General features: G+C 44.3%; 3 protein-coding genes and 7 non-coding genes across 10 annotated transcripts in view; 5 read left to right on the top strand and 5 right to left on the bottom strand.

The window, feature by feature from the left end:
- Positions 1–3,794: 3,794 nt before the first annotated feature.
- Positions 3,795–3,867, top strand: TRNAF-GAA (transfer RNA phenylalanine (anticodon GAA)). Its single transcript has one exon. It is a non-coding gene; the product is annotated as a tRNA-Phe (tRNA).
- A 4,501-nt stretch (positions 3,868–8,368) lies between these two features.
- On the top strand, positions 8,369–8,441 carry TRNAK-UUU (transfer RNA lysine (anticodon UUU)). Its single transcript has one exon. It is a non-coding gene; the product is annotated as a tRNA-Lys (tRNA).
- A 3,624-nt stretch (positions 8,442–12,065) lies between these two features.
- On the top strand, positions 12,066–12,138 carry TRNAF-GAA (transfer RNA phenylalanine (anticodon GAA)). The gene has a single exon. It is a non-coding gene; the product is annotated as a tRNA-Phe (tRNA).
- A 1,013-nt stretch (positions 12,139–13,151) lies between these two features.
- Positions 13,152–13,224, bottom strand: TRNAK-UUU (transfer RNA lysine (anticodon UUU)). The gene has a single exon. It is a non-coding gene; the product is annotated as a tRNA-Lys (tRNA).
- Positions 13,225–18,072: 4,848 nt separating this feature from the next.
- Positions 18,073–18,158, bottom strand: TRNAR-UCU (transfer RNA arginine (anticodon UCU)). Its single transcript is given in 2 exon segments — positions 18,073–18,108; positions 18,122–18,158. It is a non-coding gene; the product is annotated as a tRNA-Arg (tRNA).
- Positions 18,159–18,391: 233 nt separating this feature from the next.
- TRNAV-UAC (transfer RNA valine (anticodon UAC)) lies at positions 18,392–18,464 on the top strand. The gene has a single exon. It is a non-coding gene; the product is annotated as a tRNA-Val (tRNA).
- A 308-nt stretch (positions 18,465–18,772) lies between these two features.
- Positions 18,773–18,845, top strand: TRNAV-UAC (transfer RNA valine (anticodon UAC)). The gene has a single exon. It is a non-coding gene; the product is annotated as a tRNA-Val (tRNA).
- A 13,312-nt stretch (positions 18,846–32,157) lies between these two features.
- Positions 32,158–33,102, bottom strand: LOC101050688 (olfactory receptor 4D9-like). The gene has a single exon (XM_003920456.1). It carries the CDS (start codon positions 33,100–33,102, stop codon positions 32,158–32,160), a length of 945 nt encoding a protein of 314 aa, XP_003920505.1.
- Positions 33,103–49,321: 16,219 nt separating this feature from the next.
- On the bottom strand, positions 49,322–50,272 carry LOC101038149 (olfactory receptor 4D9). The gene has a single exon (XM_003920171.1). The coding sequence runs from the start codon at positions 50,270–50,272 to the stop codon at positions 49,322–49,324; it is 951 nt and encodes a 316-aa protein (XP_003920220.1).
- Positions 50,273–60,545: 10,273 nt separating this feature from the next.
- Positions 60,546–60,948, bottom strand: part of LOC101037838 (olfactory receptor 4D11) — a 936-nt gene continuing 533 nt past the window's right edge. Inside the window, exon 1 of the mRNA XM_003920170.1 lies at positions 60,546–60,948. This exon is cut by the window's right edge and continues 533 nt beyond it. Coding sequence (XP_003920219.1) covers positions 60,546–60,948 — 403 coding nt within the window.

Genomic DNA, 60,948 nt, shown 5'->3' with positions numbered 1-60,948 from the left:
TTTTTTTTTTTTGAGACGGAGTTTCACTCTTGTTACCCAGGTTGGAGTGCAATGGTGAGATCTCGGCTCACCGCAACCTCCGCCTCCTGGGTTCAGGCAATTCTCCTGCCTCAGCCTCCTGAGTGGCTGGGATTACAGGCACGCGCCACCATGCCCAGCTAATTTTTTGTATTTTTAGTAGAGACGGGGTTTCACCATGTTGACCAGGATGGTCTCGATCTCTTGACCTCGTGATCCACCTGCCTCGGCCTCCCAAAGTGCTGGGATTACAGACTTGAGCCACCGCGCCCGGCAGTTTCGCTCTTGTTACCCAGGCTGGAGTGCAATGGCGCGATCTCGACTCACTGCAACCTCCGCCTCCTGGGTTCAGGCAATTCTCCTGCCTCAGCCTTCTGAGTAGCTGGGATTACAGGCACGCCCCACCATGCCCAGCTAATTTTTTGTGTTTTTAGTAGAGACGGGGTTTCACCATGTTGACCAGGATGGTCTCGATCTCTTGACCTCGTGATCCACCCACCTGGGCCTCCCAAAGTGCTGGGATTACAGGCTTGAGCCACCGCGCCCGGCTATTACTGTTTTATTATAACAACACCTGTTTATCCATTCACGATCTGTGTACACACACACACACACACAAACACAAACACACACACACACACACACACTGGGGCCAGGTGCGGTGGCTCACACTTATAATTCCCGCACTTTGGGAGGCCAAGGAGGGCAGATCAAGGAATTACCTAAGGTCAGGAATTTGAGATCAGCCTGGCCAACGTGTTGAAACCCTGTCTCTACTAAAAATACAAAAATTAGCCAGGCGTGGTGTCAGGTGCCTGCAATCCCAGCTACTAGAGGGTGAGGCAAGAGAATAGCTTGAACCCAGGAGGTGGAGGTTGCAGTGAACTGAGATTGTGCCTCTGCACACTTCAGCCTGGGCAACAGAGCAAGACTCTGCCTCAAAAAAAAAAAAAAAAAAGAAAAGAAAAGAAAAAGAAACCAACAACTGACTTCAGCATAGACAAGTAAGTGACCCAAGAACATAGGCAAAGCGACCAGAATAGGACTTAAAGTCACTTTTTGCCATTAATATACCTACCCTATGGCAAGCATATACTATGGTATCAATTTTCCATAGCAGCATAACTAATTACTATAAACAGTGGCTTAAAACAACACCTGTTCATTCGTTCACGGATCTGTAGATAAGAAGTCCCACATGATGTGACTGGATTCTCTGCTCAGGGTATCACAAGGCTGAAATTAAGGAGCTGACCAGCTTGAGTTCTCATCTGGAGGCACTGGGGGAACACCTGCTTCCAAGCTCATTCTTGATCTTGGCCAACTTAGGTTTCCTGCAGTTGTAGCACTGAAGTCCTTGCTGGCTGTCAGCTGAGAACCACCCTAACGTCACATGTTTTTCCCGCATGGTCCTCTCCATCTTCAAGCCAGCAAGAAAGTATTGCATTAGTCTTCCGTTTTGAGTCTCTGACTCCTTTCTGCAACCCAGCTAGAGAAAACCCTCTGCTTTTAAAGGGCTCACGTGATTGGTCAGGCTCATCCAGATAAACAAATATTTTAGAGTCACCTGTACTACATACTATCACCTAATAACAGGTTATAAATTAAAACAATGGATTTCATAGTCCCAGGGATTATGCATGCAGTGTATTGTGGGGCTGGGAGGGTGTTTTGGGGGCCATTTTAGAATTTTCCCTACTACAACTACCCAGGGAAGCCAAAAGGGTGAAATTTAAGCTAAACAAATGATAGGCTCTTAAGTCTGAAAAAACTGTAAAGTTATCTAGTTTAGGCGTGGCAGCCACAAACATCTCAGGATGTACTCTTTCCTTAATCTCTTTTGAGAATCAGTCTGCATTCATCTTCCATTTTAAGTCTATTGCTTATAAATTCTAAACTAAGGTCATATTTTTATTTCAAATTATAATAAGCCCATGCTAGGTCCTTATTTATGAAGCAAGTGAATACAAAGTGTTGAATTATTCTAACAGCCTTATGGAGTTTAAAACATTTTGTTTTTGATCAGAGTTTTGTTCTTGTTGCCCAGGCTGAAGCACAATGGTGCTGGCTCCACTCGCTGCAACCTCAAGTGATTCTCCTGCCTCAGACTTCGAGTAGCTGGGATTACAGGCAAGCACCATCACTCCCTGCTAATTTTGTATTTTTAGTAGACATGGAGTTTCTCCATACTGGTCAGGCTGGTCTAGAACTCCTCACATCAGGTGATCCACCTGCCTTGACCTTCCAAATTGCTGGGATTACAGGCATGAGCCACCGAGCCTAGCTAAAGCATTTTTAAGTGAATAAATGCAAGAGATGGAAATTATGAAATAGGAGGTGGAGGCGGAATAAAATCAGCATATTAGAGATATTATTAAATCACAGCTTGCTTCTTAGAGTTTGAGGGAAGCCTGAGTTAATTCTATTTTTTGTTTGACTATATATATTTAAAAATGAAAAATGCCAAGATGGTACTACAAAAATTGAGGTATATTTTTGATACTAGGTTTAGCAAATCAATGCTTTTAACAAATACTGTACAGTGGCTCTATGTTTACCTCAGGTAGCATTGAAAGTTGACATTTAGGCTGTGGCTCAAGCCTGTAATCCCAGCACTTTGGGAGGCTGAGTCGAGCAGATCACCTGAGGTTGGAAGTTTGAGACCAGCTTGACCAACATAGAGAATCCCGTCTCTACTAAAAATACAAAATTAGCCAGGAGTGGTGGCACACGCCTGTAATCCCAGCTACTTGGGAGGCTGAGGCAGGAGAATCGCTTGAACCTGGGAGGCGGAGGTTGTGGTGAGCCAAGATGGCACCATTGCACTCCAGCCTGGGCAAAAAAAGCGAAACTCCATCTCTAAAAAAAAGAGTCTACATCTGAAGCCTTTACAAACGGCCTTCCTTACCTCTTCTATATATCCTGGATTTCAATCTGAAGACATCTACAAAAATCACAATGTTTATATATGTCTACCTTGCAAAATCTGCCTTTGCACAAAAACGACAAATATATTTTAAAAATTTATTGCAGTATTGTGTTTAATAATGAGATATAGAAAAAGGTGAAAAAGTCTATAATTGTCAGTTTGATCACATAGATTATGTTATGACCATACAATCCGATACTGGCGAACGTGGATTAAAAAGCAGATAGGTCGCCGGGCGCGGTGGCTCAAGCCTGTAATCCCAGCACTTTGGGAGGCCGAGGCGGGTGGATCACGAGGTCAAGAGATCGAGACCATCCTGGTCAACATGGTGAAACCCCGTCTCTACTAAAGATACAAAAAATTAGCTGGGCATGGTGGTACGTGCCTGTAATCCCAGCTACTCAGGAGGCTGAGGCAGGAGAATTGCCTGAACCCAGGAGGCGGAGGTTGCGGTGAGCCGAGATGGCGCCATTGCACTCCAGCCTGGGTAACAAGAGCGAAACTCCGTCTCACAAAAAAAAAAAATAAATAAATAAAAATAAAAATAAAAAATGCAGATAGGTCTATAAACTGCAGGGCACTTAAAAAAATAACTGAGAAAAGTGAAGTTATTTATCACTTCTAGTTTTTAAACAAGGGCCTTGCCTTACCACCTTTGTGGTATTTGTAAAATGTGTGTCTCTAGCTGAATCCATATGATCATTATTACCATGGAACAAATACTATTTTCTTTTCTTTCTTTCTTTCTTTCTTTTTTTTTTTTTTTTTTTTTTTTGACAAAATGCTAGAATAACCAGTTTAACTATTTTCTTATAATTATATAGAAAAAAGAAAAGAACCATTATCAGCCGAAATAGCTCAGTTGGGAGAGCGTTAGACTGAAGATCTAAAGGTCCCTGGTTCGATCCCGGGTTTCGGCAGGGCTTCCGTTTTAGGCGTTAGTCATCACCACACGTGGTTTCTGCAAAGTCGACGGGGTCAGCACCCCGTGGGATTCTCACTCGCGCTGGTGCAGTTAAGGAAAGACCCAGCGGCATTTTCCCCGCGGAGGGATACTGGGGACCTATGTCCTGGCTTTTAAACTGCCCGGTATGAAGTTACTGCTTCTTCCCTGGCTTGGGTCCTGGTTTGAGACGAGCTCTCCCGGCGCACTGCGCACAGCTCACTTTGGGAGGCAGAGGTGGACAGATTACTTGAGGTCATGAGTTCGAGACCAGCCTGGTTAACACTGTGAAACCCAGTCTTTAGGAAAGAAAATAACAAGGCTCCTAGAACAGCTTTTTTTTTTTTTTTTTTTTTTTTTTTTTTTTTTTTTTTGGCGAGGGCGGGTGGGGGAACAGGGATCAGAAGCCCTTTCTTGTTTAAGTCTACACAATGTTTAGGAGGCCAAATACTGGCTGCCCAATTAGCTTCCCTTCCTTTTCCTTCCTTTTTTTTTTTTTTTTTTTTTTTTTTTTTTTTTTTTTAATGGAGTCTTGTTCTGTTTCCCTTGTTGGAGTCCAGTGGCATGATCTCAGCTCACGGTAACATTTGCCTCCCTGGTTCAAGTGATTCTCCTGCCTCAGCCTCCTGAGTAGCTGGGATTATAAGTACCTGCCACCATGCTCAGCTAATTTTTGTATTTTTAGTAAAGACAGGGTTTCCCCATGTTGACCAGGCTAGTCTCGAACTCCTGACCTCAGGCCTCCACCTGCCTCGGTCTCTCAAAGTGTTGGGATTACAGGTGTGAGCCACTGCGTCTGGCCAAATTTTGCATTTCAAAGAAACAAGAAATAGTTTTCAGTATAAACATGTCCCAAATATTGCATGAAACGTACAAAGTACATATTCGTTGTTTCTGTGAAATTGGATTTAACTGGGCATCTGTATTTTTATTTGCCAAACTGGAAGTTACTTGTACATCATACCCTTGCACCTCGGTGCCCCAGCAAAGATATCCAGACACTGTATGCAGGAAGAACTGAATTTCAGAGGACACCATTTGATCTTCAACACCTGGCAGTTTACAAAACGCTTACATATCCATTGGCTAATTTGTTATCAGCACCAATGGACAAGCTTCTGGCAGAGATCACCAGGAAACACCCCGGGAATCAGCCATCCCACTGGTCCCTAGGCTTCCAGAGTTGTCCACACTGGTTCATCATGGGGCAGAGGACAGTGGAACTCTGAGGGTCTGGACTGAATTCCAGTAGAAAGCCTCATTAAGATGATGAGCCAGGCCGGGTGCAGTGGCTCAGGCCTGTAATCCCAGCACTTTGGGAGGCCAAGGAGGGCGGATCATGAGATCAGGAGATGGAGACCATCCTAGCCAACATGGTGAAACTCTATCTCTACTAAAAATACGAAAATTAAAAAAAAAAATTGGCCGGGCATGGTGCCCTATGCCTGTAGTCCCAGCTACTCAGGAGGCTGAGGCAGAGGAATTGCTTGAAGCTGGGAGGGGGAGGGAGGAGGAGGTTACAGTGAGCCAAGATCTCGTCACAGAGCAGTCCCAGCCTGGCGACAGAACAATACCCCATCACAAAAAAAAAAAAAAAAAAAAAAAGGTAAAAGATTATGAGCCACCCCACTTAAGGCAAGGCAATGGTACAACACTTAGGGAGTGCCTTCTTTTTAGCGAGGCTGGACCATGCATGGAGTACTTGACAGCATGCTTCAAAGTGTTACTTACACATAGGTAAGAGTGAAGGATGAGATTGTTACCATTGCTCTGAGCAAATGCCAGCCACCTTGGGATCAAAAGTGGGAGGCATATTCCTAGAAAATGCTGGGCCTAGCCTTTGCCCTAAAAAGGCAAACCCTGTCTAGTTTTCATCCTGAAGAGGAGAAGGGGAGTCCTGGAGAGAAGCATTTGGAATTCAAGCTCAGAGAAGAAGACATGGTATCTCTGGTTGAATTACATTTCCTGCAAGCCTGCACACTCCTACTCACCTTTCAAGGCACAATTCTAATGCCTTTCCCCCCATCAGGTGCTGCTCTGCCCTCCTTCTAGTCATTCTTCCAGGATCAGGCGTCCCCAGACTTTTTACACAGGGGGCCAGTTCACTGTCCCTCAGACCGTTGGAGGGCCGCCACATACTGTGCTCCTCTCACTGACCACCAATGAAAGAGGTGCCCCTTCCTGAAGTGCTGTGGGGGGCCGGATAAATGGCCTCAGGGGGCGGCTGCATGCGGCCCGCGGGCTGTAGTTTGGGGATGCCTGCTCCAGGTTACCAAAGCTCTTGCATATTTCTCTATTAAAGCATTGATTAAAGGCGATCTCGGCTCACTGCAACGTCCGCCTACCGGGTTCAAGCAATCCTCCCGCCTTAGCCTCCTGAGCAGCTGGGACTACAGGCATGCACCACTGCACTTGACTAATTTTTGTGGTTTTTTTTGGTAGAGACTGGGTTTCACCATGTTGGCCAGGCTAGTCTTGAACTCCTGACCTCAAGTGTTTCACCCACCTCGGCCTCCAAAGTGCTGGGATTACAGGAGTGAGCCACCACCTCCACCAAGCTGCATTCTCAAAGGTGTAAAGGGTAGCAGGATATACCACCCCAAAATATGCCACTCTGGCCTAAGGATTCTTTTGTGCTAAATGCAATTGGGAAGAAGCTGATTGAAATAAAGCTCCATAGCCTCCCCCATCTGCCTAAAAGCAGGCTTGGAGACAGGACCAGAGGAATATATTTAACAAACTTTAGGAACTAGCCTTTATCTACCATTAATTTCCCATATATTTGCTTTCTTTCCCACAATTTGCTGCCCCTGGAGACTCAAGGTACTTTTCTTTCTTCCTTTTTTTTTTTTTAAGACAGATTCTCACTGTGTCACCAGGCACCAGGCTGAAGTGCAGTGGCTGATCTCTGCTTACTGAAACCTCCGCCTCCCTGTTCAAGCGATTCTCCTGCCTCAGCCTCCTGAGTAGTTGGGATTACAGGCACGCAGTGCACCACGCTCAGCTATGTATTTTTAGTAGAGATGGGGTTTTACTATGTTGGTCAGGCTGGTCTCGAACTCTTGACCTCGTAATCCACCTGCCTCGGCCTTCCAAAGTGCGGGGATTACAGGCATGAGCCACCGCGTCCGGCCTTAAAAGTCCTTTCTCTTTGCGTTGTCACTTCTCCAAAACCATATTGCTCTTCGTTGAAGATGCTGTATAAAATGGAGTTCTCAGCCACAACTTTGGAATTACTCATCCTCTGGGTTTCTCCCATGGTATACATGAAATATACATGTTAATACTCTTCCATTTGTTTTTCTCTTCGTTCTGTCTGCTGTTACAGGAGTCCCAGCTGAGAACTCAAACTGGGAGAGGGAAGATTATTTTTCCTTCTCTACAGGCGCTTGAAGGCAACGAGGGGAAAGGAGTTGAAAGGAAGGTGACATTTCAGTTAGCAAAGGGACAGCACGTGCGAGTCCTAGAGGACTGATAAAGTTCTTGACGGGATCTGTTATAAGAAAACAGCTGCGTGGGCCGAGCGCCATGGCTCACGCCTGTATTCCCAGCACTTTGGGAGGCCGAGGCGGGCGGATCAACTGAGGTCAGGAGTTCAAGACCAGCCTGGCCAACGTGGTGAAAACTCGTCTCTATTAAAAATACAAAAAAATTAGCTGGGCGTGGTGGCGCGCGCCTGTCATCCCAGGTACTGGGATTACCGGGAGGGGAGGCTGAAGAAGGAGAAGCGCTTGAACCCGGGAGGCGGAGGTTGCAGGGAGCCGAGATCCCGCCATTGCACTCCAGCCTGGGCGACAGAGCTAAACTTGGTCTCAAAAAAAAAAAAAAAAGAAAAGAAAAAAGAAAAAAAAAAATAGGGGCTCGTAGCGGGGAGAAGTGGGAGGGGCGGGTGGGCTCCCGCGCGGCGGCGGAGCCCGGGGTCGTTGGGCGGGATGGGCCCGGGGCGCGCTCCCAGGATCGCCGGCGAGCTGGGGTTCCCACGGGTCGTCTCTTTTCAGCTAATCAGCTTCGCGCTCCTTTTTCTGAGGGATGGGGGCAGGGAATCACGAAGTGGCGTCTTCTCGGAAGGGGCAGCCTGATGTCTTAAACCACTCAACTGTGATCTCCGACCGAAGGCGCTTTGGTTTCAGGGCCAAGACACGCGTCGCGGTGCAGACAGTTCAATTTGTGGGCGGCTTTTCTCCCCCCTGCGCGGTTTCGCGGAACTGAGGGTTCACGTTTGCCAAGCAGTATCTAAATATAAGGAGAGCTTGCTTTATTTAAAAATCTGTATTCAGCTGCCAAAGAACAAGGTGATCACCCTTCCTCCCCACGCCCTGCTTCGCCTCCTCCTCGCCTTCTCCCGATTTTGCGACGTCATTGGATTGGATCACACACGAGGGAGGAGCCCAGGAGGAGCTCGCTCTTCGCTAGACCTGTAAGCTCGCGGCATGACGATAACACAGTCATCATTAATAGAAGCAAAGCCACTCGTGTGAGCCCGGATAGCTCAGTCGGTAGAGCATCAGACTTTTAATCTGAGGGTCCAGGGTTCAAGTCCCTGTTCGGGCGACCATAGTTATTTTTCAAAAGGAACGAGACCCAATTTTAGGGTCTTGTGTTTGTTAACCTACTGCAAAAGAAGGCAATAAAGTCCTGGATCCTGTAAGCTGCGACCCCAACCGTTTCCCAGAGGATAAACCCAGGGCCTCTATGGGGGGAGGCCATTGTGCAGAGGTATACCGGAAACTTCCAATCCATCGCTTTGGGGGGCTGAAATAGGCAGATAATTCTGCAGCCACCCCCCCGGGCTGCTGTGGCTGCTGTATCCCAACAGCTGATATGTAAAAGGATCAGGATCAGCACCCCCCCTTCCTCCCCGGCCCACTGACAGTCTCCCTTCACTCCGCTGTGACGGCTCCTGCTGACCCTCCCTCTTGGGTTTCCTCCCACTGAGTGGTTGAGTGCCTGAGGAATATGGCTGGGATCCTGCACATTCCCAGTCTCCTTACTACCTTAGGAAAGAGTTTTCTGTACTATAAAAAAGAACAGATGATTATCTAGAAAATGAAGCCCCAAACAGAGCCATTCCCCTCTTTAAACCAGGTCAAATCCACCCCTGACTCCCTTCTCAAAAGTGTGATCTTAAGGCAAGAAGAAGTTGAGGTGGAGACAGCAGCTTTTGTTGGTGGGAGAAAAGCGGGTGCAATTTTTTTTTATTATTATTTTATGAATGAGAGGTTCTTATGTTGACCGGGCTGACCTCGAACGCTTAGCCTCGCCTCCTCAAACGCCAGGACAACTGGCCTGAGCCACCGCAGCTCCCAAGAGAGTGCATATTATGAGAGAGTGTATTCAAGGGACTGAGATGGGAAAAATTAAGGGAAATATCCGGCTCCTGCAGAGGTTTTTAGAAACTGTAAGGTCACCAAGGTGAACTAATTTTCCCTGTGAGGTGAAGGGACCGGTTGCATCCATTGCTTGGCTAATGACGGAGCCTTCCTGGCTTCAGCCAGGCAACAGAAGAAAGTCGGTCTTGATCTCCTCACTGACGGGATGGGGATGTGGGCTGAACGCTTAGGCTGTCCTCCTGGAGCTGGTGGACTATGGTGCCCAGCCGCTTAAGACATTTCCCCCCATTCTCGTTAGTGGGGAAAGGCCAGGATGGAGGTAGCACCCAAGCGTGAGGCCAGGCCTTCACCCTGCCCACAGGAATGCCCCACAGTGGTCCACACAGATCCCAGCATTACCTCCCCCTCTTTCTTTTTCTTTTTTTGAGACGAATTTTCTCTCTTGCTACCCAGGCTGGAGTGCAATGGCACGATCTCGGCTCACCGCAACCTCCGCCTCCTGGTTCAGGCAATTCTCCTGCCTCAGCCTCCTGAGCAGCTGGTATTACAGGCAAGAGCCACCGTGGCCAGCTAATTTTTTGTATTTTTAGTAGAGACGGGGATTTCACGATGTTGACCAGGATGGTCTCGATCTCTTGACCTCGTGATTCACCCGCCTCGACCTCCCAAAGTGCTGGGATTATAGGCGTGAGCCACCGCACCCAGCACCTCCCCCTCTTTAAAGCTCAGCTTACCCAGGAGAAAGGGAATAATAATAGCTTCTATCTCATAAGCTTGTGATAATTAAATGAGATAACAACACATGTACCGTGCTTAATAGAGTCAACCTAAAAGCAAGCATTCAATACACAGTAGCTATTTTTATTATTGTTTTATCTTATTTTATTTTTTACTTTTTATTTGATTGATTGATTGATTGATTGAGGCAGAGTTTCGCTCTTGTGGCCCAGGCTGGAATACAGTGGCGCCATCTCGGCTCACTGCAACCTCCACCTCTGAGGTTCAATCGATTCTCCTGCCTTAGCCTCCCGAATAGCTGGGATTACAGGCGCCTGCCGTCATGCCTGGCTAATTTTTTTTTGTATTTTTAGTAAAGACGAGGTTTTCCCATATTCGCCAAGCTGGTCTTGAACTCCTGACCTCAGTTGGTTGGCCCACCTTGGCCTCCCAAAGTGCTGGGATTAGAGGCATGAGCCACCGCACCCGGCCTGTTTTTATTTTATTTTCCAGCGAAAACCAGAAAACCTACTAATCAAATTCTAAAAGATCTATAACGCTGTTACCGTAATTTTTTTCTTTTCTTTTCTTTTCTTTTTTTTTTTTGAGACGGAGTCATGCTCTGTCACCCAGGCTGGAGTGCAGTGGCATGATCTCAGCTCACTGCAACCTCTGCTCCCAGGTTCAAGTGATTCTCCTGCCTCAGCCTCCCAAGTAACTGGGACTACAGGTGCGCGCCACCACGCCCAGCTAAGTTTTGTATTTTTAGTAGCGATGAGGAGGAGGGTTCACCATATTGGCCAAGCTGGTCTGGAACTCCTGACCTCGTGATCTGCGCCCCCCATCCCCGCGACCTCCCAAAGTACTGGGATTACAGGCGTGAGCCACCGCGCTGGGGATGAAACACCAGATACATATTGTAATAGGAGAGGAACCATAACAAAGAAATATTTGCCCATTATGCCCATATTCAGGTGACTTGAGTATTGGTATGTGCTGGAGGGGCAGCGATCCTTGCTGCTCCTAGGAAGAATGGGCTGGGTGGGCCAGGTGAGCTTCTTTCTTGAAAAAAGTAAATCACGAAGCTCAGAAGGTATTCCAGGGAGAGAAACAAATAAGGACTTGTGTGGCAAGCATTCAAATTTTTTTCCTTCTTCCTGAGGAAGTCCCTTCGAAAGTGATCAGTTCCACTTTTGGCGATCTTGAAACGGGGAACCTCTTTACTCCAAACATTTTCTGACTGAGCAAGAACAGACCAGGCTGGGGCGAGAGGACAAGGGTGGAGAGCGCTGGGTTCCCGCAGTCTTTCCTCCTTTCCCTCCTCTGGTTCGTTCCCTCTCCAGCCATGGTGTTCAGCCTTTGGTGCTTTGGAGCCTCCCGAATAGTTCTGGGTGATTGGTGGCACGTTAGTTACTCATTAAAAAATGTGTATATTATCGTATCAATTCAAGGCAGGCGTGAGGAGGGCGGGGATTGAATGCCACGCTGTAGATCCCTGCCGGACACACAGCAGGTTATTAGAAAGCGGCAGTTCTTACTCTTATTAGGGCCCTGGGAAGAGAGAAAGCATGAGAAGACGCTACACTGTGGCCTGGGACAAGGCAGAACGCGAAACTTTCCGCGCATGAAAAAAATTAATTTTCTCACTTGTTGCTCTCAAAACCTCAGGGCTAAAAATAATACAGTTTGAAATGTGAAATGAAGAACTAAAAGGCTGGAAATGGGAGGGGAGGAAAAAGGATTTTTTTTTTTTTTTAGACGGAGTTTTGCTTTTTTGGCCAAGCTGGAGTGCAATGGCGCGATCTCGGCTCACTGCAACCCCCGCCTCCTAGCTTCAGGTGATTCTCCTGCCTCAGCCTCCTGAGTAGCTGGAATTACAGGCGCGCGCCACCATGCCCGGCTAATTTTTTTTTTTTTTTTTTTTTTTTTTTTTTGTAGTTTTAATAGAGACTGGGTTTCCCCATGTTGGCCAGGCTGGTCTCGAACTCCGTACCTCAGGTGATCCACCCGCCTCAGCCTGTCAAAGTGCTGGCATTTACAGACGTGAGCCACCGCGCCCGGCCTATTTTTTTTTTTTTTTCTTTCCTTTTTAAATTTCCTTGACAGGGCGGAATGTTCTCATGTCTTTGCCGAAATAGCTCAGTTGGGAGAGCGTTAGACTGAAGATCTAAAGGTCCCTGGTTCGATCCCGGGTTTCGGCAGGGGGTTTTTTGTTGGCACAATCCGTTGGAATAGACAGAACAGTAGCCCACTTCTTACAAGCCTCTCTGGAGGCTCACCTCCCTCCGCAATTCACTTGCACGTTTGCAACTACGCGATACACACCGAGAGACGGCCGTTCGCCTTGTCTCTTAAGCGGACACAATCTAATGAAACGACAGTATTTAGTAAGGTATTATAAGGAGGCAAAGAAAAAGCTTCTCAAGAAATCACAAGTAAAGTCATTATGAGGATGCAAAAAGCTTAAGCCTCTCAGAGGAATCAGAAATCATTAAATTATTTTTTCCCAGTTCCGTAATCACTATATTTATACTATTGGATGTTAAATTGCAATACTGGGCAGATTTTTTATTGAGATGGCCAGCACATCTGTTCTACAGGCTAAACGTCTTGGGTTTGATACCCACTGTAGTCAGTTCTCTGGGGTTGCACGTTTTTTCAGTGGTGACAGACGTGAGGACAGTGTTCAGAAGCATTAGTCTTTACCGCGAGAGACACAAGTCAGGGGTCCACCAGAGCGTTAAGAATCTGGTGAAGGACTGTGTCTAGTTGGAGATGTGGAAATCTTGTGTCTTCACGTGTCTTCATTTGAAATATTTCTTGAATCTCAGTTTCCTCACTGTGTTTTTTATAAAAAGTACCTGAAAACATTCCTCCGTGCCAAAAACTGCACAGTTCTTGCCAAGAATATTACTATTGTGACTCTGACAACAGGTATGTAATGTGTTTATTGATCTATTTTGAATATAAAATAAATACAATTTAAAAGAAAAAAAATCCTAAGACAAAGCAACGTACAAAGGTTGGAAAAGGAAAGCCTGAGGTTGGAAGAGACAGTTTTTTAACACTTTCCTCACCTTGCACTTTTCCCGGCGAAAACCCACTAACAAGTTTTGGCTTTCCTCAAGGAGGGGGCAACCCAAGCGGGTTTTGCATAACGTTCCTTTTCTCAGCCTTGTCCAAACCCATTTATATTAGAAACTAAAACACTATGCGCCCGAACAGGGACTTGAACCCTGGACCCTCAGATTAAAAGTCTGATGCTCTACCGACTGAGCTACCCGGGCTCCTGAAGAAACGTGCTCATCTGGTCTACCCACAGTAAATAGGCCACGTGGTCGCATTCTTTCCCTCAGCGATTACAATTCTGAATCTTTTTGCTGATTTCTTGAGAGGCGAACCTGCAAAATTGAGATTGAGCGGGCGTCCAGCAAAATCGAGTCTTCATTTCTCCTTTTCTCCCGTCACAGACGATAAAGACCCAAAAAAGTAACCGCCTGCCTGACCTGCCCCCGCGCCCAAAAGGGAATTTCCCACGAGGAATCCCCCCAGATTTAAGACTTCTGAGCGGGCCTCGGGGTAAACAGCAGGATTTCTAATTCCAATTTTGGTTTTTGAGGAGTCCTAGAGCTTCTTGTGGGAGAAGCAGAGATGAAAATTTAAGTTTCCAATAATCGTTTCGTCATTTATTGACTGCATGCTGCGCTCTCGGAACTAAGCAAGCACTGGGGCCGCGAAGACCCAGTCTCGGCCCTCAGTGGGACTGGAAGACGCGCAAAACAGAAGCCCCCAGTCACGCGCGTTGCTGGTGGGAGGCCAGGCTTTGCGGACTCGGGAAAACTTGGTGGGCACCCGAAGTAAGAACCAGGTTTTCTAGGGGATTATGATGCCTGAACCGAGCTGTGGATAGCGACTGGCCCCTGAAGACTTGGAAAGAGAATTTCTAGCCGAGGGGGTTGGCAAATGGAAAATAACGATGTTTACTAACATTGGGCATCTGATAATTTAGCTGAAGCTTCCACCGAAAGATTTTGATCAGGCAGCTACAGGCTGGATTTTATCTTTTTAGGGAATCTGTTACCTTGGTAGCTGTGTCCCGGACTTACCTAATTAGTCAATTCTATAATTCGCCCTGCTTCTTCATGACTTCTTTGCCATCCCCATTAATCCCTTGAAAGAGAGAATTCAGCCGAGCGCCGTGGCTCACGCCTGTAATCCCAGCACTTTGGGAGGCTGAGGCGAGCGGATCAACTGAGGTAGGGAGTTCTAGACCAGCCTGGTCAACATGGTGAAACCCCGTCTCTACAGAAAACACAAAAATTAGCCGGGTGTGGTGGCACGCACCTGTAGTCGCAGCTACTCAGGAGGCTGAGGCAGGAGAATAGCCTGTAACCGGGAGGCGGAGGTTGCATTGAGTCAAGATCTTGCCACTGCACTCCAGCCTCGGCAACAGAGGTAGTGTCCATCTCAAAAAATAAAAATAAAAAATAAAGAGAGAGAGAAAGCGAGAGAGAGAATCTTGTGAGGTGGAGCCTCACACCCATTTTCTTTCTCCGTAGGGTTCAGATACAGTCCACTATGTGGGGGGAACGATAAGGTTCTGAATTTTAAATAAGGAAATATATCAGGAGGAGAACAATGGACAGAGATTGAAAAAGAACCATATGGAAAGATGTTAAGAAAAAAAAGAAAAAAACGCAATGTGCCAAACAAAGTGTATGACATAATACTTATTTTGATCAGGCAGCTGCAGGCTGGATTTTATCTTTCTAGGGAATATATATATATATTCGGTAACCTTGATTGGAGTGCAATGGTGCGATCTCAGCTCTCTGCAACCTCCACCTCCCCCATTCAAGCGATTCTCCTGCTTCAGCCTCCTGAGTAGCTGGGATTATAGGCACGAGCCACCACGCCCAGCTTTTATTTATTTATTTATTTATTTATATTTATTTTTAGTAGAGATGGCGTTTAGCCATATTGGCTAGGCTGATTCCTGACCTCATGTGATCTGCCTGCGTCGGCCTCCCATAGTGCTGGGATTACAGGCGTGAGCCACCGCCCCCAGCCTCATTATTTTCTTTATGTACATCTGCATCCTTGGGTTTATTTATTTACTTATTTATTTTTGAGTGTATGTATTTTTTTTAACTTTCATTTTAAGCCCAGGGGTACAAGTGCAGGTTTGTTACATAGGTAAACATGTGTCATGGGGGTTTGTTGGTTGTACAGATTATTTCATCACCCAGGTATTAAGCCTAATACCCATTAGTTATTTTTCCTGGCTGTCTCCCTCCTCCCATCCTCCACCCTTCCATGGCCCTGTGTCACTGGATTTAAAAAGCAAGCACTTAATGCTTTTCCTCTCCTGTGGAAAATAGTAAATAAATAAATAAACAAGCATGTATTACTTTTGTAACAAAACAAATGAAAAAATATGATTCGTTATTAATAAAATATTCCATGCTTCTGGGATGGCATAGGTGGCCCTTCAGATCAAAGCTTTCTTTGAAGCTTTTCTACAAAGAGCCAGCAGAGAAGGGTTAAATCACACACTTCCTCCTCTGGGGGACTCCCTCCATGCCTCAATATGTTGGAGGGGAGTTGTTGATATTGAAAAAAATCACAAATGTGGTAGGTATGGTTTTCACAAATGGAGATGTGGATCCCTAGGCATCAGATAGCAAGTCTTGGCTCAAGGAAGAAAACTAAAACCAGGACCCTGACTGTGCCTCCTGAGGTCTGTGCCTCGTGAGGTCAAACCCAGGGGGTTGTGATCCTTTGACCTGTTTCTCTCCAAACCACCTTCTTCTTCTTCTTTTCTTCTCCTTTTTTTTTTTTTTTTTTTTTTTTTTTTTTTTTGACGAGTCTCACTGTGAACCAGTGTCTCCCAGGCTGGAGTGCAGTGGCATGATCTCAGTTCACTACAACCCCCGCCTCCTGCCTCCGCCTCAAGCGATTCTCCTACCTCAGCCTCCCAAGTAGCTGGGATTATAGGTGCACACCATGCCCGGCTAATTTTTGTATTTTTAGTAGAGATGGGGTTTCACCATGCTGGCCAGGCTGGTCTCAAACTCCTGACCTCGTGATCCACTGGCCTCGGACTCCCAAAGTACTGGGATTACAGGCATGAGCCACCGTGCCTGGCGAACCTCCACTTCTTACAACAGCGCCAGATACACAATGGCTACCGAGTACAGCTTTGAATGAATAAGAGCATGAAGATGCGTTTCCTGTTCTAGGACAGACCAGCTTGATAGGCACCAAACACAGACCAAGTCTCAAACTCTTAGCTGTATCAAGTGTTAATAGTGTGGCAATGGACTGCTTAACACAGGGAAGTAGGCCGGGAGCGGTGGCAAGTCGCCTTAAGGACCTGTTTAATGAGTTTGTTTTTCCTCCTAGAATGTTTCTGCTGTGAGGACCCGTACTCTCTGTATATCTGCAATCCCTGGTCAGTGCCTCACTGAAAGCTCTCATAAATTGTCCTTGAATGAAAGAGTGGAGAGTTGAATAAGGGTGATTGGTCAGGAAAGGCTTTTAGTGAAGGAGGGTCAGAATTAATCCTTGGAAGTTTTCGTTTGGTAGGGAGAGAGGAAGAACATTCCTGTCAAGAAGAATGGTTTTCATAATCAAATGGAATACCTTTGTCCTGAAGAAGTTCTATGCTATTCTGGGCTGTCTTATTTTCTCTATAGCACATATCGCTCTCTGGAATTCTCCAATTTGTCCACTTGTTTTTATTTATTTATTAATTATTATTATTATTATTTATAGAGACAGGGTCTCACTTTCTTGCCCAAGCTGGTTTCAAACCCCTGGCCTCAAGCTGTAAATCCTCCTGCCTTGGGCTCCCAAAGCTCTGGGATAGCAGGCGTGAGCCACCGCACCTAGCCTGTGTGCATGTTTTTAAACCACCTCTTTCTTCTGCCGCTTTGCCATGTAATTGCCACTGGGCAGTGATACTGATGGTAAGGATCTTGTATTTTTTGTTGTTTTGCTTTAAAAAAAAAAAAAAAAAAAAAACTGCATGGCCACAACCCGTGTTTAGAACAGTAACTTGGCACATAATAGGATCTCAAGAAATAACTGTCGACTCAGAGTGAACTTTTTGCAGCACAAGATGCCTCTCGCTCTGTACTCCCTCCCTCCCACGTAGCTGAACCCAGACGTTTTCTTTCTACTTTCAAACCATAAACTCTGAAGCTGTCGCTATATTTAAGGTGTCTGGCAAAATAATATTAACTGTAATTATTGGTATCTGGACGCCTAAGATTACAAAATAGATTGCCAAGAATTAGGAAAAAGGGTTTTCGTGCCGGGCGCGGTGGCGCGTGCCTGTAGTCCCAGCTACTCGGGAGGCTGAGATGGGAGGATCGCTTGAACCCAGGAGTTCTGGGCTGCAGTGCACTGTGCCGATCGGGTGTCCGCACCAAGTTCGGCATCAATATGGTGACCTCCCGGGAGCGGGGGACCACCAGGTTGCCTAAGGAGGGGTGAACCGGCCCAGGTCGGAAACGGAGCAGGTCAAAACTCCCGTGCTGATCAGTAGTGGGATCGCGCCTGTGAATAGCCACTGCACTCCAGCCTGGGCGACATAGCGAGACCCTGTCTCTTAAAAAAAAAAAAAAAAAAAAAAAAGGGAAAAAGGTTTTTGCTTGGAAAGGTAATCACACTTTACTAGAAGTGGGGTTCAAACGCACGCAGATAGGAATCCATCGGATCTTAAGTCCAACACCTTAACCACTAGGCCGTTCTGGTAACTAAGAGAACAATGCTCATTTTAAGGCAACTCGGGTAACACGGCGACTAAAGTTTCAGAACAATTAAAAATTACTTTTATTCCTGATATAAAAGTATAATATGAGGGAAAATCTTTGTAACTTTGATCATATTTCGCTAATTTCTTTATTTTGTCATCAGAAACTGGGGCCACATAAAAGTGAAGGAGAAAAGACTCGATTGAGGAGCGGGATTCCTATCATCTTCAAGTGAAGGGACATAACCAGGAACTGCAATTAGCTGCAAGTGAGTCACATCAGGCTGGGAAATTTAAATGGTAGGTATACTTCTTTTCATCTATTTTATCCATTCTCTCTGCCTAACTTTCCGTTCGCCTGCCTTCAAACAAAAAGCGACTCTGGTGGGACTCGAACCCACAACCTTTGAATTCCTCCAACTATCTAGAAGTCCAATGCGCTATCCATTGCGCCACAGAGCCAGACGTATACAGCTTCTCTGCTCTGAACACATCAGGGGAGACACTTTCTTTCCACGACTATAGAATCTTACTCGCTAAGGATGAGCGCGGGTAAGAATTGCGCTGGGAAATCCGTATTCCTTGTGAAAGTTTCTCTCTGTGTGCACGATCGCTGAACAGTAAACGTTTTGGTCCACGTTGTTAACATGTCTTTATGCAGAATTACTAAATGCAGGCCCACTGACTTCGCACGCGGTTCCATAGTGTAGCGGTTATCACGTCTGCTTTACACGCAGAAGGTCCTGGGTTCGAGCCCCAGTGGAACCACGGCGTGATCTACCGTTTTTCTTTCCCTACTTTAAAAGGTTCAGTGTCAACATTCCCTACTTTAAAAGGTTCAGTGTCAACCCAAGCGAACCCGATCTTGGGTTTTGCTTCAGGAAGCTGGAGACGCGGACGTTTCGACAATGTGTCTGCGCGGTTGTGCTTCTCTGAACACTTGAAAATGAGGAATCCTTTTGAAAATGTTTCTTTGTGCATAATTGCCGAATGTCAAATCTACATAACCATTCCAGGGCGCTAAAATGTCTTTTGGAACAATTATAGAAACCCGGAGGAAGCTGCCTGCCATGCGAGGTTCCATAGTGTAGTGGTTATCACGTCTGCTTTACACGCAGAAGGTCCTGGGTTCGAGCCCCAGTGGAACCACGGGGAGTTACTTTCTGTTTTCGCGGCCAGGTATTGGGTTTTGCACCAGAAAGCTGGAGACGCACCCGTGTCTAGCGGTTTTCTACGGCTTGCTCGCTTGCTGCTGCACGAGCACCGTTCCTCTTGGCGGCCGCTGCAGAGTCGGCCTCTGAGGTTGCCACAGTGTGGCGCCTCCGCGGAGGTGCAGACGGCTCCGCCTCTGGGAGGCATCTCACGCCCCTGCGCCTGCGCCTTTCCACTGCCTGGCCAGCGGGCTTCTGGATACCTGGGTGTTGGTACTTGGCTCAACTACCTTCTCCTAAGCTTTGCTTGGACCATCTCTTAAATTTGCTTGGACCATATCGTAAAAGTCCTACCACCGGAAGGGCGCCCCCTCTTTGCTGATTAACTTCAAGTCCACTGCCTTCATACTTCATTTAAAAATAATTTTTGAAAAATTAATTTCATTGTCTGTGAGAAACATCAGAGGAAAAAAAAAAAAAGAAAAATTAATTTCATCACAGAATTCAGAATCCCCCAAGTACTTCACAGTGACGTTTTTGTCCCATCTTTCCGTTGTGAGCGGTTTCTTTTGTGACCCTTCAGAAATAGTCTACGCATTCCCCAGTGTACATGAACATTTGCTTTATAAGCCACTTCACTCGTTTTGTAGAAAGGTAGCACACGTAGGTATCGCTCCCATACCCTCAACAATATTCTGAAAGTCTTCCCATTTCGTTCATACATCTTCTCTCATCCTTTTACTTCCTGTGTTTGGATAGATCACGATTCTTTAGTCTATGCCTTTTGATGAACACTTAAATTGTATCTAGTCTTAGGGAAAACGCTGAGTGGATTTCCTTGTTCATTGGTTTTAGACAGGGCAATATGGAGAATAATCACCGCAAAACCTTGAACAGGCACTTACGTGGGTAGCTAACTTAATGTTCACAATGACTCGATTTATCCCGTTTTACAGATGAAGAAGAGGAACCATAGTGAGATTAAGAAATGGCCCAGTTACACCCCTGGTCAGGGACAGAACATAGTACCAACCCAAGCAAGAAGAATATTGCCTTTTTGTCTTAGAAATTTAACTGTTGGCTGGGCATGGTGGCTCACACCTGTAATCCCAGCAGTTTGGGAGGCTGAGGTGGGAGGACGGCTTGAGCCCAGGAGTTCGAAAGCAGCCAGGTCAAAAAAGTGAGACACCCTCTCCAAGGCCGTCCCACCAACCTCCCTGCTCGTGCCCACCAACCCCCACGCGACTCCTTTCAGAACTGCTTGTATCAAATTACACTCACACCCATATGAAAGCCCTTGGTCTTCCTGTCTCTCTCAAATGAAAATAACCGAATTTTGAGTCTTTGCTGAAAATGGTTTATTTTGTGTTTTTTGTTGTTTTATTGTGAGTTAGGTTGAATGTTTTTCATGTGATTAAACGCTTCCTTCCTTCCTGTTTACCTCTTTTGTTCAATTTTCTTTTTTTTTTTTCTAGTCTAAGGCATTTTGTTATCAATTTTCTTTTCTTTTTTTTTTTTTTTTTTTTTTGAGGCAGAGTGTTGCTCTGTCACTCATGCTGGAGTGCAGTGGCATGATCTTGGCTCACTGCAACCTCTGCCTCCCGGGTTCAAGCAATTCTCTTGCCTCAGCCTCCGGAGTAGCTGGGACTACAGGCATATATCACCATGCAGGGCTAATTTCTGTATTTTTAGTAGAGATGGGATTTCATCATATTGGTCTGGATGGTCTCAAACTCCTGACCTCAGATGATCCACTCACCTCAGCTTCGCAAATTACTGGGATTACAGGCAATTTTCTAATATATATATTCTGTTAATTTCTTTTAAAATTGATTTTTTAGGGGCTCTTTGTAAATTCAGATTTAGGATGTATTTTGCAAATGTATCCAGACTTGCCATTTGTCTTTTAACTATATTTTTTATATTCTGTGGAATGCAGAAATTAAAAATTTTTATGAAGTCAATTTCATCTTTTTCAGTGGGCAGTGTGGGAGAGGGGCTTTTAACATTTCCTACCTAGAAAATGCTTCCTCACTTTGAGATTATATTTCAAAAACTATGCTATATGTTCTCCTGATTGTTGTGTAAACATTTTCTAATATTTTGACCTTTTGTCAGAGGCCTTGGAAGGAGAATGACTCCATCTGGAATAAGGGCTGGGTAAAATAGAGCTGAGACCTACTGGGCTGCATTCCCAAGAGGTTAAGGCATTCTAAGTCACAGGATGAGATCGGAGGTTGGCGCAAGATACAGGTCATAACGACCTTTGTGTTAAAACAGGCTGTGGTAAAGAAGCAGGCTGACACCCACCAAATCCAGGATGCCAAGGAGAGTGACCTCTGGTGTCCTCACTGCTCATCATACACTAATTTTCCTGCATTAACCTGTTAAAAGACACTCCCATGAGTGCCAGGACAGCTGCCATGGCAATGTCAGGAAGTTACTCTATATGATCTAAAAAGATGAGGAATCCCTAGTTCTGGGAAGTGCCCCCCACTTTCCCAGAAAACTCATGAATAAGCTACCCCTCATTTAGCATATAATCAGGAAATGACCATAAAAGTGGACAGCCAGCAGCCCTAGGGGGCTGCTCTACCTATGGAGTAGCCATTCTTTATTCCTTTTCTTTTTTCTTTTTTTTTTGGAGATAGAGTCTCACTTTGTTGCCCAGGCTGGAGTGCGGTGGTGCAATCTCAACCCACTGCAACCTCCGCCTCCTGAGTTCAAGCGATTCTCCTGCTTCAGCCTCCCCGGTAGCTGGGACTACAGGTGTGCCACCAAGCTGGACTAATTTTTGTATTTTCTTTTCTTTTCTTTTCTTTTTTTTCTTTGAGGCAGAGTCTCGCTCTGACGCCCAGGCTGGAGTGCAGTGGTGTGATCTCAGCTCACTGCAACTTCCGCCTCCTGGGTTCAAGCATTTCTCCTGCCTCAGCCTCCCAAGTAGCTGGGATTACAGGTGTCCACCATCACGCCCAGCTGATTTTTGTATTTTTAGTAGAGACAGGGGATTCACCATATTGGCCAGGCTGGTCTTAAACTACTGACCTTGTGATCTGCCTGCCTTGGCCTCCCAAAGTGCTGGGATTACAGGCATGAGTCACCGTTACTGGATTAATTTTTATATTTTTAATAGTGACGGGTTTCACCATGTTGGCCAGGCTGGTCTCGAACTTCTTGACCTCAGGTAATCCACCTACCTCGGCCTCCCCAAATGCTGGGATTACAGGTGTGAGCCACCACGGCTGGTCTATTCCTTTGCTTTCTTAATAAACTTGCTTTCACTTTATGGACTCACTCTGAATTCTTTCTTGTGCAAGATCCATGAACCCTCTCTTGGGGTCTGGATGGGGACCCCTTTCTGGTAACACTTTGATCCATATGAAATTTCTGTAACTGGCATGAGATAGGAAAGATGGACTTCTTTAAAGGGATTATAAAGCACTCTGGAGAATCTTGGTGTGTATATATAAATCAGTCACCCTGGTAAAATCACAATTCCAGAAAATAAGCTGGTCCTGCCTGTAACTTTCCAGAAGTTCTGCTGACCTTGGCTTTGCTGCACTTACTCCTTGAGTTCATCAAACTCCCTTTTGCTTTCCTGCATTCCTTAAGTTGGGTTAGTTCCCTTCTCACAAAGAGCACAGTTTTGGGCAGTGTGGTGTGGACTTCAGAGATTCAACACAGGCAACCCCAGAGCCAAAAAATTGAGGTTCAGTGTTATCTCCTCTTGTTGTGTGGCCTTGGCACAGTACATACCAGCCTTCGCTCTGTAACCTTGGCACAGTACATACTAGACCGCTCTGTGTGACCTTGGGCTAGTTACTTAACTGCTGTGGGTGAGGTTTCTCCTCTAAAATGAGGACAGTAGCTCACATGATTCTTGAGAAGATTTAGAGAATTACTATGTGTATATCTTTTAGATGATCTGTGCATACTAAGCACAGAGTCAGCGTCATCTACTGTTACTGTATTTATTGGCAGGTAAGTCTGGTTCAATTTGCATAGAATAATAAGGGCTTTTCCCTGGGGACATTTCTAGAAAATGCTAAGCGCTAAGCATATCAAATCAGTTTGCTCCTTGGCTTGTAAATCATTGTCCTCTGTCTATATCACTTCACATCATCATCCTTTTATGGGCATCCTGGGGTCCAAATTCCCTCTTTTTGTAAGTATTAAAATGCATGCTCTGAATGAAGAGACCCCCCCCCACCCCCCACCCCCCAGCCAAAAAAGGCTTTGTGTGGGCAATATGGCCCTTTATTCACCCAGGTGTGGGCGGGCTGAGTCCAAAAAGAGTCAGTGGAGGGTGGTGGGATAGGAGTTGGTTTTGAAGGTTTGGGTTTGGCAGTGGAAAGTTACCGAAGTTACAGTTTAGGGCGGTTCTTGCAAGCTGGGAGGGGGTCGTAGGGTCTGGAGTCACGAGGCTGACCAAGGGCCTTTACAAAGTCCAATTGCCTTACCAATTGAAGTGGGAATAAGGAGCAATAGAAGAATGTCTCAACTTAATTAGGCGCTGCAGGGGTTGATCATTCGTCCCCTTTTCATGGTCTTCCAGTTACTTCAGATTTTCTAATTCCGGGAGGCCATCCAGAGGTGTACGTGCAGGTCAACGGGGTCCCCATGGCTCCACTTAGGGTATGGCCTATAGTGCAGCCAGTTCAAAGAAGCTTGCAGAAAGAACACCAAATAAATTGGATCAGGGCCTACCCTAATGACCACACTTTAACTTTACCTTTACCTTAACGTTACCTTTGCTTTAACATTATCTCTGTAGAACTTCTGTCTCCAAATAAAGTTATGTTCTAAGGTATTGGGGCTTGGGACTTAAACATGTGAATTTTGGGGGACACAATTTAACCCATAGCCTAAGTTGTTAAAACAGAGCATACAATTTTCCCCCAAACATGGGCTCTTTCTGTATTTCCCTGCTTGGTGAATGGTATCACCATCTACCCAGTACCCCAGCCAGACACCAAGCAGTTACCATGTTTTTTCTCCCACCATACAGACGGTCACTGGAGCCTGCAGATGCTTTTGTCTGCAACTGAAACCCCTTTGCAAAATTATGACTGAGACAGTGAAAGAGGTTCAACTTAAACAACTCCATCTTGCCTCTAACCTCCAAGCTGTCCTTGTTCATTTCTGGGCGCAGCCTGAAAAAACTTTAGGAGGAAGTTAGTTTATAGTTTTAAAAAAAGACAGTAACAGCCCTTTCCCAGAACAAAGTCCCTTCTTGCTTTGGGACTAGACTGCTAACATTAGCCACAAGATTAGAAATTAGGGTTTAGGCTGGGTGTGGTGGCTCACGCATATAATCCCAGCACTTTGGGAAGCCCAGGTGGGTGGATCACGAGGTCAGGAGTTTGAGACCAGCCTGGCTAGCATGGTGAAACCTCGCCTACTAAAAATACAAAAATTAGTTGGGCATGATGGCATGCCTGTAGTCCCAGCTACTTGGCAGGCTGAGGCAGGAGAATCACTTGAACCTGGAGGTGGAGGTTGCAGTGAGCCGAGATTGTCCCACTGCCCTCCAGACTGCACGACACAGTGAGACTCCATCTCAAAATAAATAAATAAATAAATAAATAAATAAATAAATGGTTTAGGAGTCAAGTAGCTGGAGGCCGCAAGATTCTGACCCTCCCTAAACTGCTCCTAAGAGCAGTGCTTGAGATGTTTTGCAGACCCTACCCTTGATGAATTGAGAAACTGGCCCAACTGATCTTGTGTCCCCCACCCAGGAACTGACTCAGAGAAAGAAGACACCATAATTTCACCTCGGATCCAACCAGTCAGCACTCCCCAACTCACTGCCCCTCCCCCTTTTCAAGACACCAAATTGTCTTTAAAAACTTTGATCCCCTAGTATTGGGGAGACTGCTTTGGGTAATAGTAACACTCTGGCTTCCCGCTCAGCCGGCTTTGCGTGAATGACTCTTTCTCTATTGCTATGCCCCTGTCTTGAGAAATCAGCTCTGTCTAGCAGTGGGTAAGGTGAATGTATTGGGCGGTTACACATCCATCCACTTCTCCACTTTGCTATTAATTCAGGTTTCTTTCATCTCTGTTCGGAATACCAAGGCTGTCCCTGTCTCCAGTCTTGCACTCCCGTAATGCTTCACACAGCAACCAGAGTGACTTCTCTAAAGTGTAAATGTCATGCATGTTCCACCACCCATGAGCGCCCTCTGAGATTTCATCTCCCTCTCCAGTCTGTCTTTTGCTTCATTTCCTCCCTTCCCTGCTGCCCCAGCCCTTGGCGTCTTTCTGGTGTCTTCTGTCCCACCCTCATTACTATCTTTAAAACCGGCAGGACGTAGCAGATCACAAGGTCAGGAGATCGAGACCATCCTGGCTAACACAGTGAAATCCCGTCTCTACTAAAAATACAAAAAATTAGCAGGCGCGCTTCTATAATCCCAGCTACTTGGGATCCTGAGGCAGGAGAATTGCTTGAACCCGGGAGGTAGAGGCTGCAGTGAGCCGAGATAGCGCCGCTGCCCTCCAGCCTCAGCAACAGAGTCAGACTCCGTCTCAAAACAAAACAAAACAAAAGCTAGCGGCTCCATGTTCTCAACAGTTTTGGTACAATTTCTTCTGCAACACTTTCTTGACTTCAGCTGCAGCCCCAGTGGGGTCGCTCACCCCTTCCTTCCAGGCCCATTCAGTTTTGTGGTGTGAAGGCAAGTCGAATGAGGTCAGAGCACCTCGCTATTTATTATTTAGATTATTTTAGAGACAGGGTCTTGCTCTACCACCCAGGCTGGACTGCAGTGAAGCAATCACGGCCCACTGCAGACTCAAACTCCTGCGCTCAAGCCATCCTCCTGCCTTAGCTTCCTGAGCAGCTGGGACTACAGGGGCACATTCCTCACGCCCGGTTAATTTAAAAAAATTTTTTTTTTTTCTTTTGAGATGGAGTCTTGCTCTGTCACCCAGGCTGGAGTGCAATGGTGTGATTTCAGCTCACTGCAACCTCCACCTCCCAGGTTCAAGCAATTCTCCTACCTCAGCCTCCTGAGTAGCTGGGATTATGGGCACGAGCCACCATGCCCGGCTAAATTTTGTATTTTTAGTAGAGGTGGGGTTTCACCATGTTGGCCAGGCTGGTCTACCTCAAGTGATCCGCCTGCATCCCAAAGTGCTGGGATTACAGACGTGAGCCACCTCACCTGGCCTAACTTTAAAAAAAAATTTTTACAGAGACAGGGTCTCGCTATGTTGCCCACCGTGGTCTCAAACTTCTGGGCTCAGGGAGTCCTCCTGCCTCAACTTCTCGAAGTGCTGGGATTACAGCCAGGAGCCACCACATTTGCTTTGTTATTTATTTTTACATATTTCCTTCTCCTACTCTCAGGTATTCTTTTTTTTTTTTTTTTTTTTTTGAGACGGAGTTTTTTTGCTCTTGTTACCCAGGCTGGAGTGCAATGGCACGATCTCGGCTCACCGCAACCTCCGCCTCCTGGGTTCAGGCAATTCTCCTGCCTCAGCCTCCTGAGTAGCTGGGATTACAGGCATGTGCCACCATGCCCAGCTAATTTTTTGTATTTTTAGTAGAGACGGGGTTTCACCATGTTGACCAGGATGGTCTCGATCTCTTGACCTCGTGATCCACCTGCCTCGGCCTCCCAAAGTGCTGGGATTACAAGCTTGAGCCACCGCGCCCGGCCTCAGGTATTCTTAAAAAAATATTATCACAATATAAGAGACAGATTGGGCTCAACTTTGAATGTGGTAGAGCAGGATTGGGGTAGGGCAGGGTAAGTGGATGGTTACTAACAGGAGACATCAAGGGCAAACGGAATCTGGCTACCCTGAATTCACAGGATTCTTGCTGAGGGTGGGACCAGGGTGATCAGATAACGAGGGCTGGATTTTTGATACATTGTTAGCAGGATACTTAATAAAATTGGACTATCTGTAGGCTGAGGCTGGGACCGAGGCCGAAGTCTAGGCCTAGTGGAGAAGAGGGCTGAGAGAAGCCTGACTGCAGTTTGGTCAAGGACAGAATTTGTCAGTACTCAGCCGGTTCCCAGTCTGTTTTTGTTTTTGTTGTTGTTGTTGTTGTTGTTTTGAGATGGAGTTTTGCTCTTGTTGCCCAGGCTGGAGTGCAATGGTACAATCTTGGCTCACCGCACCTTCGCCTCCCCAGTTCAAGAGATTCTCTGGCCTCAACCTCCCAAGTTGCTGGGATTACAGGCATGCGCCATCACACCCAGATAATTTTTTTTTTTTTTTTTTGAGACAGAGTTTCGCTCTTGTTACCGAGGCTGGAGTGCAATGGCGCGATCTCGGCTCACCGCAACCTCCGCCTCCTGGGCTCAGGCCATTCTCCTGCCTCAGCCTCCTGAGTAGCTGGGATTATAGGCACGCGCCACCATGCCCAGCTAATTTTTTATATTTTTAGTAGAGACGGGGTTTCACCATGTTGACCAGGATGGTCTCGATCTCTCGACCTCGTGATCCACCCGCCTCCGCCTCCCAAAGTGCTGGGATTACAGGCTTGAGCCACCGAGCCCGGCCGGTTTGAAGATTTTCAAACACAGCACGCACTTTGCAGGGGAATGTCCGAAAATAAATAGCTCCCTCTAGTGGTGAGAAAACATTACAAAAACACTTTATTCCGTAGACACTGCTTTTGATAAAACCCAGAGAAGGTTCTCTAGGAATTCATCTTCCCAATGTGAGAGACGTCGAACAATTTAGCAAAAATTTAAATGACCTTGTATTAGAATATGCAAGTTAAACTTTTATTTAATCAAGCAACAATTGCTTGATAACAATCGCAATTTTATCAATTCTCATTACCTTGAAGAAGAAACACTTGTTTGTTTTTTGTTTTTGTTTTTTAGAGGGAGTCTTGCTCTTTCGCCAGGCCAGTGTGCAGTGCTGCGCTATCTTGGCTCACTGCAACCTCTGATTTCTGGGTTCAAGCAATTCTCCTGCCTCAGCCTCCTAGGTAGCTGGGACTACAGGCATGTGCCACCATGCCTGGCTAATTTTTGTATTTTTAGTAGGGATGATCCCGTTTCACATGTTGGCCAGGATGGTCTCTGTCTTCTCCCTTCATGATCCGCCTGCCTGGGCCTCCCAAAGCACTGGGATTACAGGCGTGAGCCACTGCACCGGGCTGAGGAACACGTTTTTTATGGGAAGTAGATTTTCATGTATACTACTTATTTCCAAAGCACCATAGTCTTAGGCGGATGCAGTGCCTCACATCTGTAATCCCAGCGCTTTGGAAGGCCAAGGCGGGCAGATCACCTGCGGTCAGGAGTTTGAGACCAGCCTGGCCAACATGGCAAAACCCTGTCTCTACTAAAAATAACAAAAATTAGCTGTGTGTGGTGGTGGGTGCCTGTAATCCCAGCTACTCAAGAGGCTGAGGTTGGAGAATCGCTTCAACCTGGGAGGCAGAGATTGCAGTGAGCCGAGATTAGCCATTGCTCTCCAGCCTGGGCAACAGTCTCAAAGAAAAAACAAAACAAAACAAAAAACTACCATAGTCTTAGGAAATACAGAGTGTGTGTGTGTGTCCTGGGATAGTGCCAAAGTAAAAAGTGTACGTCTGTGTGCTAGTATTTCAGAATTAAATACATATTATATATTTTTCTTATATTAAGTAGTATATATGTAAACATACACACATACACAGGACGCATATGTTATATAACACATATTAGAGAGAGATATATCTCTAATATGTGTATGAAACTGAAGTCATTTGTGAATTCTCAATTCACTATTTGTCTCTGAAAAGTAAAGCCTAAATGTTAAACTCAGCAAAAAGTATGAGAAAAGTAAGTTTAATGTTTATGAAAAGCATGACTATTTTTTTGAGATGAGGTCTCTCTGTATTGCCCAGGCTGGTTTCGAACTCCTGATGATCAGCCTGCCTCAGCTTCCCAAAGTGCTGGGATTAAAGGCATGAGCCACCGCGTCCATTCTGAAAGGCATGACTTAAAAAAATTTTTTTTTTAAGATGGAGTTTCACCATGATGGCCAGGCTGGTCTTGATCTCCTGACCTCAGGTGATCCACCCACCTCGGCCTCCCAAAGTGCTAGAATTACAGGCATGAGCCACCGCGCCTGGCCAAGGCATGACTTTTTAACAATAAAAATCATTCACAAGAAAGAAAATATTTGCTGTGGTTGATAATATAAGGAACATACTGGAAATAGCTGAACATGTTTCTGTACTGTGGTGCAAAGGGAAGTTTGAATGGCACCTGGAGTTTTTTCAGTGGGTAATTAGATACAAAATTCAAGAATTATGTCAGATGTGTAATGAATAGTTTAATTTTAGGCAGAAATAAAGCAGTCGAAATAAGCAAATGCAGACTTTTTCTTTCTTTTTCAGCCTTTTTTTTTTTCTGAGATGGAGTCTCACTTTGTCACTCAGGCTGGAGTGCAGTGGGGCAATCATTGGTTTACTGCAAACTCTGCCTCCTGGGCTCAAGCGATTCACATGCCTCAGCCTCCTGAGTAGCTGAGACTACAGGTGCCTGCCACCATACCCGGCTAATTTTTGTATTTTTAGTAGAGATGGGTTTTCACCATGTTGGCCAGACTGGTCTCGAACTTCTTGACTTCAGGTGATCCACCCGCCTGGGCCTCCCAAAGTGCTGGAATTACAGGTGTGAGCCATCGCGCCCAGTCCTGGAAATACAGATTCTTAAAAGGTATTTTTTTTCTGGCCAGGTGTGGTGGCTCATGCCTGGAATCCCAGGACTTTGGGAGGCGACTTGCTTCAGACCAGCCTGGGCAATGCGGTGAAACACCATCTTTACAAAAACATAACAAAATTAGCCGTGGTGATAGGGTGCCTATAGTCCCAGCTACTTGGGAGACTGAGGTGGGAGGATCGGTTGAGTCCAGGAGGTAGAGGTTGCAGCGAGCTGTGATTGTGCCATTGTACTCCAGCCTGGGTGACAGAGCAAGACCCTGCCTCAAATTAATAATATAATAATAATGAAATAAAAAATAAAGAGATACTCTAACTTTCGTAAGGCACCCATGTGTCCGGGATCATACATTAGCACGCGTGAACTTTGTCAGCCTTGCTTTGACTAGGCCACTGTGCTGAAGCATTCCATGCTCTAATTGGGTCCCTCAGGCTACCTGTGACCCTCTGGGCTTGGATTTGTTTCTCTCAGGACCATTCACTGAAGTTTTTCTGTTCTACATCTCCTTTATTCTGGATGACTCCTGGGGCCTTCCCTAAGTCACCTAGACCATGTTAAATTAACCCCTTGAGAGGCATTAACCCAAAACAGACTTACACATGCCCCCACCTCTCAAACTTTTGCGGCCACCATGTTTGCTCAGGTTGCTATGACTTTCTGGAACTATATGATTTGTGACGTTGTGGCACTGTATGTAGCATGGTCTCTGTGAACTGTGTGTGATTTATTAAATCTTTCAAGAGCAGGAATTTCAGGTCAGCACTACCAGAGACACAGTGGGCAGTGTTAAGCCTGGTTGGGACAGGCCATGCTTTAGGACAAGTTTTCCTTGCTTGTGTTTCCTCCTCAGTCACACTGTGCAAAAAGCTCTTTACTTTCCTTACATGGTTCCAGCCACAGGCACATCAGGGATTGCCTGGGAGGGAAGACTGGGATGTTACAGGTCAATCACCATTTCCAGTCTAAATTTTAGTTTGTTACCAATTTCAACTATCTGCTTCTCAAAGAACTAGGTTTCTAGAAGACCACTTGGAATTTAGTCTTGTTTTCTATTTCCTTACATTAAAGAGGAGATGCTAAAGAACAGACTAGAAAGAAGAATGAGGAGGAATTTGAAATGGGCTGCTTTCTGATCTTCTAGCTAATCAGTCCCTGGATGATGAAAAGTGTTTTCTTAAGCCTTTGCATCTTGCGGACATGTGAATTAGCCATATTTATTTATTTGTTTTTGAGATGGACTCTAGCTCTGTTGCCCAGGCTGGAGTACAGTGGCGTGATCTTGGCTCACTGCAACCTCTGCCTCGGGTTCAAGCAATTCTCCTGCCTCAGCCTCCTGAGTAGCTGGGATTACAGGCGCCCACCACTATGCCTGGCTAATTTTTGTATTTTTTAATAGAGACAGGGTTTCACTATGTTGGCCAGGTTGGTCTTGAACTCCTGACCTCAGGTGATCCACCCGCCTCGGCCTCCCGAAGTGTTGGTATTACAGGCAGGAGCCACCACGCCCAGTTGAATTAGGCATATTCTAGAGATGCAGGCAGGATAAGATTTCTTCCTCCCTGCAGGGCTGGCTAGGAATGAATGACTGTAAAATGACATTAAAATTCTTAGAGGGATCTGAAGCTTTGCAATATGTACTATTTGATCAGGTGAAAAGGACAGCTAAGTGCCTTTCATGATGTTACAATAGGGGAGACATTTTTATAAATGAGCTTGTTTCAGACTGTATCAAATCTTGCCTGAAGCAGCAGCAGTAAACACGCACTTAAATGAAGGTCAGATATTACAGATGGAGCTATGTGTCAGCCGTTAATTAGCTAGAAGATTTTTTTTTTTGAGACTGGGTCTTGCTCTGTCACCCAGGCAACACTGATGCAACATCATGATCTGGGCTCACCACAGCCTTTACCCCCTAGTCTCAAGCCATTCTCCCACCTTAGCCTCTCAAGTAGCTGGGACTACAGGCACAGCCACCACGTCTGTCTAATTTAAGACACTTTTTTGGATAGAGACAATGTCTCACTATGTTGCCCAGGCAGGTCTCAAACTCCTGAACTCAAGTGATCCTCCTGTGGTGGCCTCCCAAAGTGCTGGGATTATAGGCATGAGCCACTGTGCTGGGCAATCTTTGATAAAACATGAAAATTCTCAGCTTTGGCAAGCGGAATCCAAAGGCTTCCTTAGAAAAACGGAGCTTGAATCATTTAAGATTAGCAATGGAAAACCAACTTTTTTTCATAGGGAGAGGTTGCTGGATTTTATAGCCTTGACTCCTGGTCCTGGGAAGTGATTTTACTAATTATTGTCTGGGCAACACGTGGTACAGCCATAGCTCAAGAACGGAGAAATAATTTCCTAGCAGGCTTCATTTCCTCACCTCTAAAATGAGGTTTGGGTGATAGAAGCTTTAGAGTTTCTTTAGGAGCTAACAATGCAGAGATCTGAAACTCTAAGTTGCCAACAACCTCGCTGTGAGAAAACTCTAAAGTGACCATGGAAAGCCTTGTCAGAGGACTCCACTGTAGGACAAAGAAGAAACTTTAGCCTCCAGATGGTCTATCGATTGGAGCCTTCTATTGTGTTAGGAGAAAAATGTTTTTCAGTTCTGATTTTCCATTCTGGACTTCATGGTATCTCTCCCTTTCCAGAAGGTCCAAGCCTTTTCTTCAGTCTCCTCATGGCTGACTTCATCTCCTGGTTCCTCAGGGTGTAGATCATGGGGTTCAGGACAGGGATAACGACGGTGAAGGTGATGGAGACTGCCCTGTCCATGGGGAGGGCAGTGAAGGGCCGGGTGTAGACATAGATGCAGGGCACGAAATGCAGGGTCACCACAGTGATGTGGGAGGTGCAGGTGGAGATGGCTTTCCTCCTACCCTCCCCAGTGTGGGACCTCAGCATCGTTAAGATGACCGTGTAAGACATGAGGAGAAAGATGAACCACAGAGTAGAGATCAAGCCATTATTGGAAATCATTAAGACCTCAAGAGCAAAGGTGTTGGTGCAGGCGAGTTTGAAGACCTGGGGGACATCACAGTAGAAACCATCAACCGTATTAGGTCCACAGAAGGGCAGTGGGAGCAACAGAGAAACCTGCACGACGGAGTGGACAAAGCCCCCCACCCAGGAAGCCATGATGAGGCCTGTGCATCGCCCCCTACTCATGATGGTCACATAGTGCAAGGGCTTGGAGATGGCCATGTATCTGTCAAATGCCATCACAGAGAGAGAAAAAATGTCAGTCCCACCGAGGAGGTGAAAGAAAAACATCTGTGTCATGCAACCATTGAAGGAGATGGTCTTTCTCCTTGAGAGAAGGTCTGCTAGCACCTTGGGAGCAGTGACGGAGGAGAAGCAGATGTCCAACACGGAGAGATTGCGGAGCAGGAAGTACATGGGGGTGTGAAGGTGAGACTCACAGGTCACCATGACCATGATGAGGAGGTTTCCCAGCACAGTTGCTGAGTACACCAAAAATAAGAAAAGAAATAAGAGCAAGCTCAGCTCTCGGGACTGGGTCAGTCCTTGAAAAAGAAATTCCTTCACCCTGGTGTAATTTCCCTGCTCCATGGCTTCATGTTTCTTCTTGTTCTTCAACTACCTGGGGAGAGATACTTTCGTTATAGAAGGCACATCATTCAAAACAAAAGGACTGGGAGTTGTATGCTTTGGGGTTATTTTATTATTTTTTTCTTTTCTTTTTTTTTTTTTTGAGACAGAGTTTCACTCTTGTTACCCAGGCTGGAATGCAATGGCGCAATCTCGGCTCACTGCAACCTCCGCCTCCTGGGTTCAGGCAATTCTCCTGCCTCAGCCTCCTGAGTAGCTGGGATTACAGGCACGCGCCACCATGCCCAGCTAATTTTTTTGTATTTTTAGTAGAGACGGGGTTTCACCATGTTGACCAGGATGGTCTCAATCTCTTGACCTCGTGATCCACCTGCCTCGGCCTCCCAAAGTGCTGGGATTACAGGCTTGAGCCACCGCGCCCGGCCGCTTTGGGGTTATTTTTAAGGGTGATTTCCCCTTTTGACATAGATGCTTACACTTCAGGGCACTGTCTCCAGCGGATGGTGTTTCTTGAGTTTTCTCAGAGCACACTGAAGAGTGAGCTTCCCACAGTATAATTAGTTAAAGTATATATATGTCAGCGTATTCAGATAATTCTTATTAAAACTTTCACTTTGCAAAATGTTATATATTATATGTTCCTCTTAAAAATTTACTAAACTCTGGCTGGGTGCAGTGGCTCTCGTCTATAATCCCAGCACTTTGGGAAGCCAAGGCAAAAGGATTGCTTGAGGCTAAGAGTTCGATACCAGCCTGACCAACACGGTGAAACTCTGTCTCTACTAAAAATACAAAAATTAGTGGGGTGTAGTGGCATGCAGTCTCTGGTCCCAGCTACCTGGGAGGGACCGTGTGAGCCCCTGGAGACTGAGGTTGCAGTTAGTTGAGATTGCACCACTGCACTCCAGTCTGACAGATTGAGAACCTGTCTCAAAAAAAAAAAAAAAAGTATCTGTATTTATTCAATTGTTGACTAATGAGGGATATTAATAATAGGGGAAACTGTGGTGTTGACGGGGAGAACAGGTATATGAGAACCCTGTACTTTCAGTTTAATTTTTCTGTGAATCTAAAACTGCTTTAAGAAATAAAGCTTGGCTTCTTCACATGTACCTCAAAACCTAAAATGCGAAAAAAAAAAAAAGAAAAAAGAAAAAAGAAAAAAAGCGTGGCATGGTGGCTTATGCCTGTAATCCCAGAACTTTGGGAGGCTGAGGCAGTCAGATTGTCTGAGTTCTAGAGTTTGAGACCAGCTTGAGCAACATGGTGAAACCCCGTCTCTACCAAAATACAAAAAATTAGTTGGATGTGGTGGCACGTACCTGTAGTTCCAGTTACTTGGGAGGCTGAGGCACAAGAATTTCTTGAACCCAGAAGGCGGAGGTTGCACTGAGCTGAGATTGTGCCACTGCACTGGAGCCTGGGTGATAGAGTGAGATCTTTATCTTAAAAAAATTAATTTTTAAAGAGTAGAGAAGCCAAAGGATAAAACAATTAGAGTACAATGCAAAGAAACACTCTTTTTAACTTTTATTGCTAAACATCACTTCTGGTAAATCCTAATTTAACTCCTTCCACTTTCCACTCTGTTCTTGAAAAGAACATTTAAAATAAGTACCACTTTGGGTGCTGACAAGCTTCTGGATGTCTTTTGGGTTTTGCAAACTGCTTAAAGTGAAATTGCCTCCGGTAGCTTTTTCATTTTTAAAATCAGCTTTGTCGAGGTACAACTTACATACTGTAAACTGCACATATTAATAAGGTACAACTTGATAAGTTTTGACACACACACACACACACACACACACACACACCTGTGAAACTGACACTACAATTAGGATATGAGTATCACTGTTATCCCCCAAACCTCGTGCTCCTGAGAACTGCAGAACTCTCAGCACATAACAACTCTGTCCAAATCCCTGAACTAGACCAAACTCTCACATGGCTTTAGTAACATAAGGCTGTTTCCTTAGAAAGACCCCAGCCCTGCATTAAATGCCTGCCTAAGTTCAACACTGCCAGGAGAATTTATGGTTTGTCTTACCCAAACTCTGATGATAGGCCTGTGACCTCCTTTTCTTAGAGCATTTACAAAAAAGGGCTTATGATTGTGAGCATCTATCTCTTAGAACTCAGAAATGTCTGTCTTAAGGACCTGAGTGCCATTCCTTTGAAATGGAATCATCAAAAAAGATGGAGATTCTGTCTTCCAGTCTCTGTGGGAGGGTGGAATGGAATCCTATCTTTGATAATTGCCAGCTGGCAGACACAGCTGGCCTTAACTCACAGACACTGACAAATTTTTTGCAATTTTTCACTTCTGTGACCCTACTGAGACCTCACTCTCGCCCATTCTTCATTCATTCTCCTTCTAAAACGCTTGAATCACCTCTGCATAAATCACAATGGAGCCTAGCTCATTCCTCTACTGTTAGTAGTTACTGAATAAAATCTGTTTTTGCTGCTTTAACTAATGTCCTGCTGTGTGTATCTCTGATGTGTCTTTGTACACCTTCCCTCCATGTTCCGACCATACTGAGGCCAATGTCTGGTCCTGCTGTTAACCACTGAGCTCTCTGAATTTCACTGTACTTTACTTTTGGGGTCACCACCTGTGGGGGTCTGTCCTGCAGACCCTGACTCAGAGACGGATGAATAAAGTACACTGACACACAGATATTATGCTTTGCCAGTTCAACTGAGAGCCCGTTACTGCCTATAGACTCCCTGGAGAGTACTGGAAAGAGACAATAGCTGCTGGTCCTCCCCAGCCAGTGAGACTCACATTTATTTAGTAAAGTTTAATTGACTAAGGCTTGAGTCAATACCACTAGAGGTTGAAGATTAAAGACCAGGTTCTGATGCCCAAAGCAAACACCATTAGTGGGTAATACCCCTGGTTGACCTCCCCCTGACAGCACCCCGAGAGGTCCATCAGGCTTACAGTTTAAAGACCACATGAGTAAACAAGTTAGTTAGGGAAACTACCTACTTTCCTTTGTATTTGTGCCCTAATCTCTCTGGCTCCAGCAAAGGGACTCTGGCTGCCTTCAGCCAAGAACTATAGAAAAAACCCTTAGGCCTTCCAAAAGGGTTTGAGACTATATAACTTTCTTTAATATTTTTCCCTTAATATTTTTGCCACCATCCCTTACTTTATGTCCGATTTTTTCATCAGAGCACAACTTCTACTCAGCTAACTTACCTCCTATGATCTTTCCTTTGAAGTTCAAGCAACACAAAGCGAATTTTCTAGTCTGACTCCCAATTAACTATTAATCTATCAATAACTCAGAGAATATCATCATTTTCAAACATTTTTAGTTTTTAAAAAGGCCAGGCATTTTTTTCAGAGTAAATATTTAAAAGTATTTTAAAAAATCAGAACACAAGATAATGCATACAAGTTTTTTTTTTCTTTTGTTTTGAACTATAATCAGTAGTAGGGTATACAGAAAAGACACCATCTTGGAGGTCATGAGCTTTGAATGCCAACCTTGCTACCTTCATAGAACAATGATAGAATCTTTATTTATTTTTTCTTTTCTTTTCTTTTTTTTTTGAGACAGAGTTTTACTCTGTCTCCCAGGCTGGAGTGCAGTGGCTGTGATCTCAGCTCACTGCAACCTCCACCTCCTGGGTTCAAGCAGTTCTCCTGCTTAAGCTTCCTGAGTAGCTGGGATTATAGGCTCATGCCACCACACCTGGGTAATTTTTCTATTATTAGTGGAGATGAGGTTTCACCATGTTGGTCAGGCTGGTCTTGAACTCCTGACCTCGAGATTTGCCCTTCTTGGCTTCCTAAAGTGCTGAGATTACAGGGGTGAGCTAACGTGCCCAGCATTCCTTCTTTTTCCTTTTTCTTGCTAGTGAAAGCAAGTGATGCAATCATTAAAGGCACCTAAACTTTACAGCCTTTCATCAGTGAAATGGGAGCATTTGCTACTTCAAGTCCTTTTGAAAGTAGGTAAGGTGGCCAGGCGCAGTGGCTCATGTCTGTAATCCCAGCTGCTTGGGAGGCTGAGGCAGAAGAATCACCTGAGCCTGGGAGGTGGAGGTTGCAGTGATCCAAGATCAAACCATTACACCACTCCAGCCTGGGTGACAGAGCAAGATTCTGTCTCAAAAAAAAAAAAAAAAAAAAAAAAAAAAAAAAAAGAAAAAGAAAGTAGGTAAAGTCTGCATAGCATATAATACTGCCTTCAGTTACCTTCTGACTAGGATAAGGCTGTGTTCTGCCAGTTGCCTACCGACACTTAACCTTAACCAGGCTTTGTTTCTTGACATTTAATTTTAAGCTATTTGTTGGTGGCAAGAAAAACTGCTGAGATAAAAAATTTTCGTGAGCCACCTAGGGCAGTGGTAAAGGAGATGGGCTTTGCAGCCCAAACTGGGCACTTTTATACCTAGGCTTTGCTGCTTTCTAACTGTTTTATCTTTGGTCAGTTATTCAATGTTTGTACACTTACTTGTGTGAAAATGAAGCTAATGTGAGGATTAAATGAGATAAGCTATGTAGCAAGCCTAGAAGTGTACTGAATAGTCTTCAGTAAATATTATCTATTTTGCCGGGCACAGTGGCTCAAGCCTGTAATCCCAGCACTTTGGGAGGCCGAGGCGGGTGGATCACGAGGTCAAGAGATCAAGACCATGCTGGTCAACATGGTGAAACCCCGTCTCTACTAAAAATACAAAAAATTAGCTGGGCATGGTGTCGCATGCCTGTAATCCCAGCTACTCAGGAGGCTGAGGCAGGAGAATTGCCTGAACCCAGGAGGCGGAGGTTGTGGTGAGCCAAGATCGCGCCATTGCACTACTCCAGCCTGAGTAACAAGAGCGAAACTCCGTCTCAAAAAAACAAAAACAAAAACAAAAAAACCAAAAAAACCATATTATCTATTTTTACTGTTTTAGGCTGAATCCTGACATTGTCTGTACTCATGCTCTTCCCTCGGCCCCAGATGGCCTCATCCAATTATATTTATGCCGGTCCTTATTCAATTTTTATTACTTTGAATTGAAATACTAGCAACAGGCCAGGCACGGTGGCACATGCCTGTAACCCTAGAGCTTTGGGAGGCCGAAGTGGGCGGATCACTTGAGTGGGGAGTTCAAGACCAGCTGGCCAACAAGGTGAAACCCCATCTCTACTAAAAATTAGCCAGGTGTGGTGGTAGGCGCCTATAATCCCACCTTCTTGGGAGCCTGAGGCAGGAGAATCGCTTGAACTCAGGAGGCAGAGGTTGCAGTGAGCTGAGATCATGCCACTGCACTGAAGCCTGGGCGACAGAGTGAAATTCCATTTACGACAACAGAAAAATAAAATACCAGCATCAATAAAGGTAAAATAAAACTCAAAACAAAAAAGATATTGATGACTAAGAGGTTGAGGAGTATCATCAATTCATGGAGTATTTAAGATTATTCAGCTGTCTGGCTGGGCTGGGTGGCTCACCTGTAATCCCAGCACTTTGGGAGGCCAAGGTAGGCAGATCACTGTGGCCAGGTGTTCGAGACCAGCCTGGCCAACATGGCAAAACCCTGTCTCTACTAAAAAGGTACAAAAATTAGTCAGGCATAGTGAGGCTGAGGCAGGTGAATCGTTTGAACCTGGGAGGCAGAGATTGCAGTGAGCTGAGATCATGTCACTGCACTCCAGCCTGGGCAACAGAGTGAGACTGTCTCCAAAAAAAGAAAAAAGCCTTAAAGTAAGTGATTAAATGTTTTAACAGATCTCTTAGAAATAAATTAATGTTGGATATTTCCATATCCTTTATACACATATATCTGTGTGTATATATCCTGTAGTTTGACTATATAACAATCTCTATATTACTTCATATTATTTGAATATATAAGTGTACAAATACAATCACATCAATAGCCACATGCAATAAGAAAAAATAGTAAAAATCTTAATAAGCAGATTTCTTTTTCTTTGTCTCTTGGCAGTTAAGGGCTATCTAGTCTACATCTGACTCTAGAACTTATTCACTATGCAGTATCCAAATTGCTTCAGACTTATAAAAAGTCTAGATTATTTGCACGACTCCAGTTGTGTTTCTTATACCTCACATAGGCAGGTTCATAAGCTGTTACTGAGAAGGCGAATCCATGTGATAAAAAACAATTCAAGGATCAGGGTGATACTCAGATGCAGAGCATATTTAAGAACCAAGGGGCCGGGCACAGTTGCTCACACCTGTAATCCTAGCACTTCGGGAGGCCGAGGTGGGTGGATCACCTGAGCTCAGGAGTTCAAGACCAGCCTGGCCATCATGGTGAAACCCCATCTTTAAAAAAAAAGAACTAAGGGATGTGTAAGTTAACATACTTAGGGTCATCCAAATGCAGGTGGGGAAGGGGAAACAGCACACCTGAATTGAGCTATTTTTCTGGGCTCTTTGCTTGCTGCAGCTCAGCTCATTTAGCTCTGACAGCAATATTTTGAGGTAAATTCTTTGTTTTACAGATAAGGAAACTGAGGCTAGAAAAAGATAAGTTATTTGGCCAAGAGGTATACAGCTGGTAAGTGGTGGAGACACGTGGATTGGTATGATTCAGAATCCGTGTGGGTTTGATTGGAGATCTGCAGAAGAGCTGAACAGAGGCTCTTAGATTCCCTGCAACTTCTGCTTGTATTAGGTGCTTGGGACAGTGCAAGGGCGCTGAAATGGGTCAGGAAAAATTGAAAATGAGAAGTGTTTGATGTTCCTTGGGCTCCACACATGGAAGATTAATAAATTGGGAAGCAGATTAAGCTTGCATGGTGGGGCTGGGCGCAGTGGCTCATGCCTGTAATCTCAGCACTTTGGGGGACCGAGGTGGGCAGAACACTTGAGCTCAGGAGATGGAGACCAGCATGGCCAACATAGCAAAACCTCATCTCTACTAAAAATACAAACATTAACCCGGTGTGGTGGTACACGTCTGTAATCCCAGCTACTTGGGAGGTTGAGGCGGGAGAATCGCTTGAGCCCAGGAGGTGGAGGTTGCAGTTAGCTGAGATCAGGGCACTGTACTCCAGTATGGATGACAGAGCGAGACTGTCTCAAAAAAAACCCAACCAAACAATAACAATGACAACAATGACAAAGGCTTGCATGGGGGGGGATGTATGTGGTTCAGCAACTGCAGGTGAAAGAAAAATATGAGGTGGATCTAAAAGTATTCTATCATTGCTTCTTGTCTTAAAAATGGGACCAACGGAATCCATTCATTATGTGAGATTCTGTAAACAAGTGAAAGTGATCAAATCACTAATTCAGCTGAAAAATGCCAAAATGGTGTTCTTCCATACACAGGATTTATGCACAACTAATGGTAAAGGATAGAGGGTGGAAGGATCAGTGAGAACCCCTGTGAATGCATGTCTGCATCAGAAAAGAAGAAAACAGAGAAGTATAGTTTATGAGTTTTCTGTTGTTTTTGTGTTTGGCAAGAGAACCCTCAGTTTGTTCCTTAGAAACAAGCCCACATAAATCCATTCTAAAAAAACAGCCTTATTGAATGTTACAGAGTCCCCAACCTGGAGAACCCCTCAACTCTATTGTCCACAAAGCATACGTTGCTCCATTTGTTTGAACAAGTTGACCTTTCTATACACTTCAAGTCACCTTCCTAATATTGAACAACTATTTGGCTCTGCAGCACCACAATTTTTAGCTTTAATGTGTGTCATTCTACACCCATCAAGAACATCATTAGCATTCAAAACATTTCTGAATAATCTACAATAATATTTCAAAATTGGTGGTGCATGGGTGCACCTGCGTAGACATACGTTCAGTCATACAAGCACACACCAAAGAGCTCTAACTTAACACAATGTTCTCATTTAAAGCCCCCACCTCTAATCCCTACCCAAGAAGGAGAACTGGCCATTTGTTCTGATCTTAGGTGTCATTACTTGTCAAGGACTGTTCTTCTCTATGGCAAACCTGCATCTGAGGGTTGGTTGGTTCAGTGTCGTCTCCCCTGCGGGCTCCAAGAATCACTTCTGCGTAGCTCCATAACACTGCCCCACAATGTGCCTGCCGTGAGTACCAGTCCTTCAGCCTCAGAGCCAAGGAAAGAATGATCAAAAGGACTATATTTTCAGATGCGGTTTTTGAAGTTGAGTGGCCAGACTTTCCTATTGGGATGAAGTTCCGTTGGGAGTTATTAAGATGTCAGACATGCACTGGTAGGTATGTGCAACACACACATTTTGCTTTTGCAATTTTCCTAATGTAGGGGATGAGATGAATCCTGCTTTGTGCTTACAGCCCCAAGCTTTGTCTAAAGAGGTCACAGGGGACTAACAAGAGTCTATCTCCTTAAGGGGTAGGAACTCAGGGAAAATGGATAGAACTTGTAGTTCTATTTATCCCATCCCCCTTTTTTTCTAGGCAGATGATTTTCTTGTTTTCCCTTTTTTTTTTTGAGACAGAGTCTAGCTCTGTTGCCCAGGCTGGAGTACAGCAGTGGGATTTGAACTCAGCTCACTACAACCTCTGCCTCCCAGGTTCAAGCAGTTATCCTGCCTCAGTCTTCTGAGTAGCTGGGATTACAGGTGCATGCCACCATGCCTGGCTAAGTTTTGTATTTTAGTAGAGATGGGGTTTCACCACGTTGGCCAGGCTGGTCTCGAACTCCTGACCTCAGGTAATCCACCCACCTCGGCCTTTCAAAGTGCTGGGATTATAGGTGTGAGCTGCCGCACCTGGCTTGCTTGTTGTCCTTTTAATGTAGATAATCAGAGCATCATAAAGTCTAGGAAACACATTTTCTCCCTTGTTTTCCACCAAACTTCTCATGTGAAGAGGAAAAGTATACGGAAACGTGATGTATTTGTACTATTCATTCACCAAATATTTAATTGTGATATATTGTTTGAATACCCATCATGTTCCAGGCCTAAGGGTTCTGAGGTGCTAAAAGCAAATAATGTCATGTTTTTCTCCTCAAAAACTCTTGATCTCAGCTCACTCCAAATGTAATTTTTGAAAACTCATCTCTGAGAACAGATTGGCCTCCAGCAACAGTCACTAAGGAACTGAAGTCCTCAGTCCAACAACTCATAATCCTGGCCCACAGTTGTGTGGGTAAGCTTGGAAATGGATCCTTCTCTAGTTGAATCTTGAGATGAGATGGTAGCCTGTGAGAGACCCCAAAGCCCACAACTTGGCTAAGCTGTGTCAGATTCATGACCTACAGAAACTGTGCCAAAAAATATGTTGTTTTTTTTTTGTTTGTTTGTTTTAAACTACAAACTTTTGAGGTAATATGTAATGCAGCAATAGATTCCTAATATAGCACTGAACGAATGATCTGTTTTATTGAGTGGGATCTATGTTGAAAACATTTTCTTTCAGACTTGAAAAGCAAACAATGCAACAACAGCAGCAAAACTCTGTAGCCCTCTCCAGAGTAGTGCTTTGTGACTGGAGTTTCATCAGTGCTTACATGTGGCTCCTGTGGTGCTGACTCTACTAGCATCTTAGAAACTAAGCCAAAGCAACTGGAATCTTCTTTGAATTTCTTAAAGAAGTCCAGAATTTCAGCATCACTCGTAAACCAGGATTACTCCTATGTCAGCTTGAATACATAGATGCATTTATTTGCTTATGAAAAAATGCTGTAGAAATTTAAACGAAATCTTCCTTATATTAAAAAAAAAACATAAAAGATGGTAGGGCCAAGTATACATGATCTATGTAGGTTAAGCTAGAATCAGTTTAATATTCAATAGTTCCCTAGGAAGAGGCCTCTATGTGGAGCAGTATATAGATTAATCCAAGTAATTATTTGATGTTATATTGAAAGAGAAGTATATTTATCAGAAGTATATAACATCAAATAATTACTTAGATTAATCTGTATTTTGTTTCAGGTAGAGCCATCGAGTCATCTTGATGATGCTGAGCTCACCTAAAGAGCTTGGTGTTCGGCTGGGCAAGGTGGCTCACATCTGCAATCCCAGCACTGTGGGAGGCAAAGGTGGGCAGATCATAAGGTCAAGAGATTAAGACTATCCTGGCCAACATGGTGAAACCCTGTCTCTACTAAAAATACAAAAATTAGCTGGGCATGGTGGTGTGCACCTGTAGTCTAAGCTACTCGGGAGACTGAGGCAGGAGAATTGCTTAAACCCGGGAGGCAGGGGTTGCAGTGAGCCCAGATCACGCCACTGCACTCCAGCCTGGTGCCTGGTAACAGAGCAAGACTCTGTCTTTAAAAAACCAACCAATCAAACAAAAAAAATAATAATTAAAGAAAAAACCAACTTGGTGTTCTTTTGAATTCAATTGGCTTTCTTTTCTGTGCGTGCGTGTGTGTGTGTGTGTGTGTGTGTGTGTGTGTGTGTTTTTGAGATGGAGTCTCATTCTATCACCCAGGAGTGCAGTGGCATGATCTCAGCTCACTGCAACCTCCTGGGTTCAAGTGATTCTCCTGCCTCAGCCTCTCAAGTACCTGGAACTACAGACACCTATCACCACACCCAGCTAATTTTTTTCTTTAAATTTTTTTTTAAAAAAACAGGTTTCACCATGTTGGCCAGGCTGATCTTGAACTCCTGACCTCAGGTAATCCACCCCTCGGCCTCCCAAAGTGCTGGGATTATAGGTGTGAGCCACCGCGCCCAGCCCAATTGCTTTTCTTCACTGTGTTTTATCAGATTGTTTTGCTTGTATTTTTGATACCTTGTCCGTCACCATAGATTTATGGAGACTCTCACTTGGATATATTGCACACTTCCAATTTCAAATGTCTAAAACTGATCTAGGCCGGGTGCGGTGGCTCAAGCCTGTAATCCCAGCACTTTGGGAGGCCGAGGCGGGTGGAACACGAGGTCGAGAGATCGAGACCATCCTGGTCAACATAGTGAAACCCCGTCTCTACTAAAAATACAAAAAACTAGCTGGGCATGGTGGTGTGTGCCTGTAATCCCAGCTACTTAGGAGGCTGAGGCAGGAGAATTGCTTGAACCCAGGAGGCGGAGGTTGCGGTGAGCCGAGATCGCGCCATTGCACTCCAGCCTGGGTAACAAGAGCGAAACTCAGTCTCAAACAAAACAAAACAAAACAACACAACTGATCTGATCATTATTATCCAGAGCTGAACCCTTCCTTTCCTGTAGCCGGCTCTATCACTCTCCTTGTCAAAAGGATTCAGTATCTCTGAATTACTTTGACACTCTCCCCACTTCTTCAATGTAGTCTGAATCAGCTGCATGGGCAGCTTTTGCTGGGCTGCTGTCATTTGTGGGATCCTACACTTAGGAATATAAACTAAGAATGTGTGAACTTTTGGTCACTTAAATTTTTTCCCAGTCACAAATGTCTTGCTTTAGGTAAAGCCAACAGGGAGGTAGGAAAAAAGGTATCATTACAAAAAGCACCAGGAGTGAGGGGAACAATGACACCAGAACAAAGATGGAGCCAGGCAGGAGACGGTGATTCGATAGCTGCAACTGGACCCAGCTGAAGACTAATTTGTGTCTTTATTAGCATTTTAATACTTGGGGAAAGATATCCAATTTTGGAAAAAAATTCAGAACATTTCTGAGTGGTGGAAACAGAACACAGGAAAGGTCAATCCGCAAAGAAGAAAACATTCATTTCATTTTTGTTTACCTTTTATTTTAGGTTCAGGGAGTACATGTGCAGGCTTGTTAGGTGAGTGAATTATGTATCGTTGGGGTTTGGTGCACAAATGATTTTGTCAGCTAGGTAGTGAGCATAGTACCTAACAGGTAGTTTTTTGACCCTCACACTCTTCCCACCCTCCTCCCCTCAAGTAGGCCCCCAGGGTCTATTGTTCCCATCTTCGTGTCCATGTGTAAGTCAATGGTCAGCTCTCACCTACAAGTGAGAACATGCCATATTTGATTTTTTGTCCCTGCATTAATTTGCTTAGGATAATGGCTTCCAGCTGCATCTGTGTTTCGTAAAGGACATGAATTCATTTTAAAAAATGGCTGCATATTATTCCACAGTGTATAATGTATCACATTTTCTTCATCTAATCCACCACTGATGGGCACCTAGACTGACTCCGTGTCTTTGCTATTGCGAACATACAAGTAGGTGCATGTGTCTTTTGGGTAGAATAACTTATTTTCTTTTGGGTATATACCCAGTGATGGATTGCTGTGTCAAATGGTAGTTTTGGAAAACATGCATTGCTAAAGGAGCTTCTGTATTAATAAAAATTGTTTACAACAAGGTCTTGAAAAGTATGGGAATAAGGGAGAGTTGCTTTCTGTGAGGATTGGCTTCTTGGCCAATCTTCTTTGGGTACTCAGCCCTAATGTTCTATCTCATGGGACCTGCCTTTCTAGTCTACTGTCATCCTGATCCCAGGGTTTACCTTGTTCATTTCCCTCTTCCATTCAGCTAAAAAAAATTTTCCCCCATCTGTTTCATTTCAGCTTGGTTCTCTGTGTGTTCTAAGGACCTAGTTGTCTTTCCAGAAAACTTTTTCTTTTTTTGGGGGACACGGTTTCACTCTTTTGCCCACACTGGAGTACACTTGGGCATTCATGGCTTGCTGCAGCCTTGACTTCCCCAGGCTTAAGTGATCCTCCCACCTCAACGTCTTGAGTAGCTAGGACTCCAAGTGTGTGCCACCACACACTGTTAATTTATATATATATAGTAGATATGGGGTTTTGCCATGTTGCCCAGGCTGGTCTCAAACTCCTGAGCTCAAGCAATCCACCCTTGTCAGCCTCCCAAGATTCCGGGATTACAGGCATGAGTCACAGCCCTGTAGCAAACATTTTTATGTATTAAGTGAATCCCTTTAGAGAAAAAATCTTAATCTTTGTATTGTAATCCAATTGTGATTTCTTTTGTTTTAAATATATTTTATTGCATTTTAGGTTTTGGGGTACATGTGAAGAACATGCAAGATTGTTGCATAGGTAAATACATGGCAGTGTGGTTTGCTGCCTTCCTCCCTATCACCTATACCTGGCATTTCTCCCCATGTTATCTTTCCCCAACTCCCCAACCCCCGCTGTCCCTCCCCTATTTCCCCTCAACAGACCCCAGTGTGTGATCCTCCCTTCCCTGTGTCCATGTGTTCTCATTGTTCAACACCCACCTATGTGTGAGAACATGTGGTGTTTGATTTTCTGTTCTTGTGTCACTTTGCTGAGAATGATGGTTTCCAGGTTCATCCATGTCCCTACAAAGGACATGAACTCATCATTTTTTTATGGCTGCATAGTATTCCATGGTGTTTATGTGCCACATTTTCCCTGTCCAGTCTATCATTGATGGGCATTTGGGTTGGTTCCAAGTCTTTGCTATTGTAAACAGTGCTGCAATGAACATTCGTGTGCATGTGTCCTTCTAGTAGAACAATTTATAATCCTTTGGATATATATCCCAATTGTGATTTCCTAACAGTGAGTTTTACATGTGAAAGAGATCAGTAGAGTTAGTTCTTCATATGTTTCTTCTTTCTGGGAGCAGAGCTTGATTTCATTCTCCGGACTCCCTTGCAGTTAGGTGAGGCTATGTGACCAAGGGCTGACCAATGAATGTGCTCAGAAGTGGTTCACACCACTTCCAGGACAATCCTATAAAGACACAACTCTCCCTTTCCCATAATTTTTTTTTTTTTTTTTGAGACGGAGTTTCGCTCTTGTTACCCAGGCAGGAGTGCAATGGCGCGATCTCGGCTCACCGCAACCTCCGCCTCCTGGGTTCAGACAATTCTCCTGCCTCAGCCTCCTGAGTAGCTGAGACCACAGGCGCATGCCACCATGCCCAGCTAATTTTTTGTATTTTTAGTAGAGACGGGGTTTCACCATGTTGACCAGGATGGTTTCGATCTCTTGACCTCATGATCCACCCGCCTCAGCCTCCCAAAGTGCTGGGATTACAGGTGTGAGCCACCGCATGTGGCCCTTTCACATAATTTTTAATTCTCTCTCCTTTTCTCCATCTGCTGGATGCACAGACAGGGTTCTGAGAGTCTAGAGAATGTGGAGCCTAAGACAAGCATGTACATGTTCAAGTGAGGTGTCTCATGCCTATAATTCTAGCACTTGGGGAGGCCGAGGTGAAGAGATCACTTGAGCCCAAGAGTTTGAGACCAGCCTGGGCAACTTAGTGAGACCTCATCTCTACAAAGAATAATAGTAATAAAACATTAACCAGACATGTAGTCCCAGTTATTTGAGAGGCTGAGGCAGGAGAATTGCTTATTCTTAATTCTCTCTCCCTTTCTCCATCTGCTGATCTGCTGGATGCATGGACAGGATTCTGAGGATCTAGAGAATGTGGAGGCCAAGACGGAAGAATCCTGCATTTCTAAATGACAGTGTGGCACTGTGCCCTCTTTCTGCAGACCAGCATTGGCCTGTGGCATGAGCAGGAAGTAAATTTCTGTTGCGGCTAACTACTTAGACTGTGGATGCTTTTGTTGCAATGGCTCGCCTCTCCTGATTGATAAATGGTGTGCCAGCTGCTGTGGCCGAGCTAAGGAGAGGTGAGATCCCTATGTACAGAAACAATGGGAAATTTGGGTCTGGCTAATCCTGCTATATAAGGGGAAGTCAGTTGCTTCCCATGGGAGAGCTTGGTATCTGCCTTTGCTCAATTTTTTTTTACAAAATCAAAGGAGCTGTCCATAGCTTCATCAGTGATTCTTCTTTATGAGCACTCTGACTAACAGCATCATCTCCTTCTCCTGGGAGGAAATTTTGTCTTTGAAGTGAAGCGGGGATCCTCTCTCCTCAACAGAAATAATGAGTTTGCATTGCTCAGGTGGTCACAAATGGAGTTATTCTTTCCAACTTTTCTTTTAAAGGTCCACTACCAGTATTCACCCCAAGAGTGTATGACGCCATGGCTGCACTGAGCTCACTGTTACACAAATGTGCCACATTCTTGCCTCATTCTCTTCCTTTGCACATGCTGGCTGCTTTTTTTCTTTCCCTTTCTTTCTCTCCCTCTTTCTTTCTTTCCCTTTCTTTCTTTCTTTCCCTTTCTTTCTCTCTCTCACTTTCTTTCCCTTTTCTTTTTTCTTTCTTCCTTTCTTTCTTGTTTCTTTCTTTTTCTTTCTTTCTTTCTCTCTCTCCTTCCCTCCCTCCCTCCCTCCTTCTTTCCTTCTCTCCTTCCTTCCCTCCTTCCTTCCTTCCTTCCTTCTTTTTTTCTGACAGGGTCTGGTCTGTCGCCCAGGCTGGAATGCAGTGGAGTGACCACGATTCACTGCAGTCTCAAACTCCTGGGCTCAAGTGATTCTCCTGCCTCCATCTCTTGAATAGCTGGGACTACAGCTGTGCACCATCATGTCTGGCTAATTTGTTATTTTTATTATTGTATAGATGAGGTTTCGCTAAGTTTCCCAGGCTGGTTTTGAACTCTTGGACTCAGGTTATCTCTCCACCTCAGCCTTCTAAAGTGTTAGGATTACGGGCATGAGACATCTCATGTGGACATGTACACGTTGTTTTCTTTGCTTGGATTGTTCTTTTCTGACTGTTTTGCCCTTGAAAACGTCTACTGGTCATTAAAAGTCTCTGAAAATTCTTATGTAACATTGTGCCTACTGGTTCCCTAGCGCATATATATATATATATATATATATATATATATATATATATAAAATTTTATTTTTTGAGGTGGAGTTTTGCTCTTGTTGCCCAGGTTGGAGTGCAGTGGTGAGATCTTGGTTCACTGCAACCTCTGCCTCCTGGGTCCAAGCAATTCTCCTTCCTCAGCCTTCCAAGTAGCTGGGATTATAGGCATGTGCCAACATGCCTGGCTATTTTTTTTTTTTTTTGTAGTTTTAGTAGAGATGGGGTTTCTCCATGTTGGTCAGGCTGGTCTCAGGTGTCCAAAGTGCTTAGATTACAGGTGTGAGCCACCATGCCTGGCTTGTTTATATTTTAAAAAAGATATTTTGGGTTATGCCTCCAGGAAGGTGACTACATTTAATCTTTTTGCAGCAGTCTGAATCCCAGTGCTTTCAGGCATATAGTATATATTCTGTAAAAATCTGTGGTATGAATAGTTGAAAGTGAGTAGAGAAAGACTCGAACAGGTCTTGCCTTGCAGCGGTATCATCCACATGGTCCCCAGCATATACTACAGGACCAACTTCTTTCAGGACTTGATGGTGGCTATAGGTATCTCTTTATTTTGTGCAGGAACATGCTCTTATCCCATTTTGAGAAAGTGAAATTTAATGTCTATCTTTAAATATTGGTACTATCTTAACCTTGTTGAATTAAAACCCTTTCTGACTGTCCTAGCCGTTTCTTTAGTTTTCTCATGGCTGACTTCATCTCCTGATTCCTCAGAGTGTAGATCATAGGATTTAGCAAAGGGGAGATGACAGTGAAGGTGACAGAGATGGCCTTATCTGTGGGGAGGGCAGTGAAGGGCCGGGCATAGACATAGATGCAGGGCACGAAATGCAGGGTCACCACAGTGATGTGGGAGGTGCAGGTGGAGATGGCTTTCCTCCTGCCCTCCCCAGTGTGAGACCGCAGCACCATCAAGATGACTGTGTAAGATATGAGGAGAAAGAAGAATATAAACCAACTGACTAATCCATTATTTGAAATCATCAGGAGCTCCAGAGCGAAGGTGTCAGTGCAGGCGAGTTTGAGGAGCTGGGGGACATCGCAGTAGAAAGTGTCGAGAACATTGGGTCCACAGAAAGGGAGGGGGAGCAGCAGGGAGATCTGCACGATGGAGTGGACAAAGCCCCCCACCCAGGCAGCCACTGTTAGCCCAATGCAACGGTCTCTACTCATGATGGTCACATAGTGCAGGGGCTTGGAGATGGCTATGTAGCGGTCAAATGCCATCACAGAGAGAGAAAAAACATCTGCTCCCCCCAGAAGGTGGAAGAAGAACATCTGAGTGACACAGCCACTGAAGGAGATGGTTTTTCTCTCTGACAGAAGATCGATCAGGACCTTAGGAGCTGTGATGGAGGAAAAACAGATGTCAAGTATAGACAGGTTGCGGAGCAGGAAGTACATGGGCGTGTGAAGGTGAGATTCACAGGTGACTGTAACCATGATGAGGAGGTTTCCCATCAGAGTTGTCATGTACACCAAAAACAGGAAGATAAATAAGACGCAGCTCAGTTCTTGGGACTGAGTAATTCCCAGAAAGATAAATTCTTTCACTCTGGTGTAATTTCCCTGATCCATTGAATCACAGATCCTTTATCAGTTTCATCTCTGGAAGAAATAATAGTGCAGTTAAATCATATTAATATGTCCTAATATCTAGTGTTGTCTTTTCACTTAAGTTTTGGTTTAGAATCAGGAGGATGTCCTTTTTTCTATGCACGCACTGTGTCTGCAAGTCAGTATGCCATCACTGGATGAAAGATTACCCAGGCTTTTGATTCAGTCATTTAAAGAGACAAGGTTTTCTCACTGCCATGGCTGAAACAGAGGTTGCAAGTCTGTGAACCTATTCAATTGTACTTTCACTATAAAATCTCACACCTAAAATAATAAATAATAGGAAGAAATGGGAATATATTAAGAATTTCTGTTCATAAAGGCATCATTACGAGAATTCAAAGGTAACCTGCAAATGAAGCAAGATATTTACATTTATCTGAGAAAGAACTCATGTTCAGAATATGTAAAGAGCCTCTATGAATCAGTAAAAAAACTGGATGACCCAACCTCCAAATGGCAAAAGATTGGAGTCAATACTTCACAAAAAGGATATCCAAATACCTATTCAACTTCATTAGTTATAGTAATAAACCACAATATACATACCAGAATGGCTAAATTGGAAAAGATGAAAACTGAAAAGATGGAAAAATGGAGGTGAAGATGTGGAACAATTATCACCTTCTGGTGCATGTGTAAAATTGGTATAACCACTTTGCTATTGGATGATCTCTGCTAAGACTATAAATATAGTTTTATGTATACATAGGAGGATATCTGTGTATCTAGATGTATGATGACATATCTGTATATCATTACCTATATATCTCCTAAGGACATATTTCTCCTTCTAGGAAATATGTACATATGTTCATGAATGTCCTAGAATATTCATAGCAGCACTGTTATTTTTTATTTTTATTTTTGAGACAGGATCTCACTCTGTCACCCAGGCTGGAGTGCAGTGGTGAGCTTATAGCTCACTGTAGTCCCAAACTCCTGGACTCAAGTGATCCTCCCACCTCAGCCTCCCTAATTGTTAGGACTTACAGGTGTCTGTCATCTCACCTAAATAATTTTAAAAATTTTATAATGCCTGAATAATTTTTATTTTATTTTTTTTATAGAGTTGGGGTCTCCCTATGTTACCCAGGCTGGTCTGAAACTCCTGGCCTCAGGTGATCTTCCTACTTTGGCCTCTTAAGGTGCTGAGATTATAAGCATGAGCCACCACACCTGACCAGCAGCACTGGTTATAATTTCTTCAAACCAGAAAATGACTCAGAAACCCATCAACAGTAGAAAAGATAAGTAAAGTGTGTTATATTCACACAATACTATACAGCAATGAGAATGATTTACACTATACTTAATAATATATGTGAGTCATTCTGAGTCTTACAAACATAATGTCCTAAATAACCCAGGGACCAAAGAGTATGCACCCTTCCATTTTATTCATATGTGCAAAACTGAAGGGCGTCTAAGGGAGGCTTCTGGTTGCTGGTAATATTCTGTTTCTTGATCTGGGTGCTTGTTTACACCAGTAGGTATATTCTACTGGTGTAAAAATTCATTGAGTTGTACACATATGTGCATTTTTCTGTATGTTAGCATCTTATGATTCAGTATAAAGTTTAAAATAACAAACATATAACATTGATCATTTATAACACTTTAATCTCATGTTTAAAGAATGAATTACACTTAAAGCAAAATTTAACGGACCACTAACTTTTGTAACAGTTCTTTTTTCTTTTTTTTTTTTTTTTGGACAGAGTCTCACATTGTTGCCAGGGCTGGAGTGCAATGACGTCATCTTGGCTCACTGCAACTCCCATCTCCTGGGTTTAAGTGATTCTCCTGCCTCAGCCTCCTGAGTAGCTGGGATTACAGGTGTCCGCCACTATGCCCAGCTAATGTTTTGTATTTTTTTAAGTAGAGATGGGGTTTCACTATGTCGGCCAGTCTGGTCTTGAACTCCTGGCCTCACGTGATCTGCCCACTTTGGCCTCCCAAAGTGCTAGGATTACAGGCATGAGCCATTGCGCCTGGCCAACAGTTACTTTTGTAGTTACATGGTTATAGTCTTCACCAGCTATCATCTGAGAGTGACCATTTTGTTGTTGTTTTGAGGTCACACTCCCATTGGCCAGGCTGGAGTGCAATGGCTCAATCGTGACTCACTGCAACCTCTGCTTCCTAGGCTCAATTGATTCTCCTACCCCAGCATCTCCAGTTGCTGGGACTACAGGTTGTACCACCATCCCTGGCTAATTTTTTGTATTTTTACAAAAAGACTGGGTTTCACCATGCTGCTCAGTCTGGTCTCAAACTCCTGTGCTCAAGTGATACACCTGCGTGGACCTCCCAAAGTGCTGGGATTACAAACACGAGCCACTGTGCCCAACCCAAGAATTGCCTTTTTATTATTCACTCATGTATGGATTTTAGGTGTTCTTAAACTTTTGTGTTATGTACGTGACCCTGGTGTCCACAAGTAGGTCTCTCTCTGATTCTGGCTTTAATTTCTCTCTGTATATTTTTTCCCATTTTACTCTCCTAAACTTAGGGGAAAAAAGTCCTTAAAAGACCATGCTTCCCCACAAGCAGCACTTTTCCTTTAACTCACACAGAAAACTAAGAGCTCTCTTTCCCATTCCCTTGGTGTTTATTCAGATTCTCTCAATCACTCCTTAAGGTGTTTATGTCAACAACATGGGGTGGCAAGAATAAATGTTCAGAATAATCATCACAAATTTCAAGCTTCCAGAATCCTTGAAGGAAGAGCTCCCTACACTGTACTTAGCAGGGCTGGAAAGTGAAGAATCATCTAAGAAGGCACCTTTGGTTAATCTGGAATGCAGACGTGTATTTTAATAATTGACAGTGGCCCACTCCAGGAACTTTCTTTTGGATATTGCAATGATCGATCAATGGTTTTCAAATCTTCTGCTCAGGAAACCACTGTGACAAGCCTAAGAATGTCCCATATCACCTGCCCTCTCCTTCCCTTCCCTTCCCTCTTCTTTTCACATGTTCTTTACTTTTTTCTATATTTCTTATTTCCTTCCTCTATGTGTGATTTCCATAACACTAAGGTGGTCTTTTTGAGGGAAAGAGAAGTCAAATACAGGTTCTTTCCTTAAGAAGTTTACAGTTAAGATAGAAAGAGTGGGCTGGGCGGGGTCGCTCAGGCCTATAATCCTAGCACTTTGGGAAGCTGAGGCAGGCAGATCACCTGAGGTCAGAAGTTCGAGACCAATGTGGGCAACATGTCGAAACCTGTCTTTACTAAAAATACAAAAATTAGCTGGGTGTGGTGGTGGGTGCCTATAATCCCAGCTACTCAGGAGGCTGAGGCAGGAGAATTGCTTGAACCTGGGGAACGAAGGTTGCAGTTAGCTGAGATCATATCACTTCCCTCCTGGATGAAAGAGCGAGTAAAACCTCATATTTAAAAAAAAAAAAAAAAAAAAAAAGAGTCCTACAAGCACATGGAATCAGCAGAAAAGAAGGTGAGGCTGGACAAAATCATGGTGACGACAAAGGTGAAAAACAGTGCCATTTGGTCATAGAGTGTTTATTAAACCCCATGCTGTCCGGGAACTCTGCTGAACAATATCACTTGCATTTTGGATACAAAAGTGTAGATCACCTGGAACATTTATGCGGTTTGGGTTGTACCATTTCCTAGCTGGTGTGACCTTGGGCAAGTTACTCAAAAATAGTACTGCACTCATGAGAAATGTATGTGAAGTACACAGGACATGACTTAGAGTCGGTTTTCAACATGCACAGTGATGATTTATCTACAACATGATTAGACCTGCCTCATACACGGGATGTGTGTAAGGAGTAGGCGAGCTTGCATGCGTATTTTAGAAACTAAAGGCAGCTGAGGAAATGGATTTTACTAGCAACTACGCAGTCCCGCTGGTCTGGGTGAGTGATTTTTCCCTCTGTACAAGGCAGTTCAGTCTGCAGGAGCTTGTGTGAGTGTGGATCAGAATGCTTTTGACCCTGTTGTTCAAAACTCTCTTCCCAACACTTTAAAGCAAGGAGAAAATACCATCTCCTTCTGAGAATATTTTTCTTTTTTGCTTAAGGATTTGAGCCAAGGTATAAGTTCAAAATATCGGAGTATTTGTATACACACACGTTTATAAACACAAATTAGGCAGGGCGCACTGGCTCATTCCTATAATCCCAGCGCTTTTGGAGGCCAAGGTGGAGGGGTTACTTGAGGTCAGGAGTTCAAGACCAGCCTGGCCAACATGGTAAAACCCTATCTTTACTAAAATTACAAAAATTAGTTGGGCTTGATGGCATGTGCCTGTAATCCCAGCTATTCTGGAGGCTGAGGCAGGAGAATTGCTTGAACCTGGGAAGTGGAGGTTGGAGTGAGCTGAGATCAGGCTACTGCACTCCAGCCTGGACAACAGAGCAAGACTTCATCCCAAAAAAACAAAATGGAACAAAACAAAAATATAAATTGAATAAGTTAATTTTTGTGTGCAGTTGTAAATATAGATATTTGTATTATAAACCTATACAAGAATAATATAAACCATAATCCTCAAAAAAGAAATCCAGTCATCCAAGTATCAGGCCCCAGGGATTCCATGCAATTTTCAAGGTCTCTACGGAAATTTTCAAGCACTATAGAAATGTGGACGGAACAATGGAGCACTGTTTTGCTAATTTTTGTTTGCTTTTAGAGAGCACTTATGGGGGTGATTCTTACGTGTTATACCAACTGCTTCATTTTATTTTATTATTATTATTTTTGAGATGAGTCTTGCTTTTGTCTGCCAGGCTGGAGGGCAGTGGTGTGATCGCAGCTCACTGCAACCTCTGCGTTCCAGGTTCAAACGATTCTCCTGCCTCAGTCTCCCAAGTAGCTAGGATAAAAGGCGCCTGCCATCATCCTGGCTAATTTTGTATTTTTAGTAGAGATGAGGTTTCACCATGTTGGCTAGGCTGGTCTGAAACTCTTGACCTCAGGTGGTCTGCCCGCTTCAGCCTCCCAAAGTGCTGGGATTACAGGTGTGAGCCACCACACCTGGCCTACAGCTGCTTCATTGTATCTGTTCCAGAACCTTTAATATTCATGTGAAATAGATAATATTATCCTGATTTTATAGATGAGGAAACTAAGACACAGAAAGATTAAATAACTTGCTTAAGGTCTCACAGCTGGTAGAACTTTGTCTCAAACCAAGATTTGTCTTATTTCAAGGACTCATGCTCTTACCTGCTTCAAGGACACTTCTTCCTGATATTGATCAGTTCTTCCCAGAAGATGTTGCAAAAGAAAGAGTTCACAACATTTTTTTAGCAAATCAAGTGAAAGTGGTATGAGTGTAAGGTGGAGCTGTTAGAAGCCTGCATATGGCAAGCGAGAGGTGTAGCTGGGGGTGACTTAGCATGAAAGGATGTCAGAAGTGACTTTGAAAAAAAAGTAGAGTATGAAGGACCAGACTTTGCAGTATTTAGAGACATTTTCACAAAGAATCTGCATCAACTCTACAGTGTTCCAATGGCAAGGTACAGAAATGAGTTGTGAGTAACATTAACTCAAAAGTGAACTCCACTTGAAAATAATAGACTGATGCCTTTTTATGGATGGTGTGTGTGTGTGTGTGTGTGTTTAAAACAAGGTCTTGCTCTGTCACCAAGGCTAGACTGCAGTGGCAATGATCATGGCTCACTGCACCCATGAACTCCTGGGATCAAGCAATCCTTCTGCTTCAGCCTGCCCAAATGCTGAGATTACAGGTGTTAGCCACTGTGTCCACCCAGATGGTATCTTTTAGAGTGAGAAGGATACTTTGAAAGTATTGAATTATGCACATTGCAGTGAAACATATGCACAATAAAGAGTGAGTGGAGGCTGGGTGCGGTGACTCAAACTTGTAATCCCAGCACTTTGGGAGGCCGAGGCGAGCAGGTCACTTGAGGTCAGGAGTTTGAGACCAGCCTGACCAACATGGTGAAACCCTGTCTCTACTAAAACACAAAAATTCTCTGGGCATGGTGCTGCATGCCTGTAATCTCAGCTACTCAGGAGGCTGAGGCAAAAGAATCACTTGAACCGGGGAAGTGGAGGTGGCAGTGAGCTGAGATTGCGCCACTGCACTCCAGCCTGGGCGACATGGAGACTCTGTCTCAAAAAAAAAAAAAAAAAAAAAAGTGCATGAGGAAATGAATAAAGAAATACAATTTAATGTGTCTTTGCAAGGTCAGAATAAAGATAATGAGGATTTCTTAAAAAATCACCCCAAAGGGGACCCTTCTTTGGAAACAAGTTTATCAAGTGTCTTGGACAGAGCCTGCAAACTGAGGGATCCCCCCATACCCCGGGATCCCACTGAGCAAATGTCTTCTCATTCTCTACAGTAAGTTGACTTCCTAGGATGCCCCACATACCATGGTTTTCTCTTCTCCGATTTTGAAAATCCCTTACTCTTGATTGAATCCCTAAGACTTCTATTAGAAGCATTGTTCATATTCAGTGGCACATGAAGGTACAGATAATCTAGTCATTAAAACATCTTACTCAATGCCTCCAAAATTTCATTCCCAGCCAAGAGGCAAAACTGCATATACCAAACTCAAGAATTACTACCTTTAAAAGCTGTTTTTCCAAGGTAGTCATTTTCTTGAGAGCTGCTGATGTCAGCACCTTCTCAACTACCTTTAATAAACTTTGAACCTCAGTAGATGAACAAGTAAAATACAGCCATATCTCCTGAAGCCAACTGACCTTCTTCCTGTATATTTTTGCAAGCCATACTTTCCCTCTTTCTAATAGTGAAAAACTACCTCCTTTCTTTGCCTCTTAAGAGTCTTGGCTTCTACAGGAACATTTACACATTTGCAGCATTTCTCAAAATCCAGCACGAACAACTTTTCAGTTTCAGAAGTTCATATGCACTAATGCTAACTGCTGGTTTAATATTCAAGTGGGAAATTGATCCTCTTATGATGCCCAGCTGCATTTTACAAGGAGTGGTTACTGGGGAAATTATCTGTTTAATTAAAGCCTACCTCAAGGTGAATGATTTTCTTATCTTCTTTCTTCAGATGCGAAAAAGCAACCTCAAGTACTTAGAGTATTCGGACTCTTTTCTGCTTACCACGTTTTCGCCACCTGTATTAGTCTTTCAGCCACAAGCCCAATATAGGAATTAGCAAAGGGAATATTGTTAGGTATGAATGTGGAAGCTGAGTGGCCGATACAATACACTACACTACAACTCAGGAGTTCCTGTGGGAGTCATTAACATGTCGCCGAGTGCTCTCCCCTCTCTTTTGTTCTCTCTCCCTCTTTCTCATTTTTTCTCTGTTTCTTCTCATACATACATGCAGAGGCACTCAGGACGTACCCTTTCCTCTAGAGGAAGCACATGAGACAGTGCATTTTCCCCTTTGGCTCAGGAAGAAAATGTTTTGTTAAACCACACCAATGACTGTGCAGTCTTCCTCTTGACCAAAGTCACTTTGCCTGCAATCAGCTAGGAAATGAAACTTAAATAAATAAAAGAGTAACCATGAAAAGTTTAAAGCTCTGTAGCTATTGTCAGAGCAGCTCTCAGAGACTGTATAGGTTTATAGGTGTATTTTCTGTTATTTTAATTAATTAATTCATTCATTCATTGAGACAGTTTTGCTCTTGTTGCTCAGGCTGGAGTACAATGGTGCGATCTTGGCTCACTGCAACCTCTGCCTCCCAGCTTCAAGCGATTCTCCTGCCTCAGCCTCCCAAGTGGCTGGGATTACAGGCATCCACCACCACATCCAGCTAATTTTGTATTTTTGGTAGAGATGGGGTTTCACCATGTTGGCTAGGCTGGTGTCGAACTCCTGACCTCAGGTGATCCACCAGCCTCAGTCTCCCAAGTGCTAGGATTACAGGCATGAGCCACCATGCCTGGCCTAGTTTTTACCAGTTTTTATTGAGGCACAGTCTCAATCTCTGCCTCCTGGGTTCAAGAGATTCTCCTGCCTCAGCCTCCTGAGTAGCTGGAAATACAGGTGTCCACCACCACACCCATCTAATTTCTTTTGCATTTTTGGTAGAGATGGGGTCTCTACTAAAAATGTTGGCCAGGCTGGTCTCAAACTCCCAACCTCAGGTGATCTACCCACCTTTGCCTCCCAAACTGCTGGGATTACTGGCATGAGCTACTGCACCTGGCCCAAGGTGGCTCTTTAAGTTTTATAAATAACAAGTTGGACCGTTTACATAATGTTTTGAACTCAATATACATTTTCATGTTTTCTACTCAACTGGTTTTTATCTAAAAACGAAGAGTATGGGTCATATAGGAGAAGGGTGTGACAGTCCAATGGGGAACAGAAGGTGTGTTAGGCAGAGCAATAAAGGTGATATTAGTAATGACATTTATTTTTCATTGAACATTTATTCTCTGCCAGGTGTTATCTATTTCACGTATACCACTTCATTTTGTCTTTGCAACAACTTCATGAGATGAATATTATAATAAGAATCTTTATGTAGGTGAACGATGACCTTTGGAGAGAGAGGTGAAGTAACTTGCTCAAGATCACACAGCTGGTGGATGGCAGAGGTAGGATTTGTACCTGGGTCTGTATGACTCTGAAGTTACGAGCTTTAATCACCGTACTTTACTGCTTTTCCAGATAATAATACTAGCCTATACTCCCTCTTTGCAAACACTGGAAGTTTGAAAAAAATAGACCAGGTAGAGTTTTTTCTTCTTTAACTCTCCCATTCTCTCTCCAGTGAAAAGAAATGTGAATTCTCAATGGTGAGTCCACGCCAAAACTGTCCCTTGTAAGGCTGTAACTGGAAAACCAGTCCTACGATGGTAGAGATAGATTGCTTCATGTGTATGGTTCCTGAAGTTCTCCTTTTTTTTTTTTTTTTTTTTTTTTTTTTTACTCAGAGTTTTGCTCTTATTGCCCAGGCTGGAGTGCGATGGAGCGATCTCAGCTCACCACAACCTTCACCTCCCAGGTTCAAGTGATTCTCCTGCCTCAATCTTCCAAGTAGCTTGGATTACAGGCATGCACCACCACGCTTGGCTAATTTTGTATTTTCAGTAGAGGCAGGGTTTCTCCATGTTGGTCAGGCTGGTTTTGAACTCCCGATCTCAGGTAATCCACCTGCCTCGGCCTCCCAAAGTGCTGAGATTACAGGTGTGAGCCACAGTGCCCGGCCTAGAGCGTTCTTCTGCCTTTATTCAAACTCATAATGAGACTGTCTGGCATGTCTAGTTCTGCATTAAGATACATGCCTTTAGGTCATAATGAGAAATCTTCCCAAGCTTCATCAATCTTGATAGGAATCCAGGAGGATAACTATTATGTACCTATGAAGTTCTCAGTAGCTCATGAGCCCACTTTAGTTTAACTCGGCAGAGACAAATTTCTCAATATGTGATAGGCCATACATATCCACATATATGTACTCCAGAGGCATTGATCGTAAGATCCTTCTGGAACAGGATTATAGTTTGGTATAGATAGGTCCAACCATGTAATAAATTACATTAATGTAGTAGAAAAACAATGGGGTTGGGTATCTGAAGATGTCTCTGTAATTAATATGAGACCTTGAACACATCACTTTATCTCTCTAGGCTTTTTTTTCCTTATCTTCTGAAAAAAGTGTTGGAGTTAATCTCTTAACTGCCTGCCATATAGCTGTCTTTTTTTTTTTAAATTGCATTTTAGGTTTTGGGGTACATGTGAAGAACATGCAAGATTGTTGCATAGGTACACATGTGGCAGTGTGACTTGCTGCCTTCCTCCCCATCACCTATATCTGGCATTTCTCTCCATGCCATCTCCCCCAAATCCCCACCCTCCACTGTCCCTCCCATTTCCCTCCAACAGACCCCAGTGTGTAGTGCTCCCCTCCCTGTGTCCATGTGTTCTCATTGTTCACCCACCTATGAGTGAGAACATGCGGTGTTTGATTTTCTGCTTCTGTGTCAGTTTGCTGAGAATGATGGCTTCCAGGTTCATCCATGTCCCTACAAAGACATGAACTCATTGCTGTCTTGATTGATATAAGGTTACTTGGTCTTTCGAAAAATATCAGTCAGTTCACTTCTGTAACACTAGTTACTTCATGCTGCACAGAAGCCTAGATTATCAGTTATTTGCTTAAGTAGGAAAACAAATTGTTCATATTCAGTATCGTTGGTTTGTTGACAATATATCTGAGAATGTAAATGTGAATTCATGGGAAAAATAATATAAGGCATCTTTGATGATGAAGAGCTGGATTCATTTTCTATTCCCTTTCAGAAGGCACGAGCCTTCTCTTCAGTCTTCTCATGGCTGACTTCATTTCCTGGTTCCTCAGAGTGTAGATCAAAGGATTCAGCAGAGGCGAGATGACAGTGAAGGTGACAGAGATGGCCTTGTCTGTGGGGAGGGCCGTGAAGGGCCGGGTGTAGACATAGATGCAGGGCACGAAATGTAGGGTCACCACAGTGATGTGGGAGGTGCATGTGGAGATGGCTTTCCTCCTGGCCTCTCCTGCCAGAGACCTCAGCATCATTAGGATGACTGTGTAAGACACAAGCAGGAAGATAAACCACAGGGTAGTGACCAGGCCATTGTTTGAAATCATCAGGAGCTCCAGAGCAAAAGTGTCAGTGCAGGCGAGTTTGACGACCTGGGGGACATCGCAG

The sequence above is a fragment of the Saimiri boliviensis genome, chromosome 6, assembly GCF_048565385.1.
Source record: "Saimiri boliviensis isolate mSaiBol1 chromosome 6, mSaiBol1.pri, whole genome shotgun sequence".
NCBI lineage: Eukaryota > Metazoa > Chordata > Mammalia > Primates > Cebidae > Saimiri > Saimiri boliviensis.
This window is presented reverse-complemented; position numbering and strand designations above follow the sequence as displayed.

Bases quoted from the DNA above. Each gene is read 5' to 3' on its own strand.
- LOC101038149 (XM_003920171.1), bottom strand. From the start codon at position 50,272: ATGGATCAGGGAAATTACACCAGAGTGAAAGAATTTATCTTTCTGGGA.
- LOC101050688 (XM_003920456.1), bottom strand. From the start codon at position 33,102: ATGGAGCAGGGAAATTACACCAGGGTGAAGGAATTTCTTTTTCAAGGA.